The 66,159-nt window shown below is 36.3% G+C and overlaps 4 protein-coding genes and 1 long non-coding RNA gene across 23 annotated transcripts; 1 reads left to right on the forward strand and 4 right to left on the reverse strand.

Moving 5' to 3' along the window:
• Positions 1–15,789: 15,789 nt before the first annotated feature.
• On the reverse strand, positions 15,790–18,507 carry LOC132644934 (vetispiradiene synthase 3). The gene is made up of 7 exons (XM_060361617.1): positions 18,275–18,507; positions 17,907–18,186; positions 17,397–17,769; positions 17,093–17,311; positions 16,789–16,927; positions 16,398–16,643; positions 15,790–16,302 (listed from the first exon to the last, which is right to left on the reverse strand). Exons 1-7 carry the CDS (start codon positions 18,392–18,394, stop codon positions 16,006–16,008), a joined length of 1,674 nt encoding a protein of 557 aa, XP_060217600.1. The 5' UTR covers positions 18,395–18,507; the 3' UTR covers positions 15,790–16,005.
• Positions 18,508–21,389: 2,882 nt separating this feature from the next.
• LOC132644935 (uncharacterized) lies at positions 21,390–29,806 on the reverse strand. Of its 19 annotated transcripts, none has more exons than XR_009583959.1 (8): positions 29,521–29,806; positions 28,121–28,194; positions 27,697–27,776; positions 26,510–26,640; positions 26,253–26,414; positions 25,932–26,020; positions 22,804–25,445; positions 21,390–21,694 (listed from the first exon to the last, which is right to left on the reverse strand). It is a non-coding gene; the product is annotated as an uncharacterized LOC132644935 (long non-coding RNA). The 19 variants fall into 19 exon arrangements; XR_009583961.1 differs by lacking the exon at positions 27,697–27,776 and adding an exon at positions 27,447–27,486 and having other exon boundaries at positions 29,521–29,805; XR_009583952.1 differs by lacking the exons at positions 27,697–27,776; positions 29,521–29,806 and adding exons at positions 27,452–27,486; positions 29,049–29,509.
• Positions 29,807–32,917: 3,111 nt separating this feature from the next.
• LOC132644937 (probable glutamyl endopeptidase, chloroplastic) lies at positions 32,918–45,588 on the reverse strand. The gene is made up of 15 exons (XM_060361619.1): positions 45,230–45,588; positions 43,685–43,904; positions 43,283–43,393; positions 41,777–41,822; positions 41,482–41,591; positions 40,878–41,381; positions 40,241–40,369; positions 38,371–38,670; positions 37,838–38,296; positions 37,653–37,718; positions 35,796–35,856; positions 35,561–35,710; positions 35,293–35,430; positions 34,758–35,050; positions 32,918–33,347 (listed from the first exon to the last, which is right to left on the reverse strand). Exons 1-15 carry the CDS (start codon positions 45,480–45,482, stop codon positions 33,335–33,337), a joined length of 2,853 nt encoding a protein of 950 aa, XP_060217602.1. The 5' UTR covers positions 45,483–45,588; the 3' UTR covers positions 32,918–33,334.
• Positions 45,589–49,304: 3,716 nt separating this feature from the next.
• On the reverse strand, positions 49,305–51,350 carry LOC132599830 (uncharacterized). The gene is made up of 2 exons (XM_060313022.1): positions 50,794–51,350; positions 49,305–50,050 (listed from the first exon to the last, which is right to left on the reverse strand). Exons 1-2 carry the CDS (start codon positions 50,843–50,845, stop codon positions 49,449–49,451), a joined length of 654 nt encoding a protein of 217 aa, XP_060169005.1. The 5' UTR covers positions 50,846–51,350; the 3' UTR covers positions 49,305–49,448.
• An 886-nt stretch (positions 51,351–52,236) lies between these two features.
• LOC132644938 (calvin cycle protein CP12-1, chloroplastic-like) lies at positions 52,237–52,910 on the forward strand. Its single transcript, XM_060361620.1, has one exon. The coding sequence runs from the start codon at positions 52,334–52,336 to the stop codon at positions 52,706–52,708; it is 375 nt and encodes a 124-aa protein (XP_060217603.1). The 5' UTR covers positions 52,237–52,333; the 3' UTR covers positions 52,709–52,910.
• The last annotated feature ends 13,249 nt before the right edge of the window (positions 52,911–66,159 follow it).

Raw genomic sequence — 66,159 nt, forward strand, 5'->3', positions numbered from 1 at the left:
TCGTGCTAATTCTTTTCGTGTTTTTCTCATTTTTACTTCGTCGATAATTTCTTGGCTCAAAGTCCATTAGTTTGTAATTGAGTCGTCCGTTCTTCTAAGTTGAACGAGAATCCATTCTGACCAAGAGTAGAAACTAAATCCCTTATGACCAGTCGGATTAATGAAGGTACAATCATTGGGCGATGCAATTTGTGAGGCAATTAAAGGTGCGCGCATTCGAGTGTTTGTGAGGTTGTTTTCACTAACCTAACGTGTTTGTTTGTTTTGTTGAGTGTCTAAATAGGTACTTCTCCATGGATTACGATTCATGTGATGACAACTTTGATAGTTGTAACGATAAGGAATATGGCTATAATGATAAGGACTATGGGTACAATGAAGAGTGTAATGCTCTAAATGAGGAATGTGCATATGACTATCGTCATTACAATGAAAAATATGAGTCAAGGAGTACTCATGGATCCTATATTGAGGCTAATGATCCGGAAGATCACTATGATGAAGGTACTTCAAGGTACAACTGTACTTCAAGGTACAACTCTTACTTTTCTTGTGATGAACGTAGTAATGAAGGTCATGACTTTGAGTATGAAGATAGTAAAGTATCAAGTACTTATGATGAAAGTGAAGCTCAAAGTCATAAGAAGCCCACATATAGTCATGTTATGTTTGCCGATGGTGGTTGTTCTTACTCTCCCTCACATGACACCATCGAGCGATCTTATTTAAGGGGCATGAGACCTCATCCACCGAAAACTACTCAAAGCGTTGTGAGTGGAGTTTCACCTAAAGTCAAGATGAGAATTGCATCTAACAAGAGATCATATTCGATATTGGTGAAAGTACATGATGATTGGGGAGTTAGACTTGAAATTAATGACCGTCGTGGTGGTTGTTACATTACTCCTCAAGCTGCACTTCGACTAGGGTTACAATGGACTAGCAAAGAGGACCCTTATATTGGCAAAGGGGGATATTTGGTCGATATGGTGAATGTACCCTTTTACCATGGGGACTATCAAGAGGAAGTGCGGTGTTAGTACTTTCCGTGGGAACATGTGACTTATGTTTGGGATATTCTTGGTTTGAAGCCCATGGGGTTGCTTATGAGCGCGATTGGCATAGGTATGTAATGGATGAAAGAGGGAAACTTCTATTTCCACATATATCTCCTAGGAAACTTCCAAGTGCGAGGGTGTGAGAGCCCAATGTGAAATGGCCTATTTTGTGTTTGAAAACTAGTGGTGACGAATTTTACAAATGGGAACTCTTGATGGAAGAAATCTTTGCTAGCTACAACTATTCGCAAGAAAGGAAGTCGGACTTAGCCATTAAAACTTTTGAAGCAAAGCTTACCTACTTTTGGAAGATCATGAGCAAAAACACAAAGGAGATGGGAACTCCAGTTGAGACTTGGGAGACATTGAAAAGGAACTTGAAGACCTTCTATCCTGAGCCACATGTAAGAGGGAATGGAACAACGGACAATTCCCAATTGACGAAGCCAAAGGAAGGAAAGCAAAATGCCCCTTGTGGGACCAATCAGACCTTTCCACAAGAAGGGAAGATTACCGTACCCTTTCATATAGAGAAGAAGAAAAAGGCTCATTGTGGAACCAAGAGGACTAATGACCTTGAAAGACAAAAGAGTGAGAGGAGTAAGGGAGTGCAAAGTGGAAACTCACAAGTGGAAAAAAGAGAGGATGTGTGGAGTGACTTGAGGGAGTTGCCACACATTTAAACTAACCTTTCTACTTCTTCATCTTGTTATGAAGAAGATTTTGTAGGTACTCAAGGAAACGAATTGCTAAAGGAATCTTCATGTGAAGAACTCCCATACTTGAAAGGAGGAAATGAGAACAAGACCATCTCCATGATTGGTCAAGTGAGCTTGCCATGGGAAGCTCAAGGTAAAGAAGATTCTTCGTGTGAACTTTAAGGTATAATAGCTAAACTCAATACTACTTCTAACTCTTTGAATGAACAAGTGTGTGATGAGAGTATGAGTAGTAGCTTTTCTTTTTGTGAGCTTAATGATTCTTTGCCATGCAATGATAATGTCATTATTGAAAGTGTCCCTACACTAGTTGATCCTTTTGATGACTGAATTGATTCTTCTTGTGAGGTCAATTTGTGTCCACCTAGTGTTGACACTTGTGCTAAAAGTGATAGTGTATTGTCATGTGGTAAAAGTGCTCATACACTAGTTGATCCTTTTGATGACCGAATTAATTCTTCTTGCAAGATCGATTTATGTCCACCTAGTGTTGACACTTGTGAATTCAATAGTAGTACATGTCATGTGGTAATCATTTTAATAAATCTTGTGAGCTTAACATACTACCAACTCGTGTTGATATTTGTGTTGATCGACTTGCTTATAATGTTAATTCACTACTTGAGGAATCTTGTGGTGTGCTTAATAAGCCTCCAGTTAGTGATGATGTTGTAGTCGTTGGTATTTTGAAAGAATGTGACACCTCATCTTTGTTTGTTTCATGTCAAAATGAGTCTCTTGATCTTGCTTTAGTGTCATGTGATAAGACTCAAGATTGTAATGGTGACATGTGTCATATAGATAGTCATGTGAATGAAAGTACCTTGAAAGATGACAATTCATGTCTTTGTGAGAATGAAATTGCATGCTTTGACTCCTCATTGTTCATGGATTACTCTTTCTTTAAAGATAATGTCTTATTTGATGCTAACGTGACTGTTGGAAGTGAAGTGTCTAGTGGAATGCATTGTAATGTTGAAAGTGTAGCCACTTTTGATGACTACATGGTGTTTGAAAATCACTTTGGAGTGATGACACTCTTCCCTATGATGGAGAACTTCCCTCGGGGGATGATGATATTGCATTTGTAGGAAGGAGTGTTTTGAAAAGGAAGGTGATACTTGTTTACAAATTGTTACTTCTTTCTTGTGTGTTCAAAATCGTAGTAGCATGCTAGACCTTGTTCTTGAACCTAATAGTGAGGCTACATGTGAGAACACCATAGATGAAGTTGTTTTGCTTGACACCTTTCTTTACCATCTATTTGCATATGATGACATTCATGCTCTTGTTGGGAGTGCATCTTATGTTGGGCGGGGTCCTATTGGGGTATATAGTAGTTGCCTTGATCATGATATGTGGATATCCTTTCCTTTTGATCCCGGTGATGTCTTAAATATGTGTGATTAGTATCATTTTGCAATTGAGGATCATTTGTGTGTCGTACCAACTTGGTATTTTGAAACCATTGGTTCCTTTAGAATATCCTCATTTCATGATCTTTGGGATAGCCAAGTTCTTGGTGCTCTACTTGAGAGCTTATTCTTCATGAAAATGGTTGATACTTGGTTATATCACAAATTTGTGCTTACTTGGCATGGTGGTAGATTGGTCCACTCTAACACTAACCCTCATCCTTTGAGGACTTTGTTGATGTTTGTCTCCCTTATTGTTAGAACCCGTATTTTTGTACAGTGGAATAATCCGGATTTATTTATGATAAGCTAAGGACAAAATTATTTTGGGATACAAAGTCGGGATTCTTGACCTTCGAATTTATTTTGAGATATAAGTTGTGCATGAATTTATTGGTATGGAACAATTAGGAAAATTTGGGACCAAAAGTGAAAAATTGGAAGAAGAAAATCATCCACAACTTCCATGGTTGGCCCACACAATTTTGTGTCATCTTTTAATTGGGACAACACATTAATGTGGGCCAAGGGATATTGTACACTCTTTATATTATATAAAAGATGACTTCTAGTCATTATTCTTCATTCACCACACTTGGAAAAAAAAGGGGCAAAGCTGAAAACCTCCAAGGAGGCTCACGGCCAGCAGCAACAAAGATCAACTTCCATTTCTTGTCCTCCAAAAATTATTTTGATGATGTAAACCCACTATATTGAGGTCCCTAAGTAGCGTGGAAGCATCGTTGGAGCGATCAACCCATTATTTTCATCTTTTGGAAACCCTAGGCTATTGGAAAGTTGAAGAAGGAAGGTAAGCATTCATTATGTTTTTGTGTTATGAAGGTTATATTCATGTTGTAGTATCTTATAGTGGTTGGAAATCATGAAATATAGTATGATTGGAAGTGGGTTGTGTGATGGGTGTGCTAGCCGTGTAAATGGGTATTGTGATTGGGTTGTTGAATAAATTCCTTGTAGCATGTTAAATTGTTGTAGTGTGTAGGATGGCTAAGAATCATCAACATATGTATATGTGTAGTGTTGGTCGAAATGGGTCATATTATATGACAATGAACGAATGAATATCGCTTAATGTTTTAGTCATCGTCATTGTGAATTCTATGTTGGAAATGAATGTCTAATGACTCAAATTGATGTTGTAGTTGTTGTGAACTGATTTGGAGATCATTGTACATTTAATGTATTTTGTATATTGATGAAAATAGCATTGTTAGAATGTGAATTGTGGGTACAAATCATGATTCGAAAATGAAGGAAAGGTTATAGGGGTGTCTCGGGTTTAGGGGCTGAATTCGGCCAAGTTGGAGAAAAATTTGGATTGTTGGGAATGTTGTATGAATTGCTTAGAACGTCCTTAAATATTGTTGGTATGGGTTCGGGTTAGTATGTGAATGTATAAGCGTCGACGTTGGCTTGAATGCAAGTCATCAAAGTGAATTTATGTAAGTTGTTGAATGATGGAAAAGAAAGCTATTATTGTTGATGTTGCTAGGTTGGTTATTGTTGTTGTTGTTGATTATTTTGGCCGAGTTAAATTCTCGGGGTGGCCTATTTACAGGGGAAATGCTGTCCAAATTTCTGTAGAATTAAGGGCAAATTTGGAATTTAATGCCCAAAAAGTCTTTAGCTAATGTTTGGCATTTTATGGCTTGTTTGTAGACCTTGGGCAGCCCGAATCATAGTTTGGACTTAGCTTGAGTTGGATCATATTGGAGAGCGTTTGAGGTATGTAAAGCAACCTTCCTTCTTTTGGCATGCCTTAGTTTCACATAGGCTAGATTGGAGCTTTAAGGGAATTCCAAATTCGAGATCCGAGCATGTTATGATCCATATATATATATTCTTTGGCACTCTTATGTATGTTTTTATGAAATATGAACCATGATGTATTTGAAGTAATCGCTTTCCGAAATTCGCATGGAAAATGTTCGCTTTAAGGAATTTTGTAATCTCTGAATGCCATATTTTTCGCATAGAGGCTCGGATCGCTCCAATAATTTTTATAGGAGTTTGCTTGATGTATAATGGGTATGTTTTTCATAGGCGGACTCAGTTCGGGTCTATACTCGTCCGTGGGTCCCGCGACGCCCTTTATGTAAATTCGACAACTTTGAATCAAAAAGTGATAATTATTATTCCGATTTCAAATATGACTATTTTACTTATCCTTCGGATTTATAATAATGATTTTATGCATATGATTCCTCACTACTCCGCTCGTGCCTACTATGATATCGTTCGCCGGTTCCCGGGCCGGTTCTGTTGTCGTGCGCTTTTTTGATATATTCCGGTGTTATGCTGTGTTTATGGTTCACCGTGCTCCTTGCTCGAGGGCCGGGTTCCACTTATGTTTGGCGTTATGCTGTGTTTGGCGTTATGCTGTGTTGTGATGTGTGACGGGGATTCGGAGATTTGAAACTTTCTGGTGTTATGCTGTGTTGTGGCGCCATCGACAGGCGGGCGACCACATTTTCCAGTGCCCTATGCATAATTTATACTTTGGGAATAAACATTTTGATATGTATTATTTTCTATATATCTGATTCGATTATTATTCAGATTTATTTCTGTACCTTCTGCTTTGCATACTCAGTACATATTTCGTACTGACCCCCTTCTCCGGGGGCTGCGTTTCATGCCCGCAGGTACAGACGCACAGCCTGGTGATCCACCTGTTTAGGACACCCTTTCTGCTATTCGGAGTGCTCCTCTCTTTCCGGAGCTTATACTTTTGGTATATATATTTATTAGTGCATTTGTATATATTCGTTCATGGGTACGGCGGGGCCCTGTCCCGTCATATGATTCTGTCGGTCTGTTTAGAGGTCTGTGGACATGTTTGTGGGTTAGGGTCTTTCTGTATGAATGTATGTACATGTCGTTTGGGCGATCCCATACGCCGAGGCGGCCGGTCCGCATATGTTGTTTGGGCGACCCTATACGCCGAGGCGGCCGGTCCGCATATGTTTATATATTGCTTGGTTAGCCCTGTGTGGCTTCCGTTGGTATTTTCTGCGTGCAGGGTATATTGGATAGTCCGTAAAACAAAGGAAACTCTGCCGAAATTTTTCTGGAAATTACCTAAATTTGAAATAAAGCCTTGTCGGCTTCCGCCATATACTAGAATGAGTTGATAGAATTTGAGATAATATTTAATAGATGGGTTCGGGTGCCCAGATCGGGCACTAGTCACGGCCTACGGGGTTGGGTCGTGACAGAAGTGGTATCAGAGCGAGGTTTGTCCTCGGAGTGTCCACAGATCGTGTCTAGTAGAGTCTTGTTTATCGGTGTGTTGTGCACCACATCTATAAACAGGAGGCTACAGGACATTTAGGATGTTGTCTTTTCTTCTGATCTTAGATCGTGCGATAGAACTGTGCTATTAGGATGATTCTGTTTTGATCTGTTGTTGTTTTTCTTTCAGTGATGCCTCCGAAAAAGGCGACGGCCGCCCAGAAGAAAAAGGGCGTAGTAGGAGAGACCAGCCGGGCTCAGAAGGGTACTCGGACCCTTGCTCAGATGATGCGTGATATTACATCCCGGCCAGCCGACTCTGCTACGTCTTCATCGTCAGAGGAGTCTGGAGCAGCTTCACCATTAGCTCCAGGGGCTTCAGCTCCTGCGCCTCCAGCTCCTCAGCAAGGGGCGGAGGACAGGACACTGAGAGAGGCTGTGCAATTATTGACCACTCTGGTAGCGGGACAGGCTCGCAGACGCGGGCGGAGAGATGATGATGATGACGATAGGCGTGACAGCCTGAGGGTTCGAGAGTTTCTATTATGTGGCCCTCCAGAGTTTTACGGGTCTAAGCCCGACGAGGACCCCCATGACTTTATTCGGGGGATGCGGCGCTCACTAGATTTGGTCAGGGCTTCAGAGACTGAGTCTGTTGAGTTGGCTTCGCATAGACTACGGGATGTTGCTGCTCACTGGTATGAGTCCTGGGAGCTATCCAGGGGTGAGGGTGCTACCCCAGCTACTTGGGACGAGTTCGTGACTGCTTTCACTCACCACTTTTTGCCCCCAGAGTTACGGCGAGCGCGGGTTGACCGATTTTTGCATCTGCAGCAGAGGGGTCGGAGCGTCCGTGAGTATAATATGGAGTTTGATTCTTTGGCCCGGTATGCACCTGCCATAGTAGCAGATATGGCCGATCGGATGCACAGATACGTGATGGGGTTAGACCGCTATTTGATTGATGGCTGTATGGCGGTGGCATTGCAGGCAGACATGGATATTGCCCGACTACAGGCTTATGCCCTAGGTATGGAGGACCGACATAGAGCTGATTATTCTAGCAGAGATCGGGACAGGAGGCCGCCCAAGAGGGCCAGATTCGCAGGTTATTCTGGAGATTCTCGAGGCGGACAGCCTCAGCAGCAGCAGTCAGGCAGACATCCTCCTCCGTCAGGCCGGGGTACACCCCCACAGTTTACCGGCAGGAGATCTGAGGGTGTCGGATATTCAGGGGCAGGCCCGAGCTCCAGGGCTTCAGGTTCACAGTTGAACAGAGGTTCCAGCAGTCAGATGAGGCCACCCAGACCTTTGTGTTCCTACTGTGGGAGACAGCACCCGGGAGAGTGTTTCCGAGCTACGGGTGCATGCTTTGTGTGCGGCCGTCAGGGCCATCAGATGAGAGACTGTCCGGCTAGAGGTGGTACAGGCAGTTCAGCTCAGTCTACCGGGTCAGCCGGTGGTTCATCTTCAGCCTCGGTGGCGATGCGCCCTGCGGGGCGAGGTACTCCAGCACCAGCAGGCCGCGGCAGGGGTCGTGGCGGAGCTTCGGGTTCTAGCGGTCCTTCGAACCGCATTTATGCCTTAGCCAGCAGACAGGACCAGGAGGCTTCGCCTAATGTCGTCACAGGTATATTACTGGTTTTCTCTCGTGATGTGTATGCATTGATTGATCCTGGTTCTACATTATCATTTATATCTCCACTCGTTGCTGATAAAATTGGGATAGAATCCGAACCGATAGAGCCTTTTGAGGTAGCTACACCAGTAGGGGATTCTGTTATAGCCAGTCAGATTTATAGAGATTGTTCCGTGATTATCTGTGGCCGCTGCACTAAGGCGGATTTGGTAGAGTTAGATATGATCGAGTTTGACGTGATTATGGGTATGGATTGGCTAGCTTCTTGCTATGCTCATGTTGATTGTCAAAAGAAGATAGTCCGATTCCAATTCCCAGGGGAGCCAGTTATAGAGTGGGCAGGTAATACAGTATCGCCGAGGGGTAAGTTTATTTCATACCTCAAGGCTGAGAAAATGATCAGAAAGGGGTATATTTATCATCTGGTCCGTGTTCATGATTTAGAGGCAGAGGCACCGACTCTTCAGTCAGTCCCAGTGGTTAATGAATTTGTAGATGTATTCCCAGATGAGCTTCCGGGTCTACCTCCCGAACGGGAGATAGAGTTTGCTATTGATCTGTTGCCAGACACTCAGCCTATCTCTATTCCTCCGTACAGAATGGCACCTGCAGAATTAAAAGAATTGAAAGAGCAGCTGAGAGATTTATTGGAGAAGGGTTTCATTCGGCCTAGTGCGTCACCCTGGGGAGCTCCAGTATTATTTGTGAGGAAGAAAGACGGCTCGCTGCGGATGTGCATTGATTATCGGCAGTTGAATAAGGTAACCATCAAGAATAAATATCCCCTCCCCAGGATTGATGATTTGTTTGATCAGCTGCAGGGTGCCAGGTACTTCTCGAAGATAGACCTGCGATCGGGTTACCATCAGGTACGGGTACGAGAGGCTGATATTCCCAAGACAGCATTCAGGACCCGATATGGGCACTATGAGTTCAGAGTTATGTCTTTTGGGCTGACAAATGCCCCAGCAGTATTTATGGACCTGATGAATCGGGTATTCAGACCGTTCTTGGATATGTTTGTGATCGTATTTATCGATGATATTCTGGTTTATTCTCGGTCAGAAGCAGAGCATGCAGACCATTTGAGGACGGTACTTGGCACACTTCGGCACCAGGAATTATATGCTAAATTTTCTAAGTGTGAATTCTGGTTATCTTCAGTGGCATTTCTGGGACATATTATTGGGGCTGATGGCGTCCGGGTGGATACCCAGAAGATCGAGGCCGTAAAGAATTGGCCTAGACCTACGACGCCGACAGAGGTGCGTAGCTTTCTGGGATTGGCTGGTTATTATCGGAGATTCGTGGAGAAGTTTGCTTCCATTTCAGCGCCTTTGACAAGGCTGACTCAGAAGGGAGCTAAGTTTCAGTGGTCAGATGCTTGCGAGCGTAGCTTCCAGTTGCTGAAAGAGAAGTTGACTACGGCTCCAGTCCTGACTCTTCCGGAGGGTCCAGATGGGTATGTGATTTATTGTGATGCCTCTGGTATTGGTTTGGGATGTGTGTTGATGCAGCACGGCAGGGTGATAGCTTATGCTTCCCGGCAGCTCAGAAAACATGAAAAGAATTATCCTACTCACGATTTGGAGCTGGCCGCGGTCATTCATGCTTTGAAGATGTGGAGACATTATTTATATGGGGTTCACGTTGACATTTATACAGATCATAAGAGCCTTCAGTACATCTTTAGGCAAAAAGAGCTGAACTTGCGGCAGCGGAGGTGGTTAGAGTTACTGAAAGATTATGATGTTGACATTCTCTACCATCCTGGGAAAGCTAATGTTGTGGCGGATGCACTCAGCCGCAAGTCTATGGGCAGCCTAGCAGACGTGCCATCAGAGAGTAAAGAAATGGTTCGCGATATTCATCAGTTGGCTAGTCTTGGAGTTCGCTTTGCTGATTCTGGAGATGTTGGGGTTTCTGTTCGAGGTATTGCTGAGTCCTCTATTACAGAAGATATTAAGCGGCATCAGTATGAGGATCCTATTCTGGCAAAGTACAGAGACGCAGCGCTGGCACAGGAGAAGACTCCGTTTGAGATTTCACCTAATGGAGTGTTATTTCACAGAGGCAGATTGTGTGTACCTGACGTTGCAGGGTTGCGGCGACAGGTTATGGGCGAGGCACATTACGCCCGATATTCTGTTCACCCAGGGTCGACGAAGATGTACCATGATATCAGATGCCTATATTGGTGGGACGGTATGAAAAGAGATATAGCAGAGTTCGTTGCTCAGTGTCCAAATTGCCAGCAGGTTAAGATTGAGCACCAGAAGCCCGGTGGGCTATTACAGGAGATAGAGATACCGACGTGGAAGTGGGAGATCATTAATATGGACTTTATTACAGGTCTACCTCGCACTCCACGGAGGTATGATTCTATTTGGGTTATTGTTGATCGGCTGACGAAATCAGCCCATTTTCTTCCGGTTCGGACCACCTATTCAGCTGAGGATTATGCCAAGCTTTATGTCAGGGAGATTGTACGACTTCATGGAGTTCCTGTGTCTGTTATTTCCGATAGAGGTGCCCAGTTTACAGCTAAGTTCTGGAGATCGTTTCAGGAGGGATTGGGGACCCAGGTGAGCCTGAGTACAGCCTTCCATCCCCAGTCCGACGGACAGGCCGAGCGCACTATTCAGACATTGGAAGATATGTTGCGTGCCTGTGCTATTGATTTCAAGGGTAGCTGGGACGATCATTTACCGCTTGTTGAGTTTGCGTATAATAACAGCTACCACTCCAGTATTCAGATGGCACCATATGAGGCTTTGTATGGCAGGAAGTGTAGATCACCGATCGGTTGGTTTGATGTTGGGGAGACTGAGTTGATTGGCCCAGATGTGGTCCAGCAGGCCGTGGATAAGGTGAAACTTATTCGAGAAAGATTGTTGGCAGCCCAGAGCCGACAGAAATCTTATGCCGATAAGCGACGTCGACCGTTAGAGTTTCAGATTGGCGATTGGGTGTTCCTGAAAGTGTCACCGATGAAAGGTGTTATGCGATTTGGCAAGAAAGGAAAGCTCAGTCCGAGATATATTGGGCCCTATCTGATTATTCGCAAAATAGGCAAGGTGGCCTACGAATTGGATTTGCCAGCTGACTTGGGAGCGGTACACCCGGTATTTCATGTTTCTATGCTTCGTAAGTGTATTGGTGACCCTTCCAGAGTCTTTCCTGTAGAGGACATTCAGGTCACAGAGGAGCTATCTTATGAGGAGCAGCCTATAGCCATATTGGATCGCCAGGTAAAAAGGTTGCGGAACAAAGATATGGCTTCTGTTAAAGTGCTGTGGCGGAATAATAACCGAGAGGAAATGACCTGGGAAGCTGAGGAGCATATGAAGAAGAAGTATCCTCATTTATTTTCAGAGCCTACAGGTAATCCAATTCTCTATTTGACTATGTTGTTTGATAAATGAATCGTTGATCAATGATTGTATTGTTGTGATAGTTAGTAAGGAAACTCCCCCAAATTGTTGTATGACCGGTAAGGTTAATCTGACATTCGAGGACGAATGTTCTAAAGGGGGGGAGGATGTTAGAACCCGTATTTTTGTACAGTGGAATAATCCGGATTTATTTATGATAAGCTAAGGACAAAATTATTTTGGGATACAAAGTCGGGATTCTTGACCTTCGAATTTATTTTGAGATATAAGTTGTGCATGAATTTATTGGTATGGAACAATTAGGAAAATTTGGGACCAAAAGTGAAAAATTGGAAGAAGAAAATCATCCACAACTTCCATGGTTGGCCCACACAATTTTGTGTCATCTTTTAATTGGGACAACACATTAATGTGGGCCAAGGGATATTGTACACTCTTTATATTATATAAAAGATGACTTCTAGTCATTATTCTTCATTCACCACACTTGGAAAAAAAAGGGGCAAAGCTGAAAACCTCCAAGGAGGCTCACGGCCAGCAGCAACAAAGATCAACTTCCATTTCTTGTCCTCCAAAAATTATTTTGATGATGTAAACCCACTATATTGAGGTCCCTAAGTAGCGTGGAAGCATCGTTGGAGCGATCAACCCATTATTTTCATCTTTTGGAAACCCTAGGCTATTGGAAAGTTGAAGAAGGAAGGTAAGCATTCATTATGTTTTTGTGTTATGAAGGTTATATTCATGTTGTAGTATCTTATAGTGGTTGGAAATCATGAAATATAGTATGATTGGAAGTGGGTTGTGTGATGGGTGTGCTAGCCGTGTAAATGGGTATTGTGATTGGGTTGTTGAATAAATTCCTTGTAGCATGTTAAATTGTTGTAGTGTGTAGGATGGCTAAGAATCATCAACATATGTATATGTGTAGTGTTGGTCGAAATGGGTCATATTATATGACAATGAACGAATGAATATCGCTTAATGTTTTAGTCATCGTCATTGTGAATTCTATGTTGGAAATGAATGTCTAATGACTCAAATTGATGTTGTAGTTGTTGTGAACTGATTTGGAGATCATTGTACATTTAATGTATTTTGTATATTGATGAAAATAGCATTGTTAGAATGTGAATTGTGGGTACAAATCATGATTCGAAAATGAAGGAAAGGTTATAGGGGTGTCTCGGGTTTAGGGGCTGAATTCGGCCAAGTTGGAGAAAAATTTGGATTGTTGGGAATGTTGTATGAATTGCTTAGAACGTCCTTAAATATTGTTGGTATGGGTTCGGGTTAGTATGTGAATGTATAAGCGTCGACGTTGGCTTGAATGCAAGTCATCAAAGTGAATTTATGTAAGTTGTTGAATGATGGAAAAGAAAGCTATTATTGTTGATGTTGCTAGGTTGGTTATTGTTGTTGTTGTTGATTATTTTGGCCGAGTTAAATTCTCGGGGTGGCCTATTTACAGGGGAAATGCTGTCCAAATTTCTGTAGAATTAAGGGCAAATTTGGAATTTAATGCCCAAAAAGTCTTTAGCTAATGTTTGGCATTTTATGGCTTGTTTGTAGACCTTGGGCAGCCCGAATCATAGTTTGGACTTAGCTTGAGTTGGATCATATTGGAGAGCGTTTGAGGTATGTAAAGCAACCTTCCTTCTTTTGGCATGCCTTAGTTTCACATAGGCTAGATTGGAGCTTTAAGGGAATTCCAAATTCGAGATCCGAGCATGTTATGATCCATATATATATATTCTTTGGCACTCTTATGTATGTTTTTATGAAATATGAACCATGATGTATTTGAAGTAATCGCTTTCCGAAATTCGCATGGAAAATGTTCGCTTTAAGGAATTTTGTAATCTCTGAATGCCATATTTTTCGCATAGAGGCTCGGATCGCTCCAATAATTTTTATAGGAGTTTGCTTGATGTATAATGGGTATGTTTTTCATAGGCGGACTCAGTTCGGGTCTATACTCGTCCGTGGGTCCCGCGACGCCCTTTATGTAAATTCGACAACTTTGAATCAAAAAGTGATAATTATTATTCCGATTTCAAATATGACTATTTTACTTATCCTTCGGATTTATAATAATGATTTTATGCATATGATTCCTCACTACTCCGCTCGTGCCTACTATGATATCGTTCGCCGGTTCCCGGGCCGGTTCTGTTGTCGTGCGCTTTTTTGATATATTCCGGTGTTATGCTGTGTTTATGGTTCACCGTGCTCCTTGCTCGAGGGCCGGGTTCCACTTATGTTTGGCGTTATGCTGTGTTTGGCGTTATGCTGTGTTGTGATGTGTGACGGGGATTCGGAGATTTGAAACTTTCTGGTGTTATGCTGTGTTGTGGCGCCATCGACAGGCGGGCGACCACATTTTCCAGTGCCCTATGCATAATTTATACTTTGGGAATAAACATTTTGATATGTATTATTTTCTATATATCTGATTCGATTATTATTCAGATTTATTTCTGTACCTTCTGCTTTGCATACTCAGTACATATTTCGTACTGACCCCCTTCTCCGGGGGCTGCGTTTCATGCCCGCAGGTACAGACGCACAGCCTGGTGATCCACCTGTTTAGGACACCCTTTCTGCTATTCGGAGTGCTCCTCTCTTTCCGGAGCTTATACTTTTGGTATATATATTTATTAGTGCATTTGTATATATTCGTTCATGGGTACGGCGGGGCCCTGTCCCGTCATATGATTCTGTCGGTCTGTTTAGAGGTCTGTGGACATGTTTGTGGGTTAGGGTCTTTCTGTATGAATGTATGTACATGTCGTTTGGGCGATCCCATACGCCGAGGCGGCCGGTCCGCATATGTTGTTTGGGCGACCCTATACGCCGAGGCGGCCGGTCCGCATATGTTTATATATTGCTTGGTTAGCCCTGTGTGGCTTCCGTTGGTATTTTCTGCGTGCAGGGTATATTGGATAGTCCGTAAAACAAAGGAAACTCTGCCGAAATTTTTCTGGAAATTACCTAAATTTGAAATAAAGCCTTGTCGGCTTCCGCCATATACTAGAATGAGTTGATAGAATTTGAGATAATATTTAATAGATGGGTTCGGGTGCCCAGATCGGGCACTAGTCACGGCCTACGGGGTTGGGTCGTGACACTTATGGTGTTGCAAGGTTTAGATTCAAGGACCAATCTTTTTCAAGAAGGGAAGAATGATGCAATTCGAGTTGCCTCAAGGACATTTCGAGAACCTTCCCGGGAATTCCAAGTGTGAATGATTGCGTCGGAGGATGAAGTGGAGCATCAAGATGGTCAAATGAGTGAAGAGGAAAGCTACACGTGCAAAGAGGGGCTATTACATAAATGCATTTCACAACGAAAGACTAACCAAACAAGGCCCTTACTTCATTAAGGGTATAATTGTAATAGCTAGATGTCTTCCTTATTTTCCTAGCATAAGTAGTAGGCTAAACATTTCATTAGACTTAAGACTATTTTGATGATTGATATTTTGATACTCTATTGAGAGTTTGAGGGCTTGTTGAAGCCATTGATTGTGCTTGCCACATTGTTGAGAGGATTAGTTGCTTGGGACATTAGTTCCCCTTGAGGTCATCCTAAGAAATTAGGTACTTAATAGTGTGTAATTACGAGGTCTTAGTTAATTAAGAACTCTGGTTGCCTAATTGTGCCTATATTTGTGTCAATCTATCTATCCTTTTTCTTTTCTTCTTAATTTCTTGTTTCCACATATCCATTCTGGCAACACACACTACTTAAGAATTTCTCACCACAAAGAGTTTGTGGATATATATATATATATATATATATATATATATATATATATATAATGGGTTGGATAAATTATGTTCTATTTTAGTTTTTTAGTGTATTTCATTTGATTTGATTGTGTTGCCGTAATAGTGCAAAATTGCAGTATTTTTTATGTTACCGTTAAGCTCCGTAGCTTGTAATATTTTTCAGAATATTTAGAGAATTACATATGCAGATGAAAAGAAATGTAATAGGCTTTAGCAGAGAAGTCAAGTTTAACCCTTGGTTGATTTATTTTTAAGGTTTTAGACACAAAAAGAGAGGTCTTTTTGAGTTTCCTACAAGTTTCACTTCTGTCATGGATATCAGGCTAGACAGGAAAAGAAAATGCCATCTCTTCATCAATTTTCTGGAGTTTTCTTTTTATGTTTTGATGTCATATAATGTGTTTATTTTGACACTAATTATTATTCGGCTACTCATTTTCATATGGTTAATCTGGATTTGTTGCAACCGCTGAAGCGTAGCCTTGCACATCATCCCCAGAATTGTTTTAGAGCGTTTAAAAGAAGTGTTTATATTTCAAATGTCAATAATGATACAAAAAAAAAATTTAAGCAGGTAACTTCACTGCACGATAACAACATGTATCACCAACAACTCCTACCTACTCTAGCTAGCAACAAAGATACCAACTGGGCATCCATCAAATGTTGATCGAATACTTTTGAGGGACCGGGAACCAAGTGCTCCAAGATGTACTCAACAATTGAAGAGTTATATTTCAATAGAGTCCACCAACAAGGAGATAATGTGAGGTTTTAGTACTTTTTCAGGATGAGTGTATCCATCTTGGTTGTGCTTATAAGTGACATCAATAATGCGAGCAAGATTGAGAATACGAGTGAGAATCTTTGTAGAGACAGGAGTTGGTCGAAGGATTCCTTCATTTACATCCTTCCACGCTATTTCAGCCATTTCTTGAAATTTTTCCATTGCCTCTTCTGTTGATACGTCATAATCTCTCATGTAACACTCAATTCCAGTTGCAATCTGACCTCTACCCTTTTCAACCTGAAAGGAAATCATAACGTGTTGGTGTAAGTATGAATGGTATGGTTGTAGCACAAGTAAAATTAAAAATGTGAGTTTATTTGACGAAATTATACCTCATAGGTGGCTATGTCATCAATGACTCGACATAAGGTCACATTGGCTTCAAGAATTTTAGGGTTCTTGGCCAACCATTCAAAATCTTCCTTGTTAGCACACTTCATGCCTAAGTAGGATGTTGTCGTAAGCAGGTAATAGGTGCTAGTCGCTAATGCGTTGTTAAGATATTCAGAAACAGGCGGCATATATCCTTCAATGAACCATTTTGCTTCCACAAAATAGTTTCTCACAATTTCTTTCATCTGTAAAAACAATCGAAGACGTTCGATCATCAATACATATTCAATATATAAATTTCATTATGAACAAAAATGAGGAGAAAAAGCTACACAGTTGATTGATAAACTGATTAATATTGAGTTAACTAGTATAACGCATGACTCATACTCTTTCTTTTGCATAGTGAACAACTTCGGATCTGCCGTCCTTTGACAACTCCGATTCATAATCATTGTAGAGATCTAAAAGGGCTTTGTAACTGATTTTCATGTAATCTGGGAGCCGGTCAATTTGGTTAATATCCCACCTAATAAATGAAAAAGAAATGAATTTGGTAAGTTATCACTTTAACATAACATATATCATAGGAAGAAGGAGAAACGTCTAGTGTTTGACGGCTAGGCTTGTATTGGATTATAAATTGTAGGCAAAAATTCAAAATTGTAGACAAAATTCGAGAAGTAGTTCATACCTCTGTATGGCATCGGTGTAGACCTCAAGTTCTTTGACAATGCCATAAGCATCAAATGTGTCATCTACTATCGAAATCATTGCTATAGTCTTAGCAAGCATGACACGAGCTTCAGAATATTGAGGTTCAGCATACACTCCCACCGTCCAAAAGTAGCACTCGACTGCTCTGTCCCTAGCATATGGAAGTGTTGTCACAAAATCCAAATCTTTCCACCACCTACAAAGTAAGTAACAACATATCAGATTCTGAGAATTTACTATCAACAAATAATTTATATTTATAATGTAAATTGTCAACATACCTTGATACTTCGCTGAGTTCTTGCTTGTGCAACATCTGCAGTAAATTGAAATCCAATTTGGCAAATCGAAGCAACACATCATTCTTCAATTCCTCCTCATCATAGATGGAGATGAAGTAGCGTGTCTCAACTCTTGGTATGCTCTTATGGAGAGATTGCTCAAGGGCATGTGTCACTTGCTTACTCAGAGGTGACTTCAAATGTGGAGCTGCAGATTCAAGATGAGCAGTTGAGAAAGCAAGTGCGTCTTCCAAAATATCCTCTCCATGAATCCTTACATGTGAAGCTTCGTATAAGTTCAATAGACCCCCGATGTCGTTGCTAAGAGATTCCTTGAATTTTCCGTTTGCGTCTTGGAATCTGCTAAAGATTTCTGTTTTATGAAGAAAAACAAAAGATCAGTTTTCATGCAGAAAAAAGTATAAAACAAAAAGTCCCTGGTGTAAGCTACCAAGAACTATAGATATAACAACAAACAAAAAGCATATGTATCATACGTAATGGACCTACGTGGGGAGATATTGTAACCATGTTGTCTCAGTAGTCGAAAGTGAAGGGATAAAATGCACAAGTCATTGTATTCATGACCCATAAAGTTAGGATCAACATTGTAAGTCTGATCCAACATGTCTTCTATTTGTTTCTCAAAGTGATAGGCAATTCCAAGGCGTTCAACAATGTCAATCAGATTCAACTTTTCAACCAATGTTTTTCCTGCGGAAGCCGACATTAACATACTCCTTGTTTGTTCCTTCAAAGTTTCAATCTCTTGAGCATACTTTTCTGCAACCTGCAAATATATTAATGCATGTTCAAAGTCAGAAATGAACTTCCTTATGATCCAACAAGATAAGAAGACGAATTGACAAATTAAAGACCTGATTATTTATGGAGAATGAATGGAAATGATCACCCCAAAGACTTGGAGAGAAGTCCGCGATGGGGCGGACAATCTCCTCCTCTTCGTAGTTACTGATTTCTGCAGCAGTTGGGGCCATTTCTAGTACTCTTAGCTTGTGGAAAATCAGAAAGAACTTAAATTCCTTTCCCTTCTTTTGTTTCTTATTAGGTGCTAGAGAAACCGAACAAGTGATGATGGAAATGGAAGTGAAGGAAATGAGTATTTATAATGTTTGGTGAGAGCCTTTGGCACAGCCATCTTTCACGATTGAAATTCTTGTTGAAGTAGTAGTCTGGTTGGCGGTTGCCACACTTGACTATATACTATATAGTCACTGGTCTATAGATATAATACTCCCTTATAATATGACAACATGCTTTTTTCTTTTTGAATTTAGCTTATAAATACTTGCAGCGTACAACATTAATTTATAACTACCTACCAGTGTATCTAAATTCTTGTGAACAGCATGCTTTTTCTTCTAAATTAGATCTACTTGTGAACAAGGGGCGTCTTTCACGTTTTCCAAATTCCTGTTACTGAATGCTGTCATCCACTCATCCTTGAATTCTTCCCCATCATCATAACTTGACTATATATATTGGTACTAAATATATTGTCATTGCTAGGGCTGTTCACGGTTTTGGTTAAAACCAAAACCAAATCGAATTAAAAAATCGACATTTGGTTTGGTTTGATTTTAAATTTTAAAAACCGATAATATTTGGTTTGGTTATGGTTATATTAAAAAATAACCGAATAAATAACCGAACCAAACCGATAAATTATATACATAAATTTTATAATTATTTATATGTATAATATTAGTTTTTCATAAATAATTATAAATATTTTATACCTTTTAATCATTAATTTGATTTTTGGTCTACTTATTTCACATGATTGTTTAAGACCCATGTTTTTAAGAATATGTCCAAGCCCATGTTTTTAAGTCTTTTAACTCTTTAAGTGTTAAGTATAAACCTACTAACAGAAGCTCACGTTAGAGTCTAATGTCTTTAACTTAAATTTTTAGCCTTTCTTTGTCAGTCATTTGATTTTAGGTTGTTTTTTTTTTTTCGAATTTATACCTTTCTTTTTTCTTGTATGTATGAGTCCTAAACTTCTAATATTTTTCATATGAAAAGGACAGCGGTTGTAGATTTGGAGGTTCCTATAAAAGATATTTCCGTAACATCAGCATTTACTGCAACTAGAGGTGGCAACCGGTTTGGCCTTACCGGTTAAACCGGAACCGGTAAAACCGGTTAACCGTTTAATGGTTTACCGGTCCGGTTCCAATATTTTGGAAACCGGAACCGGTAAAACCGGTAAAAAATTTTTTTTTTAAAAAAACTAAAGTATATAAGTAAGTATATATAGTATATAGTACATATATATAAGTATGTATAGTATATATATTAAGTTATACATATATATAAGTATATACAGTATATAGTACATATATATTAAGTATATATAGTATAATTAAGTATATGAAATTTTGAACGAAATAAGGCTTACCAAATATTAATTATAATTTGCATGAGCAAATCACGTCACCAAAAAAACAACTGGGACTTCTTCCCAACTTCAAAAGTTTACACAAATTCCTGTTAGACCAAGAGATCCTAATTACCTTAGGCGAAAAAGATTAAACACCATAACGTTCATATTGCACGTATAACAAAAAGTAACACGAGTAGTAAAGTTTACTTTTAGTTGGCCTATATATATACATATATATAGTATATATATTAAGTTATACATATATATACATATTAATATATATGTACTATATATATTAAGTTATACATATATTTAGTATATATAATAAGTTATACATATATATATATATATATAAGTATATATAGTATATAGTACATATATATAAGTATGTATAGTATATATATTAAGTTATACATATATATAAGTATATATATATATATTAAGTTATACATATATATAAGTATATGTAAGTTATACATATATATGTATACAAAAAGCACTATTCTGTATTGCTGACTTGCTGTTAGGCTGTTAGTCAGTAAATATTTAAACTTTAATTATAAAGTTGTATAACATATGAAAATATAGCTACAATATACAAATAAATACTATAATATATATATATATATATATATATATATATATATATATATAATACAAAAAACAAAAACAAAATAGATTTTAACCACTCCAAACCGGACCGGTTCCGGTTTGAGGTTTAAAATCGGTAAACCGGAACCGGTTAAACTGGAACCGGCCGGTTCCTTAACCGGTTCCGGTTGGAACCGGTTGCCACCTTTAACTGCAACTCAAGCACATGGTAATGCTCTAATACTTCTTCCGTGGGTAATCCTCCTAAAAGGCAGAAAAGAACAACTCTTGGTAATCAAGACCCTAGCCCTGGGGATAATGATAGAAAAACATCTGAAGTTTGGGATCATTACACAAGGTGTTTTTAATAAAATGGGAGAATTGAGGACAAAATACAAGTATTGCCCCAAAGTTTGGGATCATTACACAAAGTTTTTTTATTTCATATATTTTCATTTTAATTTTAGATAGTCTTTATGTTTAATTAATATATATATTTGTAACAACAACTAAAAGCTCTTATGCTCTACTTTATTTCCAGGTATGTGTATTAAGATGACAAAAATGGTGCAGCCACTACTTAGTTAGTTTTTAGCTCTATATGTAATAGTTTAGCAACTTTGAGTAACTTGAGTATGACACTATCACTAATAGTGAAAATATTTCTATGATGTATGTTCCACCTTAAACGCTAAATAAAAGTTATCGTTTGAACAAAAAAAAAAAAGACATGTCTTTTTCAACTTTTTAATGTTTTACTGATAAGTCTCATGGCCTAGTCATAAACCGAAAAATTCAACCAAACCGACAATAACCAAACCGGTGATTATTATTTTATTTGGTTATGATTTTAATCAATAACCGACCCAAACCGACCCATGAACACCCCTAGTCATTGCTCTGTAAGATACTACTACTACTACTACTATATATATAATATAGCAACAACATCTATATATATATATATATACTAGATGGCCTGCACGGGCGTATGCTCGATATAGCTGTGTTCATTATTTGTGTAATTACATGATCACCAACAAAGGTTTGACACTGATGAATAAGTTAGCTGAAGGAACTCTCTTACTGAACTACAACAATATAGATAAAAGGTACTTACAATCTATCACTTTAGTTACGCTTACACAAACATGAGGCTATCAAACTATAATATCTTCCAATGTCCATGCAAGCCCATTTTCATCCATCTAAATCAGTTTTCTGCTTCAAATACATGTGCCAGAAGAAAACCATAGAGGATGAAAAAATCTGAACTTTTTTCCTACAAGGAGGTAACCTGCAAAATATAAATTACAAGGTTCAAAACGATACGAAGATCACTGGTAATAAATATTCTTGTCTGGGGAAATATGAAAGACAAAGTTCAAGATTCGAATTTGTAACATAGATTAGACTGGAAAAAAATTAACGCATATAACAGTCAAATATAACCTCGCTTCCACTTCACATCCAAGACAACCCAATGATACCTACCTTCTCGGGCATCCTTCAATGACTAAAATCATAAGTCAAGTATGCTCTCAGAAAAAAAGAAAGCTTTTAAACTCACTATTTTGAAAACAACAGATGAATTTCCTTCTGTATAAAGTTATAAGCATCTACATAGATAAATTTTATGGTAAGGAATATTCGTATGTCAGCATCTTATTTGAATCATAGTAGACATAACAACTTTACTATACAAGACAAATATTACGGGATAAGATGAAGAGTTAAAACAAAATGAAAGATGAAGAGTTAAAACAAAATGAAAGATTCAAGTACCACATCACTTGAAGGAGATAGAAGCTAGCACATAAACGCTATACCTACATTACTAAAGAGTAAGTTAGATTAGGTATAACCTGCTATCCCGGCAGGCTATATTGCAAACATGTTAATACATGTAAGGTGCTAACAGAATTAGTTACAGAAAAGATTCCGCGATGGATAGAGATGACCAAAGACTGATGAGGCACAAAAGATACTTATTGAACAAAATCCCAAAATTAAATACAATTGTTAGTAATAGAAGAAAGTACCCAATTAATTTTGCACTTTCAAGTTTTTCAATACTTATTTCTTGAAAAAGCCAATAGGCGTCTACAGACAAAACTATGTTGCTAATAGAAGGAATCACTACATTGAAAAATAGAAGTATTTCCCAAGCATCTAAAAATTATATGCCAAACGAAGTACTCTCAAGTTACATTGATGTCTTCATGCAGCCATTGCCTCATGAAAAATGCCCATGCACCCTAAACTAAATAGGTACCTTCAGTCCTTTGATATATCATATACATGAAGTATCCCAATAAATGAAATATCATAACGTCAATATCAAAACTAAAGTGACGGAAAAAAATTCTTCTACTTACTAAGGAAGTAAATAGTTCATTTCCTTACCTCTTAATATGAGTTCTCCGCAGTTCACTTATCAAAGTAGACCACACATCTGAATTAATATGACATAATATTACTCGATGCTGCAAAAACCACAGGGCGAGTCAGTGTGTCCATTCACTGCATTAATACTATAATAAAACAACTTGCTTTTAAAAACCACATATCATCAAGAAAGAGCACAATAGAAGAATCACATTTCTTTTACATCATGTAGAGACTCCAAAAAAAAAAAAAAAAAACAGACTCCAAAAACAATTAAAAAAAATATGAAATCAACGCTCACCTGGTAAATCCTATCGGGACCTGAGAATGAAACTAATAAACACGGAAGACGGTGAGAGAATCCACCAGAGTGCGTACGAAAAGCTAGCGGAGAAAATTGGAAGAAGCATTGAGAGAGAGAGAAATGAAAATAACTACGCGGGTGTGTTGTACATGTTACACCTGGAAAGCTAAATTGACTCAATTTAAGCCCAAATGTAAAATGACAGAAATACCCTTCGTCGTTCAAAAAGCTTCACTTATTAATAGTTTAAATACTAGATGGCCCGTGCCCGTGCAGAGCACGGGCGTATGCTCAACATCACTGTTTTTATTATTTGTGCAAAGAATACTAAAAAGATCCTAACACCAAGAGAATATTTGTTGTTTCAGGCTTTTAACACTTCATCATATTTACACACACTAAGGAACAAAGTCATACAAGATTGTGAAGTCGTACATTCTTCATCTTCATGAGAAAACCCATTAACATAAGGGAAAAAAGCACATTCTCTTTTGAAAATTGACCACTCCATAAATTAGCTTGACAAAAATATCGAAACCTGCCATTACAAGACATAAGGAATAAAATTTGCACTTGTCTACCAAAATGAAAGAAAGAATTTGGTACTAAAAGCTGATCTTCCAGTGAATTACTGTTGGAATACGACTCCAGCACATTGCAAATTGACAAGACAACTTAAAAGGTCTAAAATAACCAGTGTATTTGCATCAGACTACAGAGTCTGGGAAAACGTGTATAAAAATCAATATACTGTAAACATAAACATAGAACAATTGTTGAATGAGGTTTCCATCTCAAAATGAATTCTATGTTCCACACTCAGCACAATTTTGTGCCACTTCTTCATATATTGAAGTGCAATTCATAGACCCCCAGATATATGAATCCTACCACATAGCATTTGGTGTTTCAAGATCTGGCCATCAAGTTAACGAAATCCCCCCATCTACCACAAAACTACTCCTACAGCATATTCGTAGGAATTAATAGTTTTGACTTAAAAAGCAGAGAAGAAGCTTCTATTCTAGAAGTGGTAGCTTCCTGCCTCGGCAAACAAGAGCACACAAAGTATTGGTAAGCATAACCTTTCGCACATTAACAAACGTATGCCCATGTTTGTTAATGTAATGTAGAGTTTAATTCAACCAATCATTCTAGCGAGAAGGTGGCATGTCTGTAATGAAATAGCAACTTTCCCACTAACACACTTTGAAGTTCAGAAAGTCTGATTAGAATAATTAGCAGAAGAATCTACAGAGAGACGAAGCCATCTCACAGCATTATCTGCTCGATATCATTCCAGAAGTGCTACCTTTTGTCAGGTGGCATTTGTCTATATGCAGTACGTCACCTAACGGTTTCAACACTACTTTTGGCACAAAGACATGGATGTTCCCCGTCTGCTCAATTTGGGCTTTGTCAATCTTTCTTTTCTTGTTAAATTTCTGATTTTCAAGGTTTTACAATATATTTTGTTGTTAAAGTCTGAATTTTGTATTCTTTAATACCTAATTTATTCCTACAGTACATGCACCTATAAAGTACAACATGAAATATAAAGCACAATTATTTTGGATTATAACTAAGCATATAACATTAGAACAAAATAGTGTAGAAATTACCTTGGTTTTAGTTTTCTCCTTCTCATCAAAGGTCTGTAGTAATAGTAATGCTCCAACAGGTTTAACAACTGAATTGTCTTCATTCATACAAATGCACTTGGAAGAGGAAGAACTAATTTCTTTTTTATGTGTGTCTTGTCTCCGTCAACATTTTATCCCATTTATGTTAGAAAAATATATTGCAAATCACAACAGGTTACACATAAATCTATAGGATTGTAGCACTCTAAAACTTAATAAGTGGAACTTTAGAGTTGCGTAACAAATAAGAGCTAAATTGTAAATCTTTTCACACAATCACCTGAACTTCTTTATTTGGCAGTGTAGCCTTGAATGAATTTGCCTGTTCTTAGGGAAGTTTCACAATGTATGGAGATCATTTTTACCTTTGTAAACATTTTTTCAAGACTCCTAATACTAAGAAGCATCCCTAGCAAATACTAAGAAGCACCAGCAGCCAGTACGAGAAACACTGAAGAAAGTACATTGCAAAGGAGAGCTTAAATTTAAGGTAATGGAGAGATGATAGGTGAATCAGCAGGCAACGTGGTTTACCGATAATCCAGCTGAAGAAAATATCATGCTATCAAGGAAGCATTAGTTGAACTTGCAAAGTGCAGTTAAGTTAGGTGCAGTAGTAAATTTGCTTACCTTTTTTTCATGACTATAGAGGTCACTGGAACTTCTATGTACCAGACAAAAAGTCAGCAAGCTGTAGTAAATACTTTATTTTCCTGCAAAAATAACTACTGTTATTAAGGAAAAAATGTAAGTGAGTTGCTATCGCTGGGAAGAAGGGAAACTTAAGTAATCAGATATAGAGCTGTTGAATAGTCGCGAGCTTCCTTTCATTCATACGCAAAGTATAAAAGATCACCAACCTTTTTGTCCAGATGATAACCATGAATTCTCAAGGAGGGTAAACGAAGAAGTGGATTTCATAAATAGATTGGTTAATAATGTCAGTGTAGTCCAATAATTTGCTTAAGTGATGGATACATAGGTAGTTCTACCAGATAAAATCTTGCAGAAACTAAATATTGACATAGATGCATTCGAAACAAAACTTCCTACATTTATCAATTTATCTCTTTATCTTTTTAACAATCAGCAATCAGGTAATGGAGGGCGAGTATATGTGGGCTACTGAGAACCAATTGGTATAAATTGTATCGTGTGCTCCAAGCAAGTGGCGAGAAAGATAAAATTATGCTAATTACCTTAGAAGAATGTCCTCAGATGTAACGTTAGCATATGTCAGATGCATTTTTGTCTTGTCCCCGTGGTTTTGAAGAATAGCTCTAACAACCTGGACAGAAGCATAAATGGGCAGTTATGACTTATACCAGACTCAAATCTTCAGGTCACAACAAACCACACAAGTCAAAGAAAACAATTTATTCCTGAAACATAGCACGGAACTCTATGTATTAGGTGAAGACACTCACCCAATTTGTACAATTTCCAAATGAATATGAAGCTACCAACTCAAGCTAAAACAAATAGAAGAATTGTCATCCTTCCATTGATCTTTTGTTTACCTTCATTTTGGTTGCAGGATTTCCAAGAAAAAAGAGGCTTTGAACTTATAACTCATATTCCTCAGGAAGTTGTAATGTAACAGTGTGATACAAATAGACCTCTGACAATTGTCGGTGGTTGGCGTAAGTTAGAACGTTCATTACATGTTCCCGATGTTGATCCTGTAATATAGTATGAATTAACGTACAGTGAGTAACTATCTAGCTGTATTTATAAATTCTAAAATTTAATTTATGCTAACCTATTTCATACTTACTGGCACATTGAGTTGGTTGTTCGGTTGCAGAAGTACCAGAAGAAAGGCAAGAAGTTAAATAATGGATTGAAGGAGCACCTTTTTGTCCTGTGAGCGAAATAGCTTTTTTCTCATAAGAGTACCTGCACAATCTAAAAGTGAAAGGTAAAGCAAATGTAAAGTGAAAGAAGGAGATACTGTTGGGAATAAATCATAATACACGTGATGGACAGAATGATAAATTTGGAAAAATTGTTAGCATGCATTTGCTAAATTCAGCCAAAAATTAGCGGAAAAGCGGAAGATATAAATTTTATTTTAAAACAGAAGAAACAAAAATAAAATTACAAAATTCCAACAGTGGTAAATCAATTCCCGCCATTTATCTCAACCCATAGCCACCACATGCAACACAGAGTGGTTCAGCAAAAATGAGGACATATATAATAGTCAAATAATCCATATCCCTACCGATGTGGGAATTCAAATATTAGAACTTGAAGGAAGCATATTCAGCAAATCTCTACCAGTCATTCCCCTAGATTAATCAAAAGAAAAAACCAAAGAAAATAAAAGTTTTATCGAATCTGAAATGGGGAAATTTAACAACCGATTGAGAGCTATTCTATTGTTACCCAAAACATGCAAATAAAAATATGCTGTATCAAATTGGCATTCATCCCCAAATCAACCAAAAAGAAGAAGAATAATAAAGCAAAAAAGGAGAAAAATTACAAAACCCACAATGCTTGCAAGTGTAATGGAAGCGAAAGAGGAAAGATAGTTTTTTTTTTTTTTTTAATGATAAAGTTCTGAGAGTGGAAAACCTTGAGGAGAAAAAGAAAAAGGGTTTTGATATCAATTTGATGGAGCATAATTCAGTAGATAGAGAGTGAAAACAGAAAAACAATAAAGATAGAGAGAGATAAGAATAGATAAAAGATAAGAGAAAAGATACATTACAGAGCTTGAATCTATAAACTTCTTTTCGGTAATCCCTGCATATATATATATATATATATCATAGAAACTACGGTTAGTTCGTAGCTATAACTTCGTCTATATATCCGCATTTGAACAGAGCAATTATGAATTTCTGTGTGCATTAAGAAATTATATGCAGTTCAGTAATGATTGTTCGTGGAAATAGCCTATTAGCCACTTCGTATAAACACAAATATTCACAATTTCTGTTGAATCCCCTTTACCCTTGAAGGAAGCTATAAGTCTTGAAAATGGACTTGATACGCCCCCATGTGATTTGCTGAAATGTTTTCCAAGCATTACTCTACATTTGTAGAAGACTGAATTAAATCAAATTTTTGAGTACTGAAACAGAGAATTTGGGCTTAGGTTACATTGTAATTCAGTTTGTTTTGTTGTTTTTAACTCTCTTTCTTCAGTTTTATCTTCCACAATCAGCTTATTGTAAACACTACACCAAATCACTCTTTCAACTGTAGTCCAACCTTCAATTAACTAATCCTCATGAACCAGTAATACATCTTCTATATCAATATTAACTTGCACCATTTTGCAATGTAAAACCCATGCCCCAATCTTTTGCCTTATTTATTTCCACCCAAGTTACCCAACTATAAGAAAGAATTATCATAAACAAGAAGTTATTACCTTTCGTGAAACCGATATAACAAAAGCATTAGTAATTGACAGGCGCAACCCAAAAAGTTGGAGGAAGATGCAGCCTGTGGAAAACAAATCTATATCAAAATCCCATCACCAAGAATTGGGTAAAACCAAATGAAGAAATCAGCAGAACTCACAGATTCAAAAACTGAGAACAAACAGAGAGACCAATGAAACTAAGAAGAAAAGCTGAAAACATCAATAATCGAGCAACACGACTTTAAATCAAAACCAAACCGATCAATCCACCAGATATTAATCATCAAACTATCTCTGTAATAATCATTCAGATATTGAACACCCACAAGATATATCAACAAAATAACACAAAGAAGTGTCAGTAATAGACAACACCAGCAAAAAAAAGATGGAGAAAGATGAAAAACATCACTAATTTAAGAGCCAGCCAGTCAACTGGAAGGGGAAAAAAATAACCAAACGAAAAAATTTCTTACAGATATTTATTTAATCTATCCTAAAATACTCAATTTAAAATTGCAGGTGAAAACCTCAAAATCCAAATAAGCACAATCAGAGGTCCAATCTATAGCGAAAAATTAGATCATAAAACTATGGCGTTACCTTGATTAGAACAAAAATCAAGCTTGAAAGTAGCCGGCTGGTTTCATAGAGTTTGCAGAAATCTAACTTGATTAAACTAATTTTTGGGGAGAAAATAGCACGATAATGAAAGGGATAAAGAAATGAGCAGCTAAGCAAAGGGTGTAAGAATGCCCATCAAACAGAGATAAAGCAATAGCAGAACAAAGAAGTGATGTTTTTTTTTTTTTTTCCAATTCTCATATTTCTTGGAATTGATCAAAGCTTTTTCCATCCAAACTTGTTCTTTCATAGAAATCGCAAAAAGAACACGCCAAATTAAAAGTAGGAACCTACAGAAAATTGAACTCACCGGAAAAAGAAACAAAACCAGTAGAAAACTGATCGGATGAAGGATGGCAAAGGGCAGAAGATCGTAGAACATGGTAGAATTGTAATGAATATCTACTTTATTTTAATTAATTGGATCATGCTTATTAGATAGTTAAAATAAAAAATATATATGTATGCCTTTTCTTCTAATTTTATATTCCTTGTGTCCTCGTTTTTTCCTTCATGCGTGGCGTCTTCCTCCGGATTTTTAAACATCATAAAACTATGTTCTATTTATGTTCTTCATGTCGTTATGCACAGGAGTAGCTGGGTCTACTTTGATGAACTCAGAATCTGAAATTTCTTATAGTGTGTTGTGTAGAGACGGACACAGGATTTTCACTGAGAAATTCAAGATATAAAGAAATCATCCACTATATGTACATACAAAACAAAAATTAAACTTTGTATGATTTAATTATCCAGCGTAGGGGGTTCAGTTGCGCCCCTACCTCAGCACCTAGTACTGTGGAGTACCGCATGCATGTTGAGAAAGGATATTAGGAAGCACATGCTGAAAGTATATATTATCAAATAATCAAGGAAACTTAATTTTCTTATCAATCCAGTGCGAGAAGGGTAATCTTCTTGTTGATTCCAGACCATACATTCCAGACAATTCTTTTAGGAAATTATGTTTATATAAATGATCTCATTGAATGTGTGCAAGTAATAAGCAGAGAATAAAATGAGAGAATGTAATTTGAGAAAGTTTGGTATATCCCACATAAACCATTACGTGCACCTGTCAAGAAAATTGATGTCAACAAGACGACATATACTCAAAATCACATGATAAGAAGTTATGTGAAATTCTTCCAATCTCTCGAAGTCCAAGCAAATTTAATTAAAAAAGAAAAAGCAGAACTAAAAAACAAAAAAAAACAAAAAAAACAAAAAAAAAAACATCCATATGGCTATGCCAACTAGATTAAAACTTTTGTTATACACTCACAGTTTTAATATGTAGAGAATTTCGAATGTCATAAAGCTAATTTATTGAATTTGGAAAGAGTCAACTATATATATATATATATATAGACACACACTAACTAGTGTCATTTGGCCCGTTCAGCTCTTGCTTCTTTGTTTTTGCAACATTAATTTGACACTTTCCAAACAATTCTAAATATTAAAATACAAAAACGTATCTGAAAGTTAAAGAAAAACATTTTTCTGAGTTTATCTATTAGATTTTTTAAAAAAATAAACACAAACAATTGAAAGCTTTTCTAATTTTTATTTTACTGAAATTCTTTGAAATTAAAGTCCTCAATGATCCAATGAGCTTTTCATATGTTAAATTAATCTCATTTGTTTCTTTGAATCGAACCCATATTGGCTAACATATTTGTAACCAAAAGATATTACGTCATTCAATTAACGCCGAAAATATTTAATGTGAAAATATTGTTGTACGACAAAATCAATAAAGTTAACTTATAAATACATATAAAGAATTAAAAGCCTTGATATTATAAGATATTTTTGTAGATGCTCTTTCAAGTTAAATCACACAAAAAAGTACTGAAAAGTAATAAAAATTAAATTGTTCTTACTTTAAGCTTTGATTTTCCTTCCAAAAGATGGCACGTTAAAAAAAGTAAAAAATATACTTTTTGCAATTATCTGGTATTGTTATTGTTTGGAGATAAAATTGCATTTGCTTTAACTACAATATTTTTCCAAACATTTCAGAATATATATAAAAATAATATTTTATAGTTCCTCTTTTAATATGTAATTTATTAGATAAATTTTATGTTAAAAGGTGCGCACGTAAAATTTGATTAATTAACTACCTTACTTCGAAGTTCATTTTTCGATTGAGACGAAAGGACTATAATAACATTTGTGATACATTTTAAAAGTATTTAACAATGCTATAAGTTTATTCGTATTTAGTCTTTTAATTTAAAACTTAATCCTACCTTAAGTGAAATCTTTATTCTTTATTAATTACTTATTTTTGGTAGCATGTGCGACTCAAAATTACAGCAGAAAATAAACAAACAAAATTTATGTTTAACCGAACGAATAAAAATTAAAAATAACAAATAATAATCGGTAAATAACATCAACAAATAATAAATAGTACTATAAGAGTAATGTTTTAGCTCAATAATTAAGCCTATATTAAGATAGAATTTAAATGACGGATAATTCTTTACGTGTCTATAATAAATCTTAAGGAAAAATATAAATTAAAATAAATTTAATAATATTTCCTCTTAAAAAAGACTCAAATATGTATGAATTTGCTTTGTGGGATCCACTTTAACTTTGTCATGACATCATTATTTTAAGTGGCATTAAAGAAGTCCTTAAAGTTCTCAAAATTTCCCAAAATGGTGAGCATTCATAAAGCCATAAAAACTTCAATTAGGGGTAAAAAGAGACAAAACAATTCATGTGAGGACTACAAAAATTGGTATTCTCGCATATATTACTACTATATATAAGGGCAAACTTAGGGACCTTTGTAGTCCTCACAAGAATTTCCAAATTTTTTTTAAACTTTTTCATTAATTACTTTTAGGTCATAATCTTATTTATTTAAGTCATTTTTTTTTTAAGGTCTACTTTCCAAAAGTTGTCAAACTTCCTACCTCATTTTTCATGTTCTTTGGTTTTTTGTTTGGTGCTCGATATCCGCATTTGAGCCCAATTAATCCGGATGATTTGCACTGTATCGCGCCCATTCGGGGGAAGCGCTCCCTCCAAAGATTTTTTCCATATCCATGTTCGAACCCCTAATCCCTAATTAACGGAGGAGCAGCTCTATCCGCTGCACAAGGTAAATTATGTATTTGTCTTAAAAATTCATTAACTATGTATAGATTATTACTACTATATATAAGGGCAAACTTAGGGACTTTTGTAGTCCTCACAAGAATTTCCAATTTTTTTTAAAACTTTTTCATTAATTACTTTTAGGTCCTAATCTTATTTATTTAAGTCAATTTTTTTTAAGGTCTACTTTTCAAAAGTTATCAAACTTCCTACCTCATTTTTCATGTTATTTGTTTTTTTTTTTTTTTTGGTGCTCGATATCCGCATTTGAGCTCACTTAATCCAGATAATTCGCACTGTATCGCGCTCATTCGGGGGAAGCGCTCCCTCTAAAGATTTTTTCTATATCCATGTTCGAACCCCTAATCCCTAATTAAGGGAGGAGCAGCTCCATCCGCTGCACAAGGTAAATTATGTATTTGTCTTAAAAATTCATTAACTATGTATAGATTATTTATTTAGAACTAAATAACTTCAGAAAATTAGGATACATAACTTATAAATGTCAAATTCTAGCTCCGCATTTGATTTGAAGTAAATAACTTCACCAAAATGGAAGTTAAAATATTAAAGGAGTGGAATGAAAGTTTTGCTTTCATATATTGAGAATATACTTATATGAAATTTAATTATTACCGTAATTACCTACTTGTGGGACTACAATGGGTATATGGTTGTTGTTATTGTTGTACACTTGTACTAACACAAATTATATTTCTTTAATTAAAATATCTACTTTTATATCTTGAGTTTGGACACGGGCTTTAACACGAGCCTCACATAACTAGTATATATATATACACACACATATCTATATATATATACACACATATCTATGTGTGTGTTGTTTGGGTTGCATTTCAACTTAGTTAGGATGATTGCCCACCTACGGATTCAGTACGAGTTATGGCCTCATCGGGCTTAGAAAGTAATAAGAGTTGCCTTGATGGCCTAGGTAATCTGATGATGTCCAGAGTATATGAGTTATAGATGGGTACACTCAGGGTGCACCGGGTGCCGGCCACGCCTCCCCAAGTTTAGGGCGTTACAAACCACTGAAAATTTAAAGTCTATAAGATACTTATTACATCTGTATTGTTTACATTCACAAGTCTACAATAAGCTCAATAAGAACCAAATAAGAACACAGCAAAATAAGCTAGACGAAATCATTGAGTACCGAATCAACAATTTCTAATTGTAGTACACGGTATAAAGATGTTTACCATATCCAATATTTAGTTCCTCTTTAATTAATGAACAATAGCTTTACACTTCTAAATTGTAATCGCGCAAAGCAGAACGCAGTATTGTCTCCCATGAGGCCATGGCATTAAAGCAGCACAGTCGTCTTATGAAAATAATGTGACCTGCACTCCTTTGAGGGTTCTTATTGTTGCAATAGAATTGTTGTATACGTGGTCAGCACGTGGACCCAAGCGGGTACTCCTGGCTTCATCTCCAGGTAGCTTGTCACCCTCGAAATCTACAGTTCAAGAAACAAATATGGGCAATTTGAGATAAGAGAGAGAGAAGAGTATAATTTTAGTGAATAAAATGATCACCAACGGTGCATAGTACATTGCTAGAATATAAAGATGTAGTGGATAGTCTTTAGCTGCTACTCGTGCTGTAACCTTGTTATTCAAGAAAGCAACTGGAAATCGTGCTTTGGTCATTCGACGCACTTCCAGTAGGAGAATTTAGGAAAAGGGGAAAAAAAAGAGGTATTTGAGAGTCTACTGGTAGGTTGGTAAAAATGGAAGGAACAGTAAAAAGTAGGATTAGTAAATCAGATAGTGTTTTTCCACATAAAAGGAAGCACCCATCTCTATGTCTATCTACAAAAATTAATAAATGACATTAATCTTTTCCTTCCGACCCTTCAAACCAATCAACCCGTTGCATATTTAAAAACAGAAAGCAAGGCACCCAATCTCTATGTAAATCTAACCCCATACTGAACATGGATGAAGTGTGCGCCGAAACCATTATCATAGCAACTAGGGGTGTCAAAGATGGCCCAAAAGATGATGGCCCGCCCAAAATTTTATGGGTTGGGCTCAAGATATATTCATATTGGGCTGATTTTAGCCCAACCCAACATAACTCATTTTAAAGTGATCTCTAACTTGGCCAAATACTAGCCCAATTCTAGCTCATTTTTAAGATTTACTTTAATTTGAGTTTTTTACTTGAGATTTACTTACATTTTTTCCTGTGTATTCACTTTTCTTATATCATGTATATCATAAGTTTGGAGTGTATTTGATAATTGTGGAAAACATTCTACGAAAAATGTTTTCCGGGAAAATATTTTCCTAGAAAATAGACCCTTAAAAAAAAACTAGGTCAAGTTGGGCAGGTCATGACCCAGCCCATTTCAACCCAAGTAACTTTTGGGCCATTGTTAGCCCAAACCATTTATTACCTCAGCCCATTTTGATGGGCCCAATTTCAGCCCAACCCGCTCATTTGACACCCCTCATAGCAACTATTGGAATGTAGATCTAAAGCCCTCAACGTGTTCAAAAATGAATTCAATGACTGTTGACTCATCATAATAAGGAATGACAAAACTGTGTTAGCTGCCAAATCTTGGTTATTGAAGGATAAAATGCAGAAAAGTAATTTCAAGGTAGTCGGTCGAATTAATTGGAATGGGTAAATATAAATAAACGAAACTGCATTTATCAATGCTAAAACACAAAGCGCCCAACTTTGAACACAAATTCTCTGCATGTGCTGTACATGGGGAATCCAGAAGTTAAACTTTATTCAAGCAAGATCCATCAACTTGACTAGATTTCCATGGCAGAAACCAAGTTCTTGATATGAGAAATTATAGAAAATAGGAAGATATTTTCATGAAATAAGATGTTACCACAATAATGACCTTGTGATGGAGTGAAATTTGTCATCATCCAAATTTGCAAGCTCTTGAACACCTCCAGCAGCACCAACAGCTTTGCTTTGTGAATCTACTGTCCCTTCTGCATTTTCTTTGCACGCACTAAGATCAGCCTTGACATCTGAAGAGTAGACACAATGCTTTTGGAGCCACCGATCAGTCTCCCAGAGTACATGCATTATGCTCTCTCGTGCTCCATAACCATGACTCTCATATGGTAGAATTACAAGGCGACAAAGTGCACCATGACCTTTCAGTGCATTGAAGAAACGATCTGACTGTATTATGCAAAAACAAAAAAAAAATGATTAAGATCAAGACTCTTGAAGTCAACGCTAGCAAACTCATTATATAAATTCATTATATAAATCTTGGAAGAACTAGCAAATTTATGGAGTGAATCGAGACCAGTTGCAACTATCTTACCTACTTTAGTTGACAGGGGCAACATTCAATGAAAATAGGGCAATCTTGAAACAGGAGGCTGAAAGAAGTAAAAATAAGAGGACCGTCATATTACCTGCATTGTCAAGGTTCCTGGATTGTTGTCCTCCTCCCCATGGACAAGCAAGATAGGCTTCTTAATCTTATTGGCTGACATAAAGGGGCTCATCTCAACATAAATATTGGTCGCCTCCCAAAGTGTTCTCTCCTCATTCTGGAAAAGAAAACAACTAAGTTCTTAGCAATGCAAGTGAATGAACTAAAGCCCCCTATAATGCAGAGAGAAACACCAAATCATTAGGACTTCAGACTTGTCGGGCTTAAACAGGACTTGGGAGGACTACCTGGAATCCAAAAGGTGTTAGTGTTCTGTTATAAGCTCCAGAACGAGCAATTCCACAACAGAAAAGATGAGGTGCATGTGCAAGGAGGTTTGCTGTCATGAATGCCCCATAGGAGTGACCACCAACAGCAATTTTGTTTGGATCAGCCACCTGCAAGACAACACCAGAAAGCTCAGCCGAAACTTCAAAGTTTAATGCGACATAAGTTCAGCGAGGGAAAAAAAAAAAAACTTACTCCCCGGCGTATAACTTCTTCCACTGCAGCCTCAGCACTTGCGACAAGTTGTTCTATATACCTGGTTAAGCCAGCATTTATTCATATAAACACCCCAAACCTCCAAGTAGCAGATAGAAAAGTAAAAGAGTCCATTTCAGCACAAGACAGATAAAGGATTTATCCAAAAGGAGAGGATGAGGAAGCAAGTCCACTCAACATCCCACGACACCCTCCCTTCTCCACCCCCCAAATAAAAGCAAGAAAGTGAGAAAAAAAGAGTGTAATAATGCTTCATCACTTGTCAGCAATCACAAGGTCGCAAATCTTATGGAGGAGAACTTCAGTAGAATACGTAAATGTAGCACGGTATTCAGCATATACTGGGGGAAGGTTTTTACATTCAAACTACTCCCACGATCATTAACTCTACAAATTACTAATACATCAGCAGTATCAGTGGCTAGCACAATACTAGTACAAAGTGGATTTTTAAAGAAGAATTAAATTAGTGGTTTTATGGAGAAGTCCAATATGTGCTCCAACAAGCAACTTTCAGAGGGACCAATTTTTAGTGAATTAGCTTACTGCGGCTTAACCATCTAGAAAAGAAGCACAGGCTCTGACTCACAAGACTAGTATGAAGATCATACTTTGAGTATGCATGAGTATGAACTATGCAGTTTTCTAGCTCATTTCATTAAAAAAATGCAGAGCACCAATCGGCTCAGAACACAGGACTAACTGATCAAGACGCAACTGAAAGCAAAACATGCAAAAGAAAGGGAAATCTAAGATGAAAGACAGTAGCTAGTCACAGCATTTTCCAATAGAGCAATCAAAAAGAGTGGGAGAACCAAGGAAAGCAGTTCACATATGGATGCTCATTTGTACTGTAAGTTTTACCAGATATACCGACAAGAACAAATTGCCAAATGAAGTCCCCCAAAGACATAGGTAAGTAGTTGAGGCATAGGAGTAACAATCAGAAGGGCTATAAGTTGTCGTCGTTGAGGCACAGGAGTAACAAACAGGAGATCCCAAGTTCAGACCCTGCTACAACAGTTATTGTGAGCCCAACTGTTCAATCCTTGTTGGGCATGGTCACTCGCCGCATGTGCTTGTAGATTTTTAGCAAGCTACCCAGTGGATTAGTTGAGGCTGACCCAAACACTGCCGTAATTTAAAAAATAAAATTAAAAAGAAGTGGACCCATTATCCCTAGCAAATGTGGCTTTTTCGCTTCCTTGTTGTCATTTGCAATATTTCTTCGAGTTTGATTCAAATAGAAATAACATATTTCACTTACCAAAAAGATGCAAGTCATATTTAGTTTACAAAAAGAAGAGGTAAGTCACATTTTTCTTTAGAGGTGATCTAGCTTGCTTCCACTTGAACGTGAAGCACCCCTGCTTCCATTAAGGTTTCTCATAAACAAGGTGTGCCCACTGCCCACTCTCAAATAAATTGGACTTAAACCTTATTCCTTCAGCTTTTTCTACACTTCTCCTCTTAAAGCTTAGTCTTGTAGGTATGCTTCATTAGTCAAAAAAACTCTAGGAGTCCATTTAGTCTTCTTAGGGGGTTGGTATGTCAATAGAAAATGTAAAAGACTTCTAAGGGTAGATAAAATCATTGAATATTTAAAAAGTGAAATGAGACAATCAAATTGGAGCAAAACGAATCGTGAGGATTGATGTAGCTAGCCCCAACTAGCTTGAGATTGGTCTTATTTGTTATTGTATTTGTAGCAAGAAGAAAGCCTAATTTTTCCACAAGTAGACCAATGATTCTTAACGAGATTTAGTCAAGCAGTCTTATTGCTGCTCAAAATGATAAAGAGACGTCACATCCTTCAATATTTGTGCATAAGTTTACCTGTCATTGGCCTCTTCATCACCCTCTCCAATGATAGGAATAGTCGGCCCTGATAAGACAGCAAACCTGAAATTTATGGTTCCAAATCAAACAGATCCCCAAAAAAGATTAATATGACTACACCGGAAAGATAACAAATATAATGAACAAACTTGCGACGGATAATACAGAGAACAGAGACGCACCCCCTTGCTAACCATAGGAGGGGGGATGTTGGCCCAATGCCAGCAAACTCATTAGGGGAACCTCGAACTTGGCTAGCTGCCTCTTTACTCTTAAATTCTCCAGGGTATGACCATACTAGGCATGGGAGAGGTCCATCTCTTGAGGGATCATAAGCTGGTGGAAGATATAGGGTCGCAGTAAGTTGAACTCCATCCTTCCTCTGATACCTGATCATTTCTTTTTGCAATGATTCCAGCTGTGGGTATGGATGAGGGAAGTTTGTTATCTGACATGCCTTTTTCTCTGGCCAGCTCAGAAGGTAGTACTGAGTGTTTTCAGTTTTGGATTCTTTAGAAGTGAGTATCTTCAACTTATTTATTGACAATTCCCCTTCTTTCTGATCAGACATCAAAGCAACGACGGTCTCAAAATATTTTTCCTTGTCACTCTGCCATATTCGTTCCTTACTGCCTGTATTTCTGAAAGAATTCATGTCAGATCACTTTCTTTGGCAAATGAAAGATATGGAAACAAACTGCACCACCAGACCTACATGTCAAACAAATCGAGGAACGGAATGTTTCCTTCTGGGGTAGCGCCACTTCCATTTAATAACACATAAGTGTTCCCATCATCTTGCTTCTTCACCTTCGCAATAACATAAGTTCCAGCAGGAGTTCTCCTCGACATGGGAGAACCAGGATCAGAATAAACATCTTCAGATGATCGATCAAATAGGATCCGTGGATTTACATCCTCTGATCCGGGGGATATAACCCATGTCCTCACCTTCCTTGTTTTGTACCACGATTCATAAACTAATGCAAGTGTATCATCACACCAAGAAATCCCTCTGTACATGTAAGAAGATCCAATATAAGAACAGCATCATTAATTGGACAATAATTTCGGTTAGTTCTTTGTTGTTTACTTGACAAGTGAACTCCCTTGTCAAACATAGAGGATAAATCACGCCTGTTTCTTGTAAAGGCAGTAATTGATAGCAAGACTATCAGAAACATTTATTCTGCTATAACCCTATATAACAAGTAATATGTGCTTTCAAGTATCTATAAATGAAGTCCATATCCATTTATTTTGTAAAATGAAAAAGGAAAAGCTATCACTTTTTTTCTAAAACCTGGCAGCCCAAGTCAAATATGGTATTAATTGCGTAAAAATTTTCTTTTGAGGACTTTGGATTATGTTTTTTTTTAAAAAAAAAAAATGGTATGTTTTAAGGACATTATCTTATGTTATTTGCAGCCATCCACCAAAATAACTTGAAATTCAACTGCTTCTAAGTAGCATTACAATCCATGCTTATTAGAGAGGAGGAAAACTTTACAAATACTTCCTAAATCAAGAATCAACGACAGTTTGGATGTGCATTTCAGAAGGTTTGTACAGGATTGCGAACTTGGGAGTTTGATATATTGCTAGCAAAGGTGGAAGCTCACAACATCGATGAAGGTGCACCAGACAAGTTGAGATGGGGAAACAAAGGCACATTCACAGTGCAAGAATGCTATAGGCAACTATGTTCTCATAATCAATTGCCTGATATATGGCCATGGAAGCTAGTATAAAAGACTAAACTAAAGAATGAATGTCTTACTCTGGATAATCTGAATAGAAAATGCTTCCAGTTGTACAACATATGTTATTTCTGCAAGAGCACTCTGGAGACAGTTAACCACCTCTTTCTGCGCTGCCCATTAGCTTGTGATCTATGGAACATGTTCCTATGTATTTTTTAAGTTAAGCTGGGTGATGCCACAAAGTTTGAGAGAAGCCCACACGTCTTGGATTTATGGATAGTTGATAAGACCATCACAAAGGTCTGGAATATGATTCCTGCTGCAATTTTTTGGTGTATTTGGACTGAGAGGAACAAGAGATGTTTTGATGATACGTCAACTCCCATTCAAGCTCTTAAAGCCAATTGCTTAGTTAATCTTTTTTTCTGGACAATGTTGTCCCCGGTATCTAATACTGAACAGTTTTTAGATTTTATTAGTACCCTAACTTTAGAAGGAATCAATGTATAGGGGCCTGTAACTCTCTTTTGTATTTTGCCTATCTGTAATTACACCCCTGTAATTATGCATTTACTTGATGCTTTTCTAATGAAACATCTTACTTCATCAAAAAAATACTTGCTAAACAATTGGCATAGTGAAACCAAAAAAAAAAAAAAACAGAACCATTGACTATTTGCACACTCTTATTCAAAGTATAATTTGCAATCCGATACACCATAAGTATTATCTTCCAACAGAAAAATATTAATCATTCTTCAAGCAGGTTTCCAAAGATAAATGAAAAAACAAGTTTCAACACACATATGAATCCCAGATGTATAAATCACATTTGTTGAGCAACAATCGTACATAACATGACAGGTATAATTTTGTACATACCCATAGCGAAGATCCAATTTATGCAAAATTTTAGGCTGTTCATTTTCAAGTGGTGCAGCAGATTGTGTATAAATTATGTCACGTGGAGAAACTTCAACTTTAGCATCACCACCATCTTGTGTCTCAACCCTGAAACAAGTTCAGGAGAAAAGCATCAAATGAGTGACAATACTGACAATAAAGCATCAAATAAGTGACAATACTGACAATTCCACATTTCGATGTGCAACTATTACAAATTGTCACTTCAATGGGGTAATAAGTGCTAGATAGTACAAGCATCCAGATATTAGTGGATAACCAGGAACAAGTCATTCACATGAGAAATATAAAACAAACAACGCCTATCTTTCTTCTCCCTTCTTGATAGATCAGTAATCATTCAAAATTTCTTTTATTCTTTTTTCATCAAAAAAGAATTGATATGAGTCATAAGCCATAATACGAACCCAAAAATCAGTTATAAATATCTGGATAAGATTATCAATCAATCCCCCCAAACAGGACTCAAGGCAGTTTAATTTTTCCCATCAAATCCAAAACCCTCCATCTTTCTTTTCTGGGCAGTCTAGAAGCACATCCATCGAGGTTCGTTAACCAGTGAACTAAAGCACTAGAATAGATTTTATATGCTTACCAATAGAGGGTCGATGGTTTATCTGCTCTCCAATTGATTGATCGCATTCCTTTCCTCACACTATTGAATGCAATGGGAATATCTTCGGCAAGGGGCAAATCGCAAAGTTCTCTCACAAATTCTCCATTAGCTTTCCACACTTCAACCTTTTTGGGAAACCTTCCACATGGTACAACAAATGAAAACGGCCTGTGAGTTGAGGTGATCATAATGTATGTTTGGTCTGGGGAAGGGTCCATTGAAGTGTATATAGCTGGTGGACCAAAAGGCTTCATTTCCCCATCTAAAGAAGCCAAAACCAGCTGTGTAGTAGCATAATACTCAAACAGATCTTCATCATATTCATCTTTGAGCAAATCCTGATAGGTTCTAGCTTGAATAACATTCTTCTGCTCATTAGATTGAATCTTGGGGCCAGAGGGAACCAAAGGTTTCCTTGGTGGATCTCCACGAGATAATGGAATGGTACTCACCAAAAGAGTTGAGTCATTCACCCAAACAAAGCTGATAATGACAGAAACAGAGTTGTCAGGACAGGGAGATAGTAGATTCGAATCAGCAAACTTTCCTCTTAATGACAGATTGCAAATGGAAAAGGACATACTTTTCAAAAACAGCATTTACATATATATCTGGTGACTCGAAAAGAGGTCTAGCTTTCCCAGTATCCACATTAGCAACCCATACTCTCAGTTTGCTGCTGCTGCCATCATCCTGATACAAAAAATAAAAACATCACATCTACCTTGTGACAAGGGACCTTACATGAAATTAGGCATAAAAATGTCAGAATTATACAAAGTGAAATAGCTGAAGGCAAATCTAATATTAATTTCTCTGTAACATCAATGTACAAGTAATATAGGCACATAGGCGCGCGCATGCATATATCAAAATACCTCATCAAGACGGACACTGAAGGCTAAATGCTGACCATTATTTGACCTTCATAAAAGAGAAAACAATCAGATGAAGAAGGAGACAACTATATATTAAGGGAAATATTCAAGGAAAAGATGGTGAAGAATTTTTTTTTTTTTTTTAGGATAAGGTAAAGAAGAGATGATGAAGAAACTTATAAAGTTGCCTTGGAAAGAGCACTCCTTTATACCATGCCGATAAGATATCATCACAATGAACCTTCATGGAACTGCAAACCATGACTTCTCATTTTCTTCTCTAGTTTCACATTGCATGCAGAATTAGGAAAACTTTCTGTTTTCTTCCAGTAATTAAAGTGATGTACAGGTTTAACCAGGATGATAACTGATAGGAAGCACTGAACTTTTTCTTTTGGATATGGCAAACTCCACCCTCCAAACTCCTTTACCTAGGAGAGGAACATGGTCCTTTCCAACTTTGCTACCTTAGAGACTCAAAAACCCAACCTTATCGTCGGATCTAGAATATCCCTCTCTTAGATAGGAAGTACTGAATTATAAAGGAAAAGTTTTTATAGTTTTACTCATTGCTAGTCACTCAAATGCTTTCGAAAGATGAAAACCATCAATGGTTGACCAAGAGTAAAGGGTGACATTCAGTCAACCAGATCATCTCTTCTCTTAGAAATGATACTCACTTCTAGAGAAGTTGCAATAAGTTGTTAGTCAATAGTCAAAGGTTTAGACCACTTGGAACTCATCACCATCTTGCCCGCTTAGGAAAATCTTCCTCCCGTTTGGGATGAGATGAATTTTTGGAAGTAAAAAACTAGCTGGTTATCATCTCTATGAAGGTTAGAATCTTGGAACAAATTGTTCTCTCTACCAGTTTAAATATACCTTTTTTTGACTTCCAGTGCATTTTTGACATAATTGACATGACAAATATGAGGAAGGTAGGTTAGCTTGTGTGAACATGTTACATGAAAGCTAAAAGTGATATAGAGTAGTATTAGTTAATAATATTATCCAACATTAACTTTTTCTTGTGAAAAAAAGTTAGATTAATCCTACCTTAACATCAAAAAGTACATTTTACATCTTAAAGTTGTGTCAATCTGAGATACATGTAGTAGTACATTTGCAATAGTTTGTCACTATCCCAAATTGGAAAACCTAGTGTAACTACTGCATAGATTAAGAGAAAAATGTGATGCTATTATCGCCTAAGTCATTAGAGATAATAAATAATATTTTAGCATAAGTATAAAAATGACACATCAAATTTAAAATAATATTACTAGAAAGTGTTATTATGTGTAAAAACTTGTTTATCTGAATGTAGTTTTTGCAATTCGAGAAAAGGGGTCAATCTTTCCAGTATGGACTCAAAAATAAAGTAGACAAAATGGGATCAAATGAGTATTATATGCAGTACATATTAACTGGTAAGCCTATTGTGAAGATAAAGTCATTACACAGTAACTCAAAGCACGCATATATGAAAATGGAGAAGGAAATTACCATGTTACAAAGTTAATTTTAGCACCTTCTGGGAGATCCTGAATCTCTTTTTCCGGTCCTAGGCTACCATCTTCCATTAACTGATGGATCGCTATACCAGTGTAGAAAGACCTGAGAAAGAACATCATAAGATCCCCTGTATGGGAGCTACTTAATAAAGATTGAAATAGTACCACCATCAACTCATCAAGGCATCAGCAATTACTAGCATTAAAACAAGAAAACATTTCTTTTTAAGAATTAAAAAAAGGAAGAAGAATTATACCAGCAAGGAGAGTATTCTATGAAAAGAACATAAGAGAGACCAATTATAGAGCCAGATGGAATAAAATAACCTAACATAGCGTCTCAAGCACTTGAGTGCTTGAAGGAAATATCATGAGAAGCTTCATCATTACTCACATGCGACTCCTGGTATTACATTTCCCGTCGATGCGAATTCCAGCAAGCTTTTCCTCAGGTCTTGCTAAATCTGACAAAGGTGGCAAGGATCTCCGCTTAAGAAACAGTATTTTATCCCTTAATGGAGAAAATGATAGTGCTGGAAGTGGTGGAGCGTCAACAATATCTCTAATCTCATGGGGAGGAAGACAATATCCAGTAACTGATGCTGATTCTACATCTGGTAAAATTTATGAGAAAAGAAAAAGATTTAATCACCATTCGCAATATACGCATATTTTATTAAAGAGAAAAAAAGAAAGTTAAAGAGTAAGTAAACATGAAAACCAGGGCGATGAAAGATGAGGAAATAAATGAAGAACGTATGAAATTTACACATCAGCCACACCCCCCCGCACAATCCCCCCACAAAAAAAAAAAAAAAAAAAAAAAAAAAAAAAAAAAACATGTCGTAACTTAATTAGCTATGGAAAGTAAATACCCCTACATAAAGCATGTGCACGGACAGAGGAAGTAAATACATGAGGCAAAGGAAGAGCCTTTACGGATGGACATGGAGAAAAGCGAACAACTTTATTATTAGTATCTATAAGCAGTAAAACAGTAAGGAAACTTTTTCCATTTGAGATCCAAAGCTTTCCAGCATATAAATCCGCTGAAGGAGGCATTAGCTATGTTGCATCGATAGAAAGTTAACTTGCCTTTGAGATGAGGAACAAAGGACATCCTTTCATATTAAGGAGTCTGTTTAAATGCCATAGTTGGCCCTATGCCCTAAGATCTGGAATATAGTGCATGTGTAAATTGGAAAAGATTATCCTTTTCACAATGATTCTCATTTTAGGATGTAAGGAAATCATTTATCTTCAGTAGCACATTCAAAGAACCTTAAGATGCTAACAACTTGCAGGAATGAATATTTATCAGACCCAAATCCCATAAAATTCTTCAAGAATTAAACAGTTAATATAAATCAAACAATCAATCAACAATGCCACAATCCACACAAGTTTGGATCAGTTAAACAAATCCCCTACATTGATTCCGCTCAAATCAGGTCCATCCCATTCCAATAAAAAGAATTGCTTTTTTCTTTAATCAAACTAGACGCACACACTCTAAATCCCACACTTATCTCTTCATGGACAACTAGTCTAACCCCAATATATCAACTAAACTGTTAAATAGAAGTATTACAGCCCCTAGTATACGACCAGATTTTTGGCCATGTTTATGAATGAAAATACTTTTACCTGATCAAAAAAAGTATTACAGCAGCTCTCTTTTTGATTAAAACGGGATTCATTGGCTTAACCTATGAGAACTCTACAAAACAAATCTTCTATTATTCATCAAAGTTCCTCCTAATCTCCATCAACATTAGGATTTACCCCTGTTCTATCATCGGAAGAACGGAATTCATCATTTACTTGGGTCCAGTACTTAAAAAAACATCTTTCAAGACAAAGTGATAGTTCTCTAAATCTCATACTGGATAACTAGTTTAGTCCTAAGTAGTTAGACATTAAGGAAAATAAAGAGTACCGTCATCATAAGCAACAGCAGCGCCGTTAGAGGCAGTGCCGTTCTCAGCCGTAACGGCGTTGACGGGGACAAGATGATGAAATCTGGAGGAAGCCATGCTGATTTTAGAGAATCTTCTAGAATGCGAACGGAATAACGGAAGGCGTTTAACGGGGCCAGGAAGAGAAGAAGATGAGGAGGAGAAGAAGAGGGTTTTGGAAGAGTGTAAAGAGAGTAGAGAGAAACGATGGTAGACTTTTGGAAGGCTCATCATGACAGGTTCCTAGTACATTTCAATTATTCAATCCATCCATCCATTTGACAGATTCCAAAGTTTTTTCCTTTTTTAATAAAGCCAACTTCCCCTCACTCTTTAGATTTTTCTATTTGGTCATTTTAAACAAAGGCATGAGAATTGAGATGCCATTATGAAATAAAACTATGAAGTAAATACACAGGAGAAATATGTAGAGAGAATATGTAGAGAGATATCAGATTATATTACTTCTGCTCTTTCAACATTGCATCTGTGCATCCTATTTATAGGAGCAACAGGACATGGGATATTTTGAGATATTTTGGGATATTTTGGGATATTTATAACTTAATGGATATCCACTACTTGGGATATTTATAACACTCCCCCTTGGATGTCCATTAATAGATGATGTACCTCGTTAAACCTTATTTAAAAAAAAAACCCTGTGGGAAAAATTCCTAATGAAGGAAAAAGAGTGCACATATCTAAAAATACGCTTTGAGAGCTGCCTCATTAAAAATCTTACCAAGAAAACCCAATGGGACAAAACTTGGTTAAGGAAAAAAGAGTACAACGCGTATTTCACTCCCCCTGATGAAGATCAAGATTAAGATGTCGGAGTCTTCGCATTCCAATCTTGAATATCATCTTCTCAAGAGTTGAAGTTGGCAAAGAGTTTTGTCTTTCCGAGATCTTTCATCTCAAATTCTTTCTTCAAATATTCAATCGCCTTTTGGAGCTCTTCTGGAGTTCCAATGAGGTTTATGTTATCAACATAAACAGCAAATATAATGAACCCTGATTTTGTTTTCTTAATAAAAACACATGGACAAATTGCATCATTTATATATCCTTCATTTATCAAGTACTCACTTAGGCGATTATACCACATACGCCCTGATTGTTTTAAACCATATAATGATCTTTGTAATCTGATTGAATACATTTCCCGAGACTTTAAACCAAATGCTTCAGGCATTTTATATCCTTCAGGAATTTTCATATAAATTTCATCAAGTAAGCCACATAGGCCGTGACAGCATCCATCAGTATAATTAATGTGACATCTTCTGTTGTTTGGACTGCTGGCCCAATAAACATTACGTTTACCAAGATGGATCATTTTACTTGGTAATTATTCTACGTCAACATGCTTTAAGAGACGTAGAAATCAAATCCTCACAACCTTATACAATATTGCGCGCTATATTGTATATTGTCGACAAGATATCATGTTGTATCGGTTCGCAATTCGACATAACTTACTGAGATCTCATCACTTCATTATTTTCAGGTACCTGAACCTCCTATAAGGTTTATGAAGTGTTATGTCGTAGCTCTTCAAGAGCACATTGCCTCCTTATTATGATCATTTGCTCCTCCCTTTTTCAAGGATTATTATATTTGGAACCGATTGGTCTACCATGCTCCATGCACGCTGTAGACTTTGTCCTTCAGGGACATTAAGAGCATTTTGCAGATGAAATATGAAATAGTTGGGTCAGCAAATGCTTCCAGCATTTGACTTGAATTATCTGAGGATCATACTGATGATAATTCACAACATATTTCTTAGCTGCTTATTCTCTCCCCCTTATTTTAGTGACATATGTCCCCATTTTCTTTGGGAAAATCCATCTGTGTGCATCATGGTATATCCATTAATCATGTACCGCACATCAAATGCTAAAAGATGAAAATATCTAGTTCCTGACCCTGAACCAAATATGAGGGGAGATTTTATCAAAATTTATTGATCTGAAGCATACAAGTGGTGTTGTATGCAATATATCATATCTCAGACCAACATCTGAAACTCTGTTCTCATAAGCAATGGTTTAGCTGTATTATGGAGGCATCCAATGCCAAACCAACTTAGATATAAATCAGCATTATCAAGATGATTGTCTTGATTACATATTCTGAAAATTGTGCTTCCAACTCAATTATTTTGAGCAAGCAACTTTGTAAATGTCAAACTATCAGTTGACAATAAACATACATGTGACTGTCTTAAATAGATGCATCTATTTAAGACATCACATTACAGGTGAAGGGGCCCACATTCACCTTTTATATTTTTCAGAATTTTGGGGATTCAGTCCCAACATTAGCTGGTGTAATCAACTTATTATGAGAACAAGCAACACAAACAAATTCTTGAAGAATCTTCTAGTTCTTCAATATGTTTTTTAATACTCAATTAGCACATCAGATTTAAATCAGGACGATCAAAATGGTCTTGTCAACTGATAAAATTATCTGTACCCGTAAACTTCAAGTTTACTATGACGAGTGTTATTTCTTTTAATAAACTTCTGGTTTACTATTGCATAAAATTTTATGTCAAAACTTCTGGTTTATTGTGACATGCGATCTCATCATGCTCGGGTAACGCTTTACACACGTGACCCTACTCGTAATAAGTTGGAGATATTCAATCTTCCAATCATCTGTAGTCTCAATATGATGACCATTTTTCTCGCTAGTAAACTTCAGGTTTACTATAATTTATTTTCCGATCGAAATAATTATGATCTGAGATGAATGGTACTATCATATATAAGCTCTTCGAGAGACATCAATTTGTTCACCATAATCATATATTATTTGGACACTGCTAGTGTCATGATACTTGTAAATAAATAATTAGCTTTTCTGGAGCCTTTGATCATTAATTTCTATTACTGTTATAAACAGCTTGTAGATATTGTCCGCTTTGGCGCACCTCACGGCTTTAAAACGCGTCTAGCAGGTAGGGACCAGCATGGGCCACCCATGGGAAGCCAACCTGTAGAGACTGTCCGCTTTGGAGACTTCAGGCTCCTCACGGTTTTTATGCGCGTCTACAAGTAAAGGCTTCAGGCCCTGCTTATAAGCACGCACACAATCCCGTGTGCGAGCGATGTGGGAACTTCAAGTTCACAACACACCCTCCCATCGCGAGCATCGTGCTGATAACGTATTATGAAATAAAACTATGAAGTAAATACACAGGAGAAATATGTAGAGAGAATATGTAGAGAGATATCAGATTATATTACTTCTGCTCTTTCAACATTGCATCTGTGCATCCTATTTATAGGAGCAACAGGACATGGGATATTTTGAGATATTTTGGGATATTTTGGGATATTTATAACTTAATGGATATCCACTACTTGGGATATTTATAACAGATGCTTTATTTTTTCAATCTTTTTCAAAGATATTATGTTTTAGTGGGGAGTTGAAAATGCAGAAAATTAATTTTAAAGAAAAAGAATCATTGAGAATTCCAAGTCTGTCAACACTATGTTGTGAATGTTAGTCGATATTACTTTATATTGTGAAGGTTAGCCAATAACCACTATCATTTGCCACTATCTTTTACAGGATTGATTTTCCTTGACAAGTGGATTAATTTTTTTGTAAAAAAATTAAGTATTTTGTCATACTATATTAAGAGGTTTGATGATGTAATTCTCGGGAGAAATAGATGAACTATTTTCCTCGAATAACAAGAGGGATAGGACATTACTTAGTTATAAAATGGTAATTAATGAAATTAAAAACACAAAATTAATTTTTTTCACGTCATTATATTTTTAGATGATCAATTGTGATTCCTCACTCATTTCAGAATAATCTTACTAGCTAAACCAAAAAAGACAAAAGGAAAGGAAAAATGAGTATGAAAAACGATGTCAGTCATGTGATCATGACTACAACTCAATAGTGAATCGATAAAACTTTTGTCTAAGGCTTTTAGCATTAAATTAAATTGATATACTTAATAAGAATTAGGTTATCTTCAACTCTTAAAGTTTATTGATATCACTGTAAGTCTCCTAAGTACGAGTTTAATTCATTGTTTACCTTTTTTTATTTTCCAATATAGTAGAAATTTCTTTTAAGAAATAACAAGAAGGAATGAATATACAATAAGGTTAAACCTTGATATAATCAAGAAATATTAAGCTTTACATCGGGAAGGTTTCACTAGCTAGAATTCAACATGAGTGAGGTGCTTTCTCCATCACTCTTACTCTTTGTGAGGTGAAGCAGAAACTGCAGCCCATTTCCCACATCATACAACATTAGACCCAACCTCCCACCAATCCAGCTGCCCAATTGACTTCCCAAAAGAAAACCCAACCACCTATTTTTCCCTTCTCCAACAATTCCTCCAATATATGACCCCAACAATGTCCCAACACTTCTAATTATTGCCTCAGCCAATGTGCCACCTACATATACAGTCTCAAAAAAGTCCCATCCAGATGACACCATTGGTCCCATAATGTGCTTCGCTTGTAAAGATGCTCGTTGGGCTGCAGCATTTCCAACTTTCTGCCCTGTTTTCATTGCATCTTCAAGACTTTGTCCTTTAGACAAGCTTTCTTGGACTGCTTCTTTTGTTGCTTCATTCCTTACCTTGTGCACATGAGTTGCTCTAATGTAGTATAAATAATTTTTTACCAATTCCTTGAGTAGGCAGCCTATGGTTCCATAACTCATGTCGAAGCAGTTTATGAATGTGAATCTCTCTGTCTTGCTTCTTGAAGCTGATTCTTCTCCGACCAATTGTCTACATTTTTCAGCTGCAGAAGAGAAACGTCAAAATATGATCATTGAATGCTCACATAGACATCTTTGTTGCTTATCAACTCACAAGAACATTAAAGATAATACCAGGTCAATAATTACACCTCAATCCCAAGCAAGTGTGGTCGATTACATGAATTCTCGCTATCCATGTCGTCACTCCATTTAAGTCAATCTCAGTTCAATATTATAAAAATTACGGGCAGTTTTTTCTAGCACTAGAGTTTCTCTACATGTTCTACTCGCATATGAATATCTAACAGCCTAACATCTCTAGAAGACTCCTAGCAAATATGACTAATAAAACTTAATCCAATAATTGGTATCGCCTATATATATCTTATTCTTCCATTGTACGCACTTTAATAGCCTATAATTGCCATATTAGTTAACCAGGGGGTGACTAGTGACTCTAGTAAAAAATACAAGCTTGTGCATTATATCTTCTTGAGAGTACTAAAACTGCTGGTGCAAAAGGATGTGGGTTCCAGGTAAATAGCCCAAAAGGGAAGGAAAAAACAGAAACTCGGAAATCCCAGGGGCGCCAGATTGCACTTTGCTCCACATTCAAGGCGGATCTAAGGGGTTTGTGTGTTACTTTTGGCTCGGACGATGTATATAATATATGCAAGAAAATTAAAATATATACATATAATAAAATCACATTTATTTGCCTCTATTCATCAGAATCAGTTTTGAGGCAAAGGAAAGTTGCTGTAGGAGGCGAGCCTAGATATACCTATGAAACTCAGAACCAAAACTGCTGTCAACGCTAGCAGCTGTTCTTTCATCTTTGCAGAAATTTGTCCTACTTCTTTCGTCTCGGACCGGACTAATTTGTGTTTCAGGGTAGAACATGGTAGGGATTGATCAGTTTTAAAATGTTAAAGGACATTGATCCTAGAGAGAAAGGAATCTGAAATCATTTCCTAAAGGAAAAGGAATGCAAATAAAAGTGTCCAGGTAAAGGAAGCAAAGATGCCAAGGAAACAGGAAACTTGGATTCAAGTTAAGCATATTCACTCCACAGTTTAATTTGAATTTCAAAACTCCCATAATGTTTTCTCTTTCCACAGATACCCCATCCTTGTTTCTTTCAGAACACTTCTATTCAGTGTCCAACTTTTGAGGCAACAACAGAATGGGAATATGTTTCGTTTGAAAATGTAGCAGAATGTTTTAAACGAGTTGATTAAGGATCCCATTATCATGTTCATGTTGTCGATGCTTTGAGAAAAAAGATATGGAGTAGTACTTATCTATTTTTATTGTAAATAGAAAAATATACAAGAGCAAGGAAAGTCCATATTTTTTTTTCTAATTTCAGTCCTCTTTTCATTCTTTGAACCAAACAAAGGCTAACGGATATTTAAGAGAAGAACATCCAAAACTTGGCTAATTTTTTTCCTTGAAGATGCTTAAATGGACTTGTTCGCTGTCGCTGATATAGTTCATAAGGGGAAAAAAAACTAACAAATCTTAAATGGTGTATGGCAAGTCACAGCTAAACTTTTTCTTCTAGCTTTTATTTCTTAAATGAATATGTCGACATCATGTATGACTTGGAATAACAAATGTGTGGTGGTCTATCAGAAAAAACAAGAAGCCTCTTGGATTTTTAGATGTTAGGATTTTTTAGAGCCTCAAGTGTGCTGAAATATCAGAATTTCGAGACTTGAGATTCGCCTAGTCACTTCATAAACCCTTTGTTCACACTCTAATTTGAACAACTCATTACAAGGACTATCTTTATTGCGTGAACCACGCAAAATCAGGCTTCAAAATTTTGCAGAGGCAAAAAAACAACTAAATGAGTACATATCTGTCTAAGTCTTGATGAGTAGAGTTACATGTTATAACAAGTAACATAGATGAATTAGTCAAAGTATGCAAACAAAATTGACTAGACATTAGTGAAATTTAAAAAATATAAGATATTGTTAGCTTCGAATAATCGTGGATTACTGCAACGCTACAAATAATAAATTTCGTGGCCAAGCCAAACAATCATCTAAACCACAACCCAACTCATGGAAAAAAATATCAAGCTTGATGCTTTAGACTTTGTATTTTGTGCCATAGAGCCTAGACACACCTACCATGTAAAGATATTTTACCACAATATCTCTCAAGACGTGCGTGTCTTTCTTTGGTTATAAAAATGATAAGAAATGTGTGCTCCCAAGTCATTCCGTTCTCTACTTATATATGTAACTTCCTACCCGTAAAACAACATATCCTAACAAAGATTGAGAAAGCATTACATTAAAATCTTCAGAATGGCAACAATTACTGGTGTTAGTCTCACTACTCCAACAATCTTAGCCAAAAAATCCAACTCTCCCAATTTCAAGCCTTTTAACTTCCCCTGCCTTGACAAACCATGGAAAAAATCATCAGCTAAATTTGGGCTGGTGTGTGCAGCAGCACCAGATAACAAGCTTTCTGACCTTGTGGCTGACAGTGTGAAGGGGGCAGAGGAAGCATGCAATGAGAATCCGACTAGCGGAGAATGCGCGGCAGCTTGGGATGTGGTGGAAGAGACAAGTGCAGCAGCTAGTCATGCAAGGGACAAGAAAAAGCAAGAAGATCCTTTGGAAAATTACTGCAAGGAAAATCCTGAGACTGATGAGTGCCGTACATATGATAATTGATAATTTTAGCCTTGTGCTTTATTTATCCCCATTGAATCTTGAATGCTCTAAATTATAGGATATTCGTACGTATAACGAAAGGATTCTTCCTGTTTAAATTAGTCTCAAATACTATACAAACCTTTTGATGTTGTCTTTAAGGATAGTGATATGCTATATGAAGATCAATTTATGGAATAACAGTGAATTAGTTATATGTGTTTCTTGAAAGTCTTCACGCTCTGAATTCAGTATTCGTCGGTCTTGTTGCTAAACTACTACTGTCTAGTAGTATCTAAGTTGTTTTTGTGTGAACCAGAATCTTTGTCTGTTGAACCTAGCTCTCAGAAGCAGGGGCGGATTTCCTCGACAAAAAATTATAATATATATAGGGTAGATATTATGTGTCTGTGTACATGTATAAGTTTTGAATACCTCAAACAAATTAAAAAAGTTAGCTCAGGTGGTCGGGTGTTCATGACCTAACTTTTATGCTTTTACAACCAGTACGATTTTAAATTTTAACTTGCCAATCAAAAATCATTATTCAATCCCCTGTTTTCATACTCAAAATCCCTCTTGGTGCAAGACCTCACATTCCCAACTTCCTTTAACACTTAACAGTACCAAGGCGAAAGAAAAAGAAATATCATTTGACTTCCACATTCCACCGTTGATTGGATAGTTTTAGCTAAGTTGATAAAAGTAAAACTAGCTAGCTGCTTTGATTAATAAATTCGTATACATCATCCCACTCGTCTCTTTATGGTGAGATGGATTTGCATTGCCCTTCTGCGGTACAGATTTATCCTGCTCTATTATTTAATAACTCCCTCCATCCCATCATGTTTTGTTTCAGAATCAAATTATATGAACTTTGATCAATATTTTAAGATATTTTTCTTTTATCATATTAATATGAGAAGATTTGCTACTTATAATATTTTTCATATAGCTTTTAAATATCTAAATTTTAATTTTAACACATTGAATTAATCTACTCCAATTTAACTCTAAAAATTAGCCAAATTGACTCTTGAATTTGAGAGGGAGGGAGTATGAACTAGTGACAACAGTATATCCGAATACATATCATGTAATGATATAAATAGACTGCGAGTAGGTTTTTTACCATCATTTTGGTAATCTAACATTAGTCATCTGCCGAGATCCTTTGACATGAGGGGATCTTTGCTAACTACTCCAAAGTCCTAACAGTATGATAGTAATTAACTAATTAGTATTTAGGAACCGGCACTTCCCACTGACCAATAATCATCACATAAGAAGCCTATAGTTTGGTTTCAGGGCATGATATGTAGTACAAACTAATTCAACAATTATATTGATCATCATATCACCTACAAAACAATTTTAATTAACAATTAATATGTTGAAGATATATTCTTAAATAATTACAACAGGAAATATGTAGAGAAAGACATGAAAATAGATAATATCCCTTGCCAAATTTAAAATATATAATATCCCTTGTTAGGATTATATAGGGAATTTTAAAATGACCGATTTTTTTGTTTCATCTTATCATCTTAGGCTTACTACATAGCTAGCCTTTTAAACTTGTCAAGATATTTCATTTAGACGCTTGAACTAAGCTCTGTTTCAGTTGAACACCTTAACTCTTAATAAAGTGTTTCAATCAGATATTTTCGGTTCGAATCTTAAAAAGAAAAATTGTGTGTATATTCATTCGCTAACTAGGTATAGTTAAGCTAACATAATTAAGCTAACCATATAAAATATGTCATCTCTTTAATTATACACATCGACCTCAAGTAGAAAATCCATGGGGTTTTACCGCTTATTGAGGAGAATGAGTACAATTAAAGGAGATGACATATTTTATGTGATTAACTTAATTACCTAATAGACGAATGTAAACACATGCGAAAAAATTCAAAACCTGAACTGAAAGTGTCTAATTGATACACTTTATTAGGAGTTGGAGTGTTCAATTGAAACAAGGCATAGTTTAAGTGTCTAAATGAAATATCCTGACAAGTTTAAGAAGTTATCAGGAGACGGGGCCAAATCCGCGAATATTGCACTGTTCCTTGCAACTAACTTCTTCGACTGTTAGCTTACACAATGCAGCGTTGATTAAGTTGGCGGAATTAACCAATATCTGCAGTAACAATTATGCAATCATGTATAAATTTATGTTGTATAGCATATGTAATTATTGGCGCAGCTAGAATTTCACTAAGTAAATTCTAAATATAAAAAAAAAATGAAATACATAAAAAGTTAAATAGATTCAACACTTAACATATATATAGAGAAAAAATTAATTTTAACTTTTATGCACAGTCTAATTTTTTACGAAGGGAATTTCAATGAACCCTTTGCGCCTTGCACTCCCCTACCTCCGCCTATATATACATGCAATGAGAATACGTGTATTAACAATGCAGTTATGGAACCAAAAAAGAGAAAAAAATTACCTTTTGGCGTAGGTATAATTCATATATATCAATCTCATTATTGTTAATCCTCGTATAATAATCTAAAGTATCTTTTATTAATCGCCACATAACTGTTGAGTTCCACATCAGCTTTGGAAAGGAAAATTTGACTCCTTATATAATTATTAGGCAATCATCACCTTATGAGTTACCTTTTGAAATTGAGTTATGCCAAATAATTATTTTCTTTTGGAAACAGCATCCTCACCTTTTAAGGTAGGGATAAGGTCTGCGTACATTTACCGTCTCCAGACCCCACATTATGAGATTTCACTGGGTATGTTGTTGTTGTTATTATTGCTGCTGCTATCCTAACCATAACCAATCACATTCCAAATTATTGTTTACCCGATATTGTTAGACCCTCATTTTATATTGTTCATGTTTCAAATGTCCATCCCTAAACATACTGGGTTGTTGATTAATCCAACGTCACCTGTGGGAAGGGAAATTCATGATAACATGTACGAGGATGATGCCAGCTTAATTATTTCTACATAAACCCGTCAACCAGTTCGGGTTAACCGGTTCAAACGGGTAATCGGACCGGTAAAACCGAAACCCGTTGAACTGGTTAACCGTATATTAACTACCGGTTCCGGTTTCTATTTTTTTGGAACCGGAACCGAACCGGTAAAACCGGTCGAATTAAAAAAAAATTGTAGCCGTTGGGCTGCTAATTTGGACCGTCGGGCAACAGTCCATTTGCAAAAATGGTCGTTGCCAAACGGTCCCAAACCCATTCCCCACTCTCCAAACTTTTTTTAACACTTTAACCCATCCCACACCCCTATATAAACCCCTCTCCATTTCCATTTTAATCCACACCAATTCACTCTTCTTTTTCTCTCAAATCTCAATCTCTCAATTATAGTTACTTTGCAACAATTAGCCACTTTAAATTTCTCTCAAATAAATATTATAAAGTCTTATTATAGTTTCAATTATTAATTTTGCAATTATAATATTGTTGGTGAAGTTGGTGATTTTGCAACAATCCTAAGTAGCTTTGGTGGATTTGCAATTCTAGCCGCCTTGACTTTGTTGGAAATTAGTCCGGCAATTTGGTACCTTCGTTCCAACTCTATCTTTATTTTTCGCAATTTAATTTACGCAATTTAATTCTAGCAATTTATTTGAGTGTGATTTAAATTAATTCTATTTAATAATGGCGAAGAGATTTAGACGTGGTGCCGGTAGTAGTGATATTGTTAGGGGTGGGCTTAATGAGGAAACATTTGTGGAAGAAACACCTAATTTAGGTATTGATGTTGGTGGAAATAATCCACTTTTAGGTCATGAGGCAACGCAACAACATTATACCGACACTTTTAATGAAATCGATGATGATGATAATGATGATGAAACACAAGCCCCCGAAAATCACATAGGAGATACATGTCCTGCACATTCACATACACAAGACAAACCGCCTAGAACTCGTAAGCCAACCGCTAAAATTTGAAAATTTATGACTAAGGAGAGGGAAAGCCAAACAGTTAAATGTACCCTATGTGAACAAGTATTTGTTTTTAGGCAAGGAACTAGTAAGGATGGTGGAATGGGTACACTAAATGGTCATATGAGAAAGAAACATATGGATGTTTGGGGAGAGCAAACGGGTTCAAATGTGAGGGATATTCAAATGACGATAGACTCACAAACCGGTAAAAAATTTAAGTATGACAAGAAAAAAGAGCATGTAGAAATAGCTAAAATGGTAGCTTATGATTGTTTACCATTTTCCTTTCCTTCGGGTTTGGGGTTTGTTACTTAAATTCAACGTTGTTATAATCCGTTATTTGAGGGTATTCCTAGAAGTACTTGTAGAGCGGATGTTATATATTTGTATAAAAAATATAGATTTTATTTGCGCCATGTATTTAATTCTTTAAATTGTAATGTTTCTCTTACCGCTGATTTGGGTCTTAGTCTTAACAAGTTAGATTTTGTTTGCTATTACATGTCATTGGGTTGATGACAATTGGGTTATGCAAAAGAGAATTATATCTTTTTTATATGATGAAGGAAAAAGTCGTCACGATGAAAAAATTTTAGCGGATTCAATATCTACTATTATGAGATTTTTTAACATTTATAGAAAAATACTTTGTATTGCTTTAGATAATGCTTCTAATAATACAAAGGCGATTGGTCTTTTAAAAAGAGAATTAAACCCTCCGCTAAAAAATATTTTTCATGTGAGATGTAGTTATCACATTTTAAACTTAATTGTTAAAGATGGTCTTGTGTGTTTTGACGATTCTATTTAAAAAGTTAGAGATGCGGTTGCATTTTTTTTTTTTTTTGTAATGCTAATAGGGGAAGACTTAGAGATTTTAAGAATTGTTATGTGGAAAATAACCTTAGACCTAGAAAAATTCAAGTAGAAATTGAGATTAGTTGGAATTACACTTTCATTATGCTACAACAAGCATATGAGTATAGGATTCCCATACAACAAATTCACAACAAATATAATATTAATAATGATGATTGGTTAAATTTTACGCATTGGGAAGATGTTAAGGAATGTGTTGAACTCTTAGAAAAATTTTATAATGCAACTCTTGCTTTTTCTAAACAATTCTATCCCACGGTAACCGGAATTTTATCCTACTTAGCGGAAATAGCTAGAGTTTTACAAGAGTATAAATATAAACCCGGTTATCAAGCGGCTATTTTTTATATGACAACAAAATTTAAGAAGTACTTTTTTTCCATCCCAACTTTATTTATATTGGGTTCTCTTTTAAATCCTTGTTTAAAAGTGTCTTATACTAGAGCATTGGTTGGTCAAATTTATACTTTTTTAGAAATTGAAGAGGGAGTTCAACCATCTTTAGCTGAAGCCGAACTCGCTATTGATAACGAGTTTAGAAAAGTTTTTACTCATTATTCTAATTTGGAAGAACATGCTACACCCATTGCTCCACACCCTACTACTTCTCAAAGTAGCAAAAAGGGCTTGTCGGGTTTGTCGCATTTAAAAGTTTTACATTCACAGCCAACTTCTTCTTGTAGTGCAAATTTTGATGAATATAACTTTTATTTGATGCAGCCAAATGTGGATATCAAGGAACTAGATGAGTTGGACGTCTTAGCATGGTGGAAGAAATACAAGGCAAGTCATCTGATACTCTCAAGAATGGCTCGAGATATCCTTACGGTTCAAGTATCAACCGTGGCTTCGAAGAGTGCATTTAGCCAAGGAAGACAACAAATTGGAGACCATAGACACTCATTATCCGGCTTTAGCTTGCAAGTACTAGTGTGCATTCGCGATTGGATTAGATCGGAGCGACGCAACCAAAACTTAGAAGCGGAGGAAGGCGAAGAGGAAGAGATTGAAGATTTGATAGCAAGTGGACCGGACCAAATGGAAGACTTTGAAGATATCTCCATGGCCGAATATGATATGGGGGAAATTAACCAAATGATTGAGAACTGGTGATTTTATTATTCTACTATTTCTTTGTAACTCATGTATTATTTGCAAGTTAAAAAAACTACAACTTGCAAATAAATGTTATCCAAGAATGAATAAAATATATGGCTCATTGAGCTTTATTTTATTTACTTGTGTCCATATTTTTACTTATATTAAGTTAGGAATATATCTAAAATATACTAAGAATATACTTATAATATACATCTATTTAAATTAAAAACTAGAAAGTTATATACTTGAAAAATAACTAAAATATACTAAGAATATACTTATAATTTATAGTATACATATAACTTAAACATATATATGTATATATGTATATATATGTTTAAGTTTATACATATATATGTAAGTTATATAACCTAAGTATATACATATAACTTAAACATATATATCTCTCTATATATATATATATATATATAAGTTATATAACCTAAGTATATTGATATATATAAGTATATTCTTACTATATTTTAGGTATATGTAGCATAACTTAAGCATATAACTTAATATATATATATATATATATATATATATATATATATATAACCTAAGTACATTGATATATATAAGTATATTATTACTATATTTTAGGTATATGTAGTATAACTTTATATATATATATTAACTTAATATATATATGTATATACGATTTTATAAACTTAAGTTATAACTATATATATATATATATATATATATATATATATATATATATATATATATATATATATTCTTACTATATTCTAGGTATATGTAGTCTAACTTAAGCAAAGTATATATATATTATATAACCTAAGTATATTGATATATATATAAGCATATTTTTACTATATTTTAGGTATATGTAGTATAACTTAAACATATAACTTAATATATATATATATATACACACACGTATATGCGGTATTGCTGACTTGCTATTAGCCTGTTAGTCAGTAAATACATAAACTTTACTTATAAACTTATATAACATATGTAAATATACCTACAATATACTAATAAATACTATAATATACAAAAAACAAAACAAAAAAAGTGATTTTCGACGTGTTTGAACCGGACCTGTTCCGATTTCGGGTTTTTAACCGGTGGCTGGTTCCAGTTTTTTAACAAGAAACCCGCCGGTTTGTTAACCGATTATCGGTCCGATCCGGTTCAAACTGGTTAAAAGGTTTATTTCTACATCAAGCAATGGTTCACATGCAACTTATTAAAATGTAGATCTATGAAACGAATTAATTAAAAGGTTAATTAAATCCTCGTCTTCTTGAGAACCCACAGAAGTGTTTCTCTTAATTACGGTATCAAACTTAAATTATGGTTTCAAAATGGCGGCCAGAAAGTTCGTCCGTAGTTTGTTCTTGTTTCACTTTCTTCTTGTGGCTCTAATACAGAGTTGTTCGCAGTTTGCTATCGCTGGAATCATTGTTTTAAAAGGCAGTGTCAGGACTCGCTCCGGGGCTCGCCTCAAGGCAGGGCAGTGGCAAAACGCCCTGGGGCTAACGTGCGGAGCTTAGTTCCTATGAGGCTTACGCCCTAAGCGCCCAACCGTACGCCCTAAACACGCCTAACGCCCAACGCCCAGGGCTCGCCTAACAGTTCTTACACAAATTATAATTTAAATTCCTTAATTAAAATCATTCACCCTCATAATTGTTTAACAAAATAATGATACTTAATAGTTTTTCATCTATAGAAATAGAAGATTGGGTGTAACTCATATAACAAGTCGTAGTATTGGATATTTACTATTTGAGAACGTCGTGAGGGTGAATATCACTTAATTTTAAAAAAAAAAACACATAGCGGAATTGTACATTTTCACTTGTTATTGGTCATAAGTCCTATGTATCAGAATTATCATATAATTTTATTTTTTGTTCATGAAGAAGTTATGTTTTAATTGTAATCTTGATAAATTTTATTGATTATTTGCTTATAGGGAGATAAAATAAATAGTATGATAGTAATAGTGTTTTAAGAAACTGTGTTTTTTTCCGTGTTTGAAAGTTAAAATGTTAGAATTGTTTTGCATTTCATAATAACTTTTATTTCATTGTATTATTTATACTTGTAAAATTATGTTATATATAATTACAAGTTATAAGCGGTGTATAATGGATTGCTTTGATCATTTTTTTGTAAGGATCAAGCGCGCGCGCGCTCACACACACACACACACACACACACACACACACACACATATACATATACATATATATATATATATATATATATATATATATATATATATATATATATATATATATATATATATATATATATTTCATTTATTTACAGTTTTCTTTTATTTTTTTATGTAATTTTACCTGTCACGACCCAGCCCTGTGGGCCGCGACTGGCACCCTACCTGGGTACCCAGACCAAATCGCATAATCATTTCCGAATCCAAACTTATTTCAGAATTTTTCAAAAGTTATATCAAACATAATTTATATCGAAAATATGTCTTAAGCGGTCATATCAAATCAAACTCAAACAAAGCGGCGGAATAGGCATCGCCGGTCAAAATACAAAATATATATACAGAAGGGCCATTTGGGGCCATCATATCAAACAGACCGCTTTAAGACCCGAAAGCAAAATCAGACAACATACACATAGGACCCTCGCCCCACAAAGATGACTACAGGCCTCTACGAATTCAAAACATAACATATGGCGAGACAGGGCCCCGCCGTACCCAAACTGTCAAATATACAAAGTATATACAGAGTAGAGTAGTCTGTACCAAGAGTGGACTCCGGACCAAGTAAGAGTACTCCGGAAAGCAAGAAGTGAAGCCTACTGCGGAGGATCACCAATATCTGCACCTGCGGGCATAAAACGCAGCCCCCAGAGAGAGAGGGTCAGTACGAAATATGTACTGAGTATGTAAAGCACGGAGTACAGAAATATGGATCAAAACCGAAAGCAAATCAGATGTCAAAGTGGGGTACAAACTGGTATGTCAAAATCTGTATCGAAATCATATACATATATTTTATGCAACCAAAATCATGCAAACGCTTAAGAACGTGGTCGCCACTCCGACGCTGGCGCCACACACAGCATAACACCAGAAGGTTTCAAATCTCCGTACATCCCCGAACATAATCATAATCATCGGTGAGCGTATCGCATCCCGAGCCATATCACAGCATAACTCCAAACGGAACCCGGCCCTATGGCGGAGCCTCGGGAACCGTAACACAGCATACGGCCGAATTTTCATAAAACGCACGAATCAAAACCGGCCCGGGAACCGGTGAACGAAGTCATAATAAGGCACGAGCGGAGTCGTGAGCAAACAAATGCAAATCGTATTTCAAAATAGTCTTTCAAAACAAAGTAAACTCATAAATCATATCATATTACAAAATAGTCGAATACTTAGTCGACATAAGGTTTCCTTTCACAAAACGTTTCCAAAATGGTGCCTACAGTTCAAAACATAGATTGGCGTATCGAATTGTTCAAAACGTGTCCCGTAAGAGGACGTTCCAAAGACCATAAGTGGCTTATCCAACCTTATCCTCAAAAGTGGCCCGAAGGGGCAAATCGGGCATTTTGGGGTAGCGGGCCCACCTCGAGTCAAAGTGAGGTGGCGAACATATTTTTACGAGCATTTATATGCCCAAGGTCATACATAATCATTTCTAGGTTACCCGACCACATTTCGATAGGTTTCGGACGAATAGTGGCATTCTAGCCAAAATGGAGCCTTTAGGCTTCAATGGAATTGAATGAATAGTAACTTTTCTGTGGATCGGGTTTCGAGGAGCAGAAATGCTCCGGAAGGTCTCATATCCGACTGACGTACTAAGATATGCCAAATGAAGGAGTGGGAAGCTTTACATACCTCACAGACGTCGTAAGCTCTTCCAAATGTCCCGTCCCGTTTCGTCAAAAATCTGCAAATGGTCAAAGTTACCAATTGAGATTCTTAGGCTCAAAATGCTTTTAACTCCATATTTGCCTACCGAAATTTCGGCAGCATTTCCCCTATAAATCTAACATCCCCGAGACGTAGCTCGGCTCAAATTAACCAACCACAACAACCCACACATCAACCAAACAATATACACAACAATCAAGTCACCCTAGCTTCAAAGTTCTACATGATTTCTTAAGTTGGCAACTTCCATTCAAACTTTCAAAATCCCAATTCTATATTCACATAATTGTATTCATTTACCCATCCAACACTAGTCAAACACATTCCAAATTCAATCTAAGACATACACAAAATTGCACCAAAATCCATTAGTTTCCATAATTCTTCAAAACATTAAAATTCACGACGAACACTCTAACTAACGTCGTTTCATTCCGAATTCATCAATATCATTGTAAAGTCATATCTAAAGTCTCTAGCACCCAAAATATACATTGATATACATAGTGATACCGAAAGTATACGCTTTCCGATAATATTCAAAATCATTTTTCAACGCCAATTTAGTTTAGCGGTCCATCATTTACGATACAAGGATCATACCAACACATTATGCCAACTTAAACAAGATCAATTCAAACTATTTTTATCCACCCCAAGCTCACGGCCAACACACACTCCACACACACACCCACGTTTTTTTTTTCCAACATCCAAGTTACGGGATTTCTATATATTTACAATCCTTAGCATATTCATATCAATTCTACAACATAAAAGGGGCAAAATTCTTACCTTTTCTTAAACTTCCGACTTGCCGCAAACGCGTACCTCTCGCCAAACTAATTATACCCCGTTGAAGAGGGTCTTGAATACTCCACAAATATGTAGAAACCAAGATTTTTGGATCACTAATCAAACTTGGAAATTTTCTTTTCCTTTCTTTTCCACTTCGGCCGAACCCTTAGTTTTTGGGGTGTTCTTGATTTTTTTCTAATTTTGTGATAATTTCTAAGTGTATTCCTTGTATATATCCACTTAGGGGGTCATGTGCATAGCACATGCCCCTTTTAAAATGGACTTGGGCCACAACTATGGCCGGCCCCCATTTGATCTTGGGCCTTATTTTGCATTGGATTTTTCTTGGCCAATTCGAGAAAAGTCCCGTTTTGTAATTCCCGAAACTAATTTACGAAGTTCCAAATTTATCCTCGGCCTTCCCCGAGGTCTTAGCATTAAAGATTTCACAACCAACATAGTCATATTCACAAAAAAATTAAATTAGGTCCTTCTAACACCCGAGTCATAGTTATTTCTCGATTTCCAATCGTACGAAAACACGGGGCCTAACATTACCTATTTAAAAATATTTATTGTAATTATATTATTTTAAGAAATACTAAAAATTAAATACCCATGGGGCTTACGCCCCGTGCCTCGAGGCTTACGCCTCGGACGAGGCGTATGTAAAACGCCCCACCTTACGCCCCCGCCTTTTAAAACATTGGCTGGAATGTAATATTTCTAATACATACACAGAGCTAAACGTAGCGGAAAACTAAATATGAACTTACCTTCAACCATGGTTGTTCAAGTGTGAATCGCCTTTCTTCTAGCACTGAAATAGTAACCCTGAAAGAAAAGTAAAAACCTTAGAGCCTTCTACCTATGTATATCACAATTCAGAATCCTGGAATGATGGATTCACAGGCGTATTTATAGGTAGGTTAGAGACTCTTAGGTAATAACTTTAACCCTAGGGACTTCTTCATAAAATATGGTTACCCTAGGGACACCTAATAAATGTTTCCTCCCATCAAGGAAACTTCCGGATATGCATAACCAATAAAATATTGTCTGCTATAATTATCATTTGGCAGACAATGTAAATAATTTGTTACCATAATATGTGGGCCACATTAAATTCTCATTAAAGAGACATTATTCTTACTTTCTCCCACTTGGCCCGCATATTATAATCAGATAATTGTTTGAGTGATAATCATGACCATAAACTTTATTCACTCACAACTAAATTGTTATGCAACAACCACTTCAACTACAACACGTTACTACACGAATCATAGTGGTCATGCTCTTAAATAAACACTTCTTTACATGTATTACAATGTATAATATGTTCTAACAAAGTGTCCGGCAACTTTATGAATAAACTTAATATAAGTCATTCAGAGTCCAACTTTTATTGATCCATTGATCACAACACAATACATGAAAACCAAAATGTGCACCGTCATGTATAACAAAGAAACAATAGTGTCTAGACCAAGTGTTAGAGAACAAAGCGAGACTTAAAATGAGTTACTAAGACCCATACGAGTTACATGATCCTTAAAACGTTAGCTGGTAAACCCTTAGTCATAGGATCAGCAATCATCAAAGTAGTACTAATATGCCCAAAACTCACGTCTTGCTTCTTGATATAGTCTCTAACCCTCAAATACTTTATGTCAATGTGCTTGCTTCGGCTGCCACTTTTATTATTCTTTGAAAAGGATATTGCAGCTGAATTATCACAAAAAATTCTCAATGGCCTTGCAACAGAATCGACAACCCTAAGGCCCGAAATAAAAAATTTCGACCATAACGCCTGTGATGTAGCTTCATAGCATGCTATACATTCAGCTTCCATTGTGGATGTTGCAACAATGGTACACTCCTCCAAGATACAGCGCATCCAACAAGAAGAAAAATGTATCCAGAAGTAGATTTACCAGTCTTTGCATCCACCCAAATCAGAGTCTGAATATCCAATGACATCCAATGAGTCAGAATATTTGTATGTGAGCTTAACATCCTTGGCTCCTTGAAAATATCTCAAAACCCTTTGACCAGCTTTCCAATGATCAAGAACAGGGTTACTTTGATATCTGCCAAGCATTCCTACTGCAGAGGCAATATCAGGTCTAGTGCAGACCTGTGCGTACATAAGGCTCCGAACAAATGAAGCATAGGGAATTCCTTTCATTTGCTCTTGTTCCAATGCATTTTGTGGACATTGATTCAATGAGAATTTGTCACCTTTAATGATGGGGGCTGCAATAGGTGAATAGTTCTTCATTCCAAATCTTTCCAAAATTCTTTCAATGTAGGCCCTTTGAGATAGTCCAAGTAATCTTTGAGATCTATCTCTGTGAATCTCTATGCCGATGACATAGGAGGCTTCACCCATATCCTTCATTCCAATATTCTGAATAAGAAATTGTTTCGTCTCATGCAACAATCCCAAATCACTACTAGCAAGTAGAATATCATCTACACATAGGACTAGGAAAATATATTTGCTCCCGCTTATCTTAAGGTATATACATTGATCAATGATGTTCTTAGTAAATCCAAATGAAGAAACAATATTATGAAATTTAATATACCATTGGCGGGAAGCCTGTTTTAGTCCATAAATGGATTTATTCAACTTGCAAACAAGGTGATTATTATCCTTATCACAAAAACCTTCAAGCTAACGCATGTATACCTCCTCTTCAAGATCTCCATTCAAGAAAGTCGTTTTCACATCCATTTGATGTAGCTCTAAATCAAAATGAGCTACTAATGCCATGATTATTCTTAATGAATCCTTCTTTGAAACTGGAGAGAAGGTTTCATGGTAATCAAT

Source organism: Lycium barbarum, chromosome 6 (assembly GCF_019175385.1).
Source record: "Lycium barbarum isolate Lr01 chromosome 6, ASM1917538v2, whole genome shotgun sequence".
NCBI lineage: Eukaryota > Viridiplantae > Streptophyta > Magnoliopsida > Solanales > Solanaceae > Lycium > Lycium barbarum.

Coding starts and splice junctions, on each gene's coding strand:
- LOC132644934 (XM_060361617.1), bottom strand. CDS start 18,394: ATGGCCCCAACTGCTGCAGAAATCAGTAACTACGAAGAGGAGGAGATT. Junction 17,770..17,906: donor TGGTTACAATATCTCCCCAC/GTAGGTCCATTA, acceptor TTCATAAAACAG/AAATCTTTAGCAGATTCCAA. Junction 16,644..16,788: donor TTCACTATGCAAAAGAAAGA/GTATGAGTCATG, acceptor TTGTTTTTACAG/ATGAAAGAAATTGTGAGAAA.
- LOC132644938 (XM_060361620.1), top strand. CDS start 52,334: ATGGCAACAATTACTGGTGTTAGTCTCACTACTCCAACAATCTTAGCC.
- LOC132599830 (XM_060313022.1), bottom strand. CDS start 50,845: ATGAAAGAACAGCTGCTAGCGTTGACAGCAGTTTTGGTTCTGAGTTTC. Junction 50,051..50,793: donor TTTGGTTCTGAGTTTCATAG/GTATATCTAGGC, acceptor TCTCTTCTGCAG/CTGAAAAATGTAGACAATTG.
- LOC132644937 (XM_060361619.1), bottom strand. CDS start 45,482: ATGATGAGCCTTCCAAAAGTCTACCATCGTTTCTCTCTACTCTCTTTA. Junction 41,823..43,282: donor AAAATTAACTTTGTAACATG/GTAATTTCCTTC, acceptor TCTTTTATGAAG/GTCAAATAATGGTCAGCATT. Junction 40,370..40,877: donor AAACCATCGACCCTCTATTG/GTAAGCATATAA, acceptor AACTTGTTTCAG/GGTTGAGACACAAGATGGTG.